Genomic DNA, 72,089 nt, shown 5'->3' on the forward strand with positions numbered 1-72,089 from the left:
CTGAAGTCTCAGCTTCCATTGCAGCACAAGCAGAAGCCACCCATATCTGAGTGCCCTTTGTTGTGCTGTTCCACACAGTGGTTCCAATATTCCTCTTCCACTTTGCAGAGGATCTAGTCACAGGCCACACACCTAAAGCGCTGAACTGACCAGAACCCACCTACATTTGTGGGTTCAAGTCATTGGCTAGGTCCTGATGTGTGCTAGAATAGTGGTTAGAAAGCCAGCCACTGTGGTAGGCTTGCAGCAGCGGTAATGACTCCCAGCTGTGGGGCCTTTAGGCTACTGTTCAAAAACCGTTGGCAGAATGCCTCTAGTTTTTTTTAATTAATTTATGGGATGTGGGCGTCACTGGCAAAGGCCAGCATTTATTGCCCATCCCTAATTGCCCTTGAGAAGTCCTGAGTATCTAATGTATCTCTGTGGGGAAAATGGTCCATTTACCTTTTTAAGCTTCCTTCACCTTGTTGCCTGCTCAATGTGAGGGAGGCCAGGCACAAAAGTTAGCTACAGAATTTTTGGGTGCCTTTACCAATGCTTGCCCAATTGGTAATCCCATAGGAAAATGAGACACGAGGCACCATTAGACCATTCTCACCGTATTTCTATGGCAATATAACGCTTGCATCTGTTGTAAATGTTCCATGCCCTCAGTAGAAGTCACAGGAATCCAACAGCAAGTTAAAATGGTGGAGACCTGTCATCATGCATTTACACCTTTTTTTCCCTCTCCATTGTGCTTGAGAATTGAGTGTTTCACAGATGCAAAGCAGAGGAATAAATTCTCTAAACAAAGTTGAAATACAATACAACTAATTTATTCCCAATAAATCAGAAAGGAAGTAATGAAGACCTACCTACCTACATCCCAAAGTGCTTTACAGTCAATTAAGTACTTTTGAAATATGGTCACAGTTGTAATATTGTAATGTTGGGAAACACGGCAGCGAATTGGCACACAACAAAGTCCCACAAACAGCAATATGATAATGACCAGATCATCTGTTTTATTGATGTTGATTGAGGGATAAATATTGGCCAGGACACCGGGAAGAACTCCCCTGCTCTTCTTCGAAAGAGTGCCACGGGATCTTTTACGTCAACCTTGGTTTAACGCCTCATCCGAAAGACAATCTCAGTACTGCACTGAAGTGTCAGCCTAGATTATGTGTTCAAGTCTTTGGAGTGGGACTTAAACCCACAATCTTCTGACTCTGAGGCAAGAGTGCTACCCACTGAGCCACGGCCGACACATTATGAAGATTAATGGACGGAATATTTTGTGGACTGCAAATTGGCCACAATGGAGTTGAGGGCTAAATTTTTGCTAGGTATCCCCATTGTGTGAAGCTCTACACTGAAAGCAATCAGTTGTAAAATCTATCCCATAGTGTCACAGTGAAATAAAAATTGGAGGATGTCACCTCCTGGGCTTGATAAATTATCTATATGGAACACAGTGACTGGGATATTTCACCTCAGCGCTCGCCAGCTGTGATTTTGGATGAAAACTTGCAGGCTAGTGAGAACAGAAGCAGAAAATCCCAGCCAGTCTGTTCTCACTCTCAATTCGCTTCATCACAATCACCTGATAAACCAAAGTAAAGAAACAATTAAAATTGGACAGTTTTGATTTTTCATGCAGTAATGCAAGTGTATTTTGAAAACTTTAGCTAGATAAAGTAATAAGATCTAAAAGGTTTTAATAGCTGTGAAGTAGGAAGTCTTGATTGTGGCCTTTGCTGCTTCAGTGCAATGGCACTGTCTAGATTGCAATCTACAGTTTATTGTCAAGATAAAAAACATAGGCCTAGAAATTCAGGGCATGTGGGGCACTCCTGCTCCTACTGATCTCACAAAAATAATTTCAACACTTACCTTTTTGTAGGCCTCTTCTACATACGAACAATGACGGACAGGCAATGACCCTCTGGTCCATCTGGCCTGTCTCACACAATTGTGATACCTTGTGTATCACAATATATAGACTCTCTACCCCACCTGAAACCATGTGAGCTCCTGGGAGAAGCAAAATAAACAGATAAAAAACACAGGTCAATTTGGGGAGCAAAATCTCCAACCCGTCTAGGCAATCAAAACTAGTCGAGGAGACCACTCTGGCCCTGAATTTCCTGCAGTACCTACCTTCTGTAAGAGGTGATCTCCGGCCCAGCCAGAAACAGGTCCAGCTCTCGCTTGAAGGAATTCATCGAATCAGCATCCACCGCACGAGACGACAGCCTGTTCCAGAGGTCCACTATTCTCTGGGAAAAGAACCACCTCCTGACATCTAACCTAGATATGGCCTTATACAACTTAAATTTGTGACCCCTGGGTCCCTAACCTATTTAATTGGAACAAACTATCAACTGGAACACAATCTATTCCCTTCATCATCTTATAAACCTCAATCAGATCCCCCCTAAGTCTACGTTTGTCTAAGGTGTACAGTCCCAACTCTTTTAGCCTATCTTGATAACTATGATGCTTTATACTGGGAATTAGTCTAGTGGCCCTCCTCTGCACCCTCTCTAAAGCCTCCATATCACCCACCATGTGAGGAGACCAAAACTGGACACAGTATTCCAAGTGAGGCCTGACTAAGGTCTTGTACAAGGACAAAATAGTATGCCTCATCTTGTACTCCATTGTCCTATGGATACACCACAACACCCTATTTGTTCTAGCTATCGCTTCACGGCATTGCTCATGTACCTTTAGAGATGTATGCACTAGAATGCCCAAATCTCTTTCTATCTCCACCTCCTTTAATTCTTTTCTGCAGTACCGCCAGATTTTACTGATCAAAGTTACCACAGCAGATTCCAATGATCCCCAGTTTGCATAGGTTAATGAGGCTTCTAGCTGATTCAGACAGGTGTCTGGTCTGCCCAGCAGAAAGCCCTGGGAAAAATGACTGTAGAGTGGATATGGTGCAGTAAGCCTGCCATTTTTACTCCACTAGCCACCCCACCTCCGTTTCCAGCAGGTAGAGGGAATTAAAATCGGCCCCTTAGAGTAGAGACAGTTTTTTTTAATTTGTAACTAAAATAAGTTAAATATTATTTGCGCAGAATATTTGGTCCTGTTGTATTTCACCAATATTTTCATTATGCGTTGGAATTTTGTTTTAAATTTAAGATCATTCTCATTGAATTGCAAGATGTTATTTTTGCTTATAAAAGCTTATGAAAAATGTAGGGCATCTGAACCTTTGAAAACATGTTGCAGAGCTGACTTCTTGTAAGTAAATAAATCCAGTCATGGTCATATGCTTTATCAGTACAGATGGGAAAATTAGCCTCAAAGTCACACTTAGTCAAGCTGCTTAATTTAGGAGCGTCTAAATATACAAGTCACATTAGCAGGTATTTTTTTTAAATTGTTTTGATTGTAAATATCCACGATAAAAAGGATGTCATTGTGCGAGCATACAGATGAATGAAAGTAATGCTGAAGTTATATGTTAGCCTAAAGAGGCTTGCAGTGAAAAACAGGAATTATTTATCATGTCAGTTGCCCTTATATAAAGTATATAAATTGGGTACATCTGGAAAGAAAAGTAATTGTGATTTAAGATTATGTGAATAGTCGCTGCTAGCTTTTTATGGTAAGTCATTCAGTTACTTGGTACTTTGCAACTGTATTTTATCAACCACAATGACATTGACTAATTATTTAAGACAGAACTTTGACAGGATTTTGGTAAGACACCAAGGGGAAAGATTTCCTATGTCCAATGACATGATAAACTTGTTCTTTATAAATGGGTTCACAATTTTGCTACACCTATCACACGCAAGAGATCTTGTTCTCGCTGTCTTATTATAGTAGGAGTATAAAAAAATCATATATTGAAAACAAAAATCAGAAAGCCATCTTAGTCCCTGTTGTATATATTTGTTCCCAATTAATAATGACATATATTTTGCACAATTCAAAATGAAGTGCTGTTGGGTGAAGCCCATTCGCTATTTATTTTCCCTGTCTGCAAAACAGTCAAACAGGGAAGCAGCTGGAAGTGGGAATGATGCTCGTTTTATCAACTGTTTATTTCCATAATAATGGGAATCTTTGCCAAATTCACATTGCCCATGACATGGAGAGTGTTGAAATTCCTTTTAAATATTTTATACACAACAAAGCACAACACTAAAACAGTAACTGTATATTTACAGATTGTGTTACTAGAATCATAAGGGTCTAATTAATATCAATCATTTTAGTCTGTCTGCATCTATAGGTACATAGGAGCTCATATTGTACTGAGGCCAACCATTAGCTTATTAGCACAGCCTTCTGAGCAGGTTGCTTATGCTGGTGCTATTTCTCTATGCATGCTACCAATCTAGTAAGGCAAACATTTTTTCTCTTTTCCACTACAAGACTGTCAATGACAATTCTGGCATAATTTCCCACATTACAACAGTGACTACACTTCAAAAGTACTTCATTGGCCGGAAAGCGCTTTGAGATGTCTGGTGGTCGTGAAAGGCGCTATATAAATGCAAGTCTTTCTTTCTTTCTTCTAATAGCAGGTTACTTTGTTCAGGCTTAACTCCCAACCTTTTATTGGGTTCAAGAGGCAGTCGGCTATACTGGCCCATATTTTCCGATGCCTATGGGTGTGTACGCGCTGTGTACACACCTGTAGGGACATCAGAAATGCCGGTTTCAGGCATGCGAAACGCATGTGCTGAAAACCGGCATTTCCGATCTGTCAAGAATCCTCTTGACAGATCCTCTGCCTGCCCTGGAGAAGGGCCTCTGCGGGTGGAGAGTTCTGCTTTCTGCAGAACCTCCGCCCGCTGAAAACACTTAAAAATCTTACGCCTGGTAAAAGCAGGCGTAAGGCCCGCTTTTACCAACATAAGAGTATAAAAAAGTAAAACAATTATTTTTTTTTCACTCATTTATAATTTTAAAATACTTTTAAAAAAGGTAAGTTTATTTTTAGCCCCGTAAAAAACTTTTTTTTCAAAAAATTAAATTTTTGTTTAAAATATTTAATTTAATGTAACTCATTTTAAAAACATGATTGTTTTTTAAAATGTATTTAATGTTTTGATGTGTTTTTGGGGTGATCTCCATTCATACTTTTGACAGGTCTATCTTTCAAAAGTATGAAATGGGCTTCCCTTCTCCTATTGGCTCTCCTGGCCCATGTAATCCCAGGGACGCTTGCGAACTGCATGCGCCCCTGGAATACATGGGCCCTGCGCATTCCGACTGTGGAGAGGCGCACGATGGGAAGTGTCCGGACCTCGGGAACCCTCAGGTAAGAGCGTAGGTTTTTTTCCGATAGGAGGCATCTGCACGCAGGAAGCCTCCTATCGGAAATTACCTGCCAATGAGTTTGTCAGGTCCCAACTGCAGTGTGACGAAGTCCTGTTGTAAAATTGACAGCTGTATGTTTGGTAGCCTAAGGCTGATTTCCTGCCGATTCGCCCTTTGGCAGCTTTGCTTCGTTATTACAAGGTGGGGGTCTGACAGTATGTTGCTTACAGGAGTGCCTGGGTGACTAAACTGGACTCGTATTTTAATGTCCACAACAAGCCTGTCAAAACCACTCTCCAAAGATGTTATGTAACTTACAAATATTTGACATGACAAAGTGAAAGATCTGATGGAGTTGCTGTCAAGGATGTCTCGGTGCTGCACTGGGGACGATTATGCTGGTAATGTTGAAGTTATTCTCTCAGTCAGTAGATGAACACATTTTTTATGTCTCAGAGAGCAACCTAATTTCTCAATTGAGTAGTGCTTTTTATAACAAAAACCTTGAAATTGTGCAGTGTATAGCTTCTTAAAAAAAAACCCTTGCAGCTGCAGTATAAAGAATAATAAATTATCTGGCATCGTATTGTCTTCTAAACTGCTGTAGCTATTCAAGCAAAGCTGTTTCTGACCTTAGTTAGATTAAATGGCTTACGTAGGATAAAAAAATAGCAACACATTGTGGACATCTTCTTACAACCATATACTAGGGGGAAAAATTGGGTATCGCCCATTTTGGGGCGCTAATATCGGCCGGGCGCAAAGTTTAGCGCCCGGCGCTAATTATCGCCTTAGACAGAAAAATTTGCCTCTATCGCCCTGGGAGGTGATTTGAGCGCTAAGTCAGACGCTACATACCTCTCTTAAAGCGCAAACATCAGGGAGCGAGGCGCTACCTCAGAACACTACCGAAGCTCAGGCGATGTCAATTACCCTGGAACTCAGACAGACTGGTGCCTTCCAGTTCTTAAAGGGGAGGGGCCATCTTGCTGGCCAGCCACACCCTGCTCATTGCAGCCTTGAATCTCGGCCTGGAGAGACCTCTAAAGCAATTTGTTGGAAGCACTAATGAATAGGCCCAGGGAAAGAGTTTGGCGCTTAGGAACCTCAAAAGTGGTGCTGAGGGCCAAAACTCCTTAGGACAGCGTTAAATCTCTCCAAGACAGCTCTCTCTCTCTCTCAACCTGCGTGTACCAAAACTTTTGCCGACAGGAAAAGGCAGGAAGCACCCGCCCCTTCCCGACTTGAAAACGTTACCCTCTACCTGTCGTTCCTAGTGGCAGGCGCTAAGGCAGGGGGCGCGACTCAATATCCAGTCTGGGGCGCTACTGGGGCGTTGCAAGCTCGACTGACATCATGATTTGCGGGCACAGGAGATTGCGGTGGTCGTGTTTAGCGCCACCGCAAAATGACTGGTCAATTTCGCGAGCGGCGCTAAAATCGCCGCGCTCGGTTCCTAGCACCCCGTTAGCACCCCCTGGAGGTGCTAACCAAACAAATGTTTGCCCTAATAGCAGACACTGCATTAATGTTCAAATAATTTGTAGATTTGAGTATTAACACTGATGATTGGAATAAGGTTTCAGAATTGTGCTAAAAAAGTACAAGGTGAAAACAAAATTATTGAATTGCAAACAAGTGTTAAGCACTCACAATGCTAAATTAAATTGTATAATGCATTCAAATCATCATTCAAAAGGTTTTCCTCTTGCATGCAAATGCAACGTCTACAGTACACTTGCGTAAGTTTCCAGATGTGACTGATCAACATTTGAAAAGTCTCTAAATCAGTATTAAATCCACAGAACCCTCTCAGCCCCTAACATTGCTTGTTTCACCAATGAGTTAATAACTTTTAGGTAATTTTTTAAAGGCTCAGCAAGGTGAGGTATGTCAGTGGTAGCAAATGGCATCCTGTTTTGGACACCCATGGCAGGAACTTGCTTTGCAATCCTACCCAAATCATGTAGGATTGCAGCAGAAGAATTGGCATGGTCTAACCACCATATTCCCGCAACTGGGCCAAATTTCCCTCCTCCCCTGTTGGGACCAACACTAGCCACCTCCTCGCTGCCCACACATCTAAATGCTGGTTGGGGGGGGAAGGACAGCCTCCCACCCCATTTCCCTCCTGTCTGCCGCTCTTACTACTGCTCCCCGGGACCACCTGGTGAAAGGTCATGATAAGCCCAGGGTGGTGCGGCAATAATAGCTACAATGTGCTCAAATGTAGAAGAGAGTGCCTAGTAGAAACCTACTGGGCAGGATTTTCATTGGGCTGTGGAGTCGGAATTGGAGGCATGGTGGGGGGGGGGTTAAAATCCTGAAATCAGGGGTCCCGACCCCATCCCGCACTGGGACCCGCCTACCCGAGGCGGGAAGGGATTAGTGCCAATTAACTGCCTGTTAACAGGTAGTTAACAGGCAGTTTTTAGCCTAATCCCTATTTTTAAGGTTGAAGTGTGGGATTCCCGACGGCTCCAAACCATGCCAAGTTGGAGGAGGCGGGCCGTCGGGTTGAAGGACTTGGAGTGGTCAAGATTTTGGTGTTCAGGTGAGTGATGTGTGCATGAGTGCAAAGGTAAGTGTGTTTGGTGTGTCTAAAGTGATTAAATAAATTTTACATACCTTTTCTTATCTTTTCAGCCTTCCTTCCTTTAGGTCTCGGGAGTCCCTCATCTCACCGGCACAGAAAGCAGAATGGCTGCGAACTGTCAAAAGTGACAGCCTGCAGCTTTCTGTGTGGGAGAGATTTCTAACTGAGTCTGTGGAGAAGGACTTATGTTAGAAGTCAGACTGTCAGTGTTTGACAGCTTCAAACAGCTGTGAAACACTGATATTTCATCTGTCAAAACCTCTTGACAGATGAAATTTCAGTCTGTGACGTCACCTGTTGCCGGCTGGCCCTTAATTCGCCTGCTGAGCCCGCTGGGCGGGCTCAACAAGGTCAATCAAGTTAAAATCGCGTGGATTGGCCACATCTCGATGGAGGCGGGACTACAATCCCGAAAGTTGTAGTCGTGCCTCCCACCCGACTCCTGAATGAAAATCCTGCCCACTGTCTCTGCATTTTGGCCTAGGTGTCCACCAAGAACCAAAATAAAGTTTTCCCTTCTCCTCTTCAGGCTCTTCTGCCCCTTTAAATGTTCAGCTGCCTCTTCTGGTGCCTGGCCACTGCTGGAATTTTGTGGCACACTCCCTCTTGGTGACTCGAATCTTGCTGGAAGCCCACAATCAATAACAAATGACCCCTCCCCGACTCAAAAATAAATCAGGGTAGCAGTGGAATCGGAGGGGCAGGTAGAAGCCTTACCCTTACAAGGAAAATCAGCCCTCAATGTCGCTATCAAGTACTCCAGATCAGGTGTGGAACTGCCAGATGCAGAGCAAACCACCCTTTACTCTACTCAACCAATGTGCCTGCCATAACGTGGAAGAGAACACCTTACCCCAGCAGTTCAAATTTTTCCATATCCCACATTAGTCACGCTTACAGCTTCCCTCAGCAACAGTGCTGGATTAATGCCAATTTGTGCTGGCTTGTGGTCAGGTTTGGGCCTGGGCCCATACCGACTAGTAATTGGGATGAGACTGCCCACATCAATTTCATGCATAACCCTCAAACCCATTAGATGGAGTAATCTTCCATGCCATCAGTGTAGGCGGGGCTGAAATCTGTGTCCCAGAGGTGAATGGATTGTGCTAATAATCAATCCCCACTAATATGAATTTATAGCTTTGCAAAATAATATTTTGTTTTCAGTCAGTCAATGTCTGTCACACAGAGAAACATAGAAACATGGAAGATAGGAGCAGGAGTAGGCCATTCGGCCCTTCGAGCCTGCTCCGCCATTCAACGAGATCATGGCTGATCATCCATGATCATCAGTGATGAAACTCATCACTATGTTTAAAATCTCTAAACTAAGCTACCGAGAAGTGGAGTGTTTGCTTACCTGTGATGACATGTGTCCACAGAGGCAGACCCCACTTACCTAAGTACAGATTGGCAAGGTTTAGCAATGACCAAGTGTGCACTGCTAAAGTTTAACCAGCTAAAACCATGCCGCTTACCAATATATAGTATTGGGTGCAACTCCAACAACACTCAAGAAGCTCAACACCATCCAGGACAAAGCAGCCCAATTCGTTAGCTCCCCATCCACCACCTTAAGCATTCAGTCCTTCCACCACCGGCGCACCGTGGCTGTAGTGTGTACCATCTACAAGATGCACTGCAGCAACTCACCAAAGCTTCTTCAGCAGCACCTCCCAAACCCGCAACCTCCATCACCTAGAAGGAAAAGGGCAGCAGGTGCATGGGAACACCACCAGCTCCAAGTTCCCCTCCAAGTCACACAACAACCTGACTTGGACATGTATCGCCTGCAGTTCCTTCATGGTCACTGGGTCAAAATCCAGGAACTCCATCCCTAACAGCACTTTGGGACTACCTTCGCCACACAGACTGCAGCAGCTCAAGAAGAAGGCCCACCACCACCTACTCAAGGGCAACCGGGGTTGGTTAGCTTTGCCAGTGATGCCCACATCCCGAGAATGATTGTTTTTTTTTAAAAGGCCAACTGGAAACAGCCCCAGCCTTCAGTGGCAGGTTTATCCTTCAGGTTTCATTAGTGAACCAGACTGGCTGCTCATTCATTATTTGTGCCCTCGAGTACGGTGGATCTGTCTCTCTGAGGTAGTTGAGACCACGGTTGCCACAGAGGATTGATTTGGTTCTGCGCTTCCATTGCCACCTCAATCCAAAGAGAGCCTGCTTATCTTCATCCCAAGGAGGACAGTTACCAGCTGGTCAATGGAGAATTGACAAGTGGACATTTGAGGTTTTGCTAATGGACTGTAGGTCCATGGGAACATCATCAACTCCAAGTTCCCCTCCAAGTCACACACCATCCAGGCGCTCCTCACGAGCAGCACACCTCACCATCAAATGTGTGAGTGCATTCTTGGAATACTATGCTAACTTCATTATTAATATTTAAGGTCACAAATGATTTGAACATATATGCAACTGGGATCTACCAGGATCATTAGGTATCTCCAGGAATCCGCAATTAGAACAGATCTCCTTGTATCTTTCAATCAATACCTCCTGATCTGTGGAAACCCATAATATCACACTTGGGAGCACCCAAACCATAACCTACTGCTTAGCCCATTGTTCACTATGATGAGTATAGCACACTAGATCCACTGGTGAATCAGCCAACAACACAGTACCATCTATGAAAAAGAGTGTCATAATTATTTGAGACGCTTCTCAAATAAGATGCCATCCAACACAGCTGAAAACGAAATATTGCTGGTCAAGAACTGTTGAAGTCCGTCATCAGAGGCTTGGGCAGAATTGTATGGCAGAGGGAGTGATAATGAATGGGAAGAACTCTATCTATCACCACAGTTTTCATAGACCACCATAATTGTTAAATCATGAATGTTGGGCAGTGTAACAATTATACAAAAGATGACACTTGTGAAAACACAGATGTTTACCATCTGCATTATTCCTTTGGGATATGCGGTTACTCCAGCCATATAAGCTGTATAAGTCTATAAACTGCATGTAACAAAGACTTCTGCAGCTTACAGACCACAGAAGCAAGTTCATTATTGACATTTCTTCTGCCCTGTAGGACGATATTGCTCATTTGCAGAAGAGAATTCTACAGTCAGTTTATTACCAAAAGAGGATGCAGTAATTGCTAATGTGCATGAGATTCTAGTTTTAAATCAGTATAATTCATGTACTGGAGATATATGCAGTAGAGGAGTGTTTAAACTGTGCTTTGAACATTACCTGCAGTATACAGCTTGACGAGCCCAATGTGTCCCATATAGGTTCAACCTCATTTGCAGTAATTGATTAAAACAAAATTGGAAATGTTCATTTTTTGAAGAAAAATTGAAGACAGTCCCTGATTTTAAAAGGGGGCGGGGTGGCAGGGATGTTATGGTGAGACCCAAAGCAGGTGGTTCACCCAGAGAGTCCGGGGATGTGGAGGCACTGACATTCTTACTGGCAGGGCCTCATATAAATAGAAGTTCCTGGAGTCTCACCCGACACCTGGCCAGATCCATTACCTGGTTGGCGGGTGAGAGCAGGAATTTGATGGCAGGAGGCCGCAGCCGGGGACCCGTGAGAACGGTTCCTAGCAGTCAGCGGGAGCAGAGGCTAGAGGTGATCGGGGGGTTACAGGTTCCATCAGGGAACAGGGAGAAGCGGGGGTTGGGGGGGTCCACAATGATCGGAGGTGGGGGGGGGGAAGGAATCTGGGGCTGGGGAGGCCCAAGGACTCCTTGCGGAGCCTGGGGAGAGCACTCCTGCTCCTCCTGGATGACAAGGAGTTCCGACAAGTAGTCTTTTTTAAACTTACCTTGGCTTCTTCTGGCCAATCAGGTCATCCCGTCGTGGTTCTGCTGCCGTGCTCAAGACATTGTGGGACACCCCCCCTGATGGTTAGCTAAAATTACGTTACGCCGCTGATGACATCTACATTAGGCCCCTGCCTGCCTGTAGTGTGAGCCTCGACCGACTCGAAAGTCGGCGAAAATAAGATGGCGTGGGCGAAATCAGACCAACCTCAGGCTGGTAAGCCGACTTGGCCTAATTTGAACCCCTCCCATGCACCATTCTCGCTGGGTGAGGAGGGGTTTAAAATCCTGACCTGTGACCCTCAACCTGTGGCGCGCTCCCCACTGGTGGGGCACGAGGCCTTTCCAAATGAGGTGAGATTGTTCACATTTTTATTTTTGTTTGTCAGTCACATGTCAGTCTTCAACACATAAACTAAATCTAGAATCTCATATATGACAAAAACAGCTGCATTTTCATTTAATAGCCATCTGACTGTAAAAATTCATCTCTACATAATGAGCAGGGGATGATCCTACAGGGCAGGAGAAATGACATTAGCAATCCCGTTTCTATTGTCTGAAATCGGTGCTTAGTCTTTATTGACCTGAACAATTACATATCTAAGTGGACTGATACTGGTAAAAACATTCATCTAGTTACAAGAGTTGTACTTTAATGATTACACTGAACATCTTGCTGATTTAACTTTTATGACTCTATTCTCTAAAAGCTGGACATATTGTAATAGGTGGAGCAAATGTATTTACTGTAGTACAATCTTTGAACCATTAAAACATCGTTTGTCTTTCAAAAAAAAATAGTGTGAATTTAATTAATGGAGTGACTGCTGCCAATGACCGGACGCTGTGCAGAAACGTACTGCTCATTAATCTGGAACTGGAAGCATGATGTTTCTGTTTTTTTTCCCCCCAGAGCCCGCTCCCTCCCTGGCAGTTTTTCAAGCAGCCTGCTCCCTTCCCAGCACTTTCCCCCAGATCCCGCTCTCTCCCCGGCATTTAGACAAAAATTTTAATGAGCTCGCTCCCGTAACGAGCCAAAAGCGCGCATGCACAGAACGCTTCTACGCAGCTTCTGATTCATTGGCAGCAGTTGCATCCTTTAATTCATTTGATTGCAGAAGTCAGATTCTGTAAATTCCTGATATGCACACTCACAGAATCACAGAATCACAGAAACCCCACAGTGCAGATAGAGGCCATTTCGGCCCTATCGAGCCTGCACCGACACATATCCCACCCTATCCCCGTAACCCCACGTATTTAATCCCCCTAACACTAAGGGTCAATTTATCATAGCCAATCAACCTAACCCACACATCTTTGGACTGTGGGAGGAAACCGGAGCACCCGGAGGAAACCCACGCAAACACGGGGAGAATGTGCAAACTCCACACAGACAGTCACCCGAGGCCGGATTCGAACCCGGGTCCCTGGTGCTGTGAGGCCTGGTAGCTGAATCTTCATGCCAGGAGCATAAATCATATGTATTACGTAAGGTGCATATTCCGATTCCAATTAATGTGATTATTTTCTGATCTATCCAGAATTTTAAACACTTAGTCATCTCAATGTTTCTACAGTAATTCTTACCATGTGCAGGGCATTTTGACAAAATTAAGATTTTCTGCTATTTTCATTACACCTTTCTGCACAAATATTATACATGCCACAGCCGGATTACAGAACTATTCATGATTCATGCCAGCCAAGTAGCAATTTTAATTTCTTCAGAAGGGTTAGAAGAGCATATTGTGATTTGTTGATTTTCCTATTGTTCTCACTAATAAAATCTCATTTAATGAAATTATCCACAGCAAGATCTCTCTTGAGGGTCATTCAAATCTACAAAAATATAAAGATTTTATTTTTCCAAAGCAGAGGGAAATATGGCCCTTTGAGATCCATTCCACAACATTTTTATTCCTTGCCTTATGCAGCGAACATGCACAAATGAGAATCAACCCCACACAAGTTACAGTGCAATACGATAGAATAAAAATTCTAACTGGGCAACAACAACTGGCAGCTGATCAAGTAACTCTGATTGCACAACAAAATAATTCAAATGTAAATTAATATTATGTTAAATAGTGTGCTTTTGTAGTTAGTTGTAATTCCCTTCACTGTGGGTGTGTCAAATGTTCCTTCCATGCCTACAGCAACATTCAAATTATAATTTCTAGCATCGCACTAGTGAACCTCCTGTAGCTTTCACACAGGGAGTGGGTGGTCTTCAGGTGGAGCAAGATTGGAGCCCAGGTGTAATCCAACCAAGGCACGCAGATGTAATTCCAGTGCCCATTTTAAAGTCATGCATTTGCCCTTATTTTTATATAATATTTAAGATATTTATGTTATTATTCATAGTTGAATAATAAAGGTTATGACAATTTGGGAAGCAGAGAAGTAGGCTTTATTGGGGCAGGGGGTACAGGCTGAAGAGCTGCAAGATGTCAAACTGAGGTGCTATAACACCACCAGTAGTGGGGGGGTGTAACTACAGTGTGACAAGTTTACATCAGCAGTTTCCATTATAAATGTGGACATAAGAATTCATAACGGAAAAGGTTGACAAGAAGTTTGCGTGAACTTAAGATTTTTAATATATTATAGACTTAATGTGATCTGTTTATGCCAATTGCCATGATACAATAAAACAAATCGCATTATTACAAGTCAATCCATCACAGAATTGTCCTCAAATCACTCGTGTGTCATGTGATTTTAAAGAAAATGACATATTAATGTTGTATCTCCCAAGTGACCAAGACAGACAATGGTCTAGAAATTGGATAAGGCCCAAAAATGGACCCGGGGATCGCAATGCGTGATTAGTCCGCCCCCGTTGAGTCCGAGGCAGGCAGCACACAAACTTTGTGCTGCCTGCTAATTAAAGTGATTGCAGTGGTAAGGAAGCACTAAACATGCTGTTCAATGGCTTAGCACCTCAGCAGGGGGGCCCAAGTTCATGCGAGGCTAGCACCAATTAAACCAGCCACTTCTTAAAGGCAGCCTGCACCTTTTAAAGGGGAGGTGCATTCTGGCTGGAGCAGGTGGTGCCAGCAGCTGCGAAACAGACTGAGGAGCAAAAAAACTGAGCGGTGGCGCAATATGGCAGAAAAGAACTCCCACATTTTCAGATGCTGCACTGGAGGCCTTGGTGCAGGAGGTGGACAGGAAAAGCTATGTCCTCTATATGCAGGGGAGCAAGCAGACCCTGGAGACAAACTGTGAGAAAGTAATGTGACCAGATAGCCGCAGAGGTCAATGCCAGGAGTCAAGCCCCAGGACCTGGATGCCGTTCTGCAAGAGGTTTAATGACCTCACAGAAGTGGTCAATGTCAGTGAATGCATCTTCAAATGCCATATTTGACCAACTGCACCACTAGCCTCAGCCACTGCTTAATTCACCACAGTCCCATCACTCACCTACCAATGATCTCTATCAATCACGAATAATACCTCACATTCATAGCTTCACCTCACCCTCACACAGTTACCACCGCTGCAAGACTCACAGCTTGCACACACTGCCAGCTATTCAACCATGACAGCCACATCAGCCAAACACAGTCAACCACACTCACTGACACACTTTCCTCTCTCTTGCAAGACAAGGTGGTGCACAATCGTAGGCAGATAACTGTAGGGGGACAGGCACGCCTCCATAACCTGACCCCGCTCGAGGAGACGGTGCTCGCCATAATTGGAGTTGCTGTGACTGAGGTCGTGGCCAGCGGCAGCGCTGAAAGCATTGAAGATGACGATATGCTGATACCCAATCCTCCTGTGCACATCCCACTTCCCCCTCATCCCATTATTTCTTCTGACTTACAAGCTGCAGATGATGCACCTCTTACTTCACCCCCGTCCCCACCCACTCCACACCAGAATCCTACTCTTGTGCCTTTCTCCTTTCAGAGACCCAAGAAATCCAACCTGGCCAGCTAGTGCTGCAAAAGGAAGAGAGAGAGGAGAGTGATGATGAAGAAGAATCACCATCACTCAATCTGACACTCACAGTCACATCAGATACTGGCACTGTGCGTACTTTAGAGGGTAGCTTAGAGGCGGGACCTGCATGTGGTGAGTCACCGGGCATGAGTGGGTTGCAACCAGGGCAGGGGGAAAGGGTTCGCGCAGGTGCCAGCTCCCGGAGGGCGAGGTCGCACATGAGTTCTGCTGCACAGGACTCAGATGAGGACTTCGATGGGGCGGCCTACAGAAGAATGCTGATGAGCATGCCCAATGAAATGCTTGGGGCAGAGATTGCATCCTGTAGAAGGTAAATGTCCTGATAGATAACACTTGGTCCATGTGATCTCCTGGACAGATTTTGATCGCCTGAAGGGGTCGGAGAGGAATTTTCCAGTGCATTTTTTCCCTTATTATTTGGGTTTTTTGCCTCTCCCATGGGATTACATGGCTGTGAGGGGAGTGGGAGTAGGTCGAGGGAAGAAGCGTTTAGTCACGCTGCTTCAGCCATTGTGTGCAGGCTTGACCCGCTATTTTGTATGTTTGTATGAAATGTGATGCCCAGCTGCCAGTGGAGTTATGCAGCTAACTGTGGATTCCTTCAGCCCATATAAAGATTGGTCATTAAAGAACTGACTTCTGGAGATCTTGGATCCCTGTGCTGCCAAATTCCTAATGTTAGGAGAGTGTGGGTGGCAGCATCCATTCTCATGTAACATTAAAGATGGTTCAGTACAAATATTTAAAAGTTTCTTGTTGGTTCAATGGGCCATCTGTGCACTTTTAAAATGTGACTTTACACCAGGCTGGGGTAATACTCAAACCAATGTGAAAATGTTCCTTGGCTCCAATGCATTTTCAGGTTAGAATGTTGCAGATTATACATTGATGAGCATTCAACATTGGAGTGTAACAGTCGCCTTATATTATATATCACAGAAATCACAGAAACCCCACAGTGCAGATAGAGGCCATTTCGGCCCATCGAGCCTGCACCGACACATATCCCACCCGATCCCCGTAACCCCTACACCAACACATATCCCACCCTATCCCCGTAACCCCACGTATTTAATCCCCCTAACACTAAGGGTCAATTTATCATAGCCAATCAACCTAACCCGCACATCTTTGGACTGTGGGAGGAAACCGGAGCACCCGGAGGAAACCCACGCAAACACAGGGAGAATGTGCAAACTCCACACAGACAGTCACCCGAGGCCAGATTCGAACCCGGGTCCCTGACGCTGTGAGGCAACAGTGCTAACCACTATGCCACCGTGCTGCCCATATATACTCTATGTCACCATGAAGCCCAAAACAAAAAAGAGAAAGAAACAACTTTTTAAAATTAATTTTCAGGGTGGGTTTTGCTGGCAAGGCTGGCATTTATTGCCCATCTCTAGTTGTCCTGCGTAGGCTTTCTTGAACGGCTGCAGAGTGGCTTGTTTGGCCACCTCACGGGCAGTTAAACATCGACCACCTTGATGTGTGACTGGAGTCACAGTTAGGCCAGACCAGCTAAGGACAGCAGGTTTCCTTTCCCTAAAGGACATTAGTGAACTTTTTTTTAATGGTAAAACAATTCACTTTGTTGCCACTTTAACTGATACTAGTTTTTTTTTAATTTCCAGAAATTTTAAACTGAATTCAAATTCCCAAACTGCAGTGGTGAGATTTGAACTCACATTCTCTGTGCCTACTAGTCCAGTAACAACAGCACAACACTACTGTACCCACTTCACTTGCACATATATAGGGCCTTTTACCTCATGATGTGCAAAGTACTTCACAGCTCATGAATTGCTTTTTGGAGGATAGTCGCTGTTGTTTTTGTAGGCAACACACTTTTTATGAGCACAAGCACGACACCATCCAGGACAAAGCAGCCCGCTTGATTGGCACCCCATCCACCACCTTAAACATTCACTCCCACCAACACCGGTGTACTGTGACTACAGTGTGTACCATCTACAAGATGCACTGCAGCAACTCGCCAAGGCTTCTTCGGCAGCAACTCCCAAACCCGCGACCTCTTCCACCTCGAAGGACAAGGGCAGCAGGCGCATGGGAACACCACCACCTCCAAGTTCCCCTCCAAGTCACACACCATCCTGACTTAGAAGTATATCGCCGATCCTTCATCATGGCTGGGTCAAAATCCTGGAACTCCCTCCCTAACAGCACTGTGGGAGTACCTTCGCCACACGGACTGCAGCGGTTCAAGAAGGCGGCTCACCGCCACCTTCTCGAGGGCAATTAGGGATGGGCAATAAATGCTGGTCTTGCCAGCGACTCCCACATCCCATAAACGAATTTTTTTAAAGTTGTGCAGCATAAACATCTTCTGCCCTAAACCTTGGAACAGAACAAGCATCAGAACGTGCGTGGCTATACTATCTATGTATGTGTGTCTATATAGCATCTTCTGGGATTTGACAAAGGTAAAACTTTAAAAAAAATAAACCTGCGAACTCAATGACATTGGAGCGGAATGTACAAAAGGAAACGCTTAATCGGGCGCGCTATTTTATTTACATCACCGTTCCCCGAAATCAGTACACCTGAAAGACAATCATTATTTGGAGCGACACCAAGTACAATTTAGAAGTTCGCCATTTGGCCACATGATGGCGCTAGTGTATGCTGCATGGCGGAGCTCGGAATCCAGGCAATTACAACCTTACAGATTTGAGTTTACTGTCCTCGAAACCCTTTGATGTTTCTAATGAAATGACCCCCTTTACTTGAAAATTCAGCCTTGTGATTACAAATGTCAGTAATTTACAACGCCACAAAAATCAGGCGTTGAATGCTTGCCTGCAATTAGAGAAAGAATTGGAACCATTACATTGCCTTTCGTTTTAATTCGTTTTGTGTGTGTATATATAAATAATGTCGTGCGTGGGTGCCTATACTATCTATGTATGTGTGTCTATATAGTGTTTGTATATAGATAAATATATAAATAAATACATGTGTGTGTTTTGTGTATCCATATTTTATATCTGTATGTCTATCTTATATATACATAATAATAATATGAGTATATACACACATATATACGCATATATATATAATCTGCTGGGGTCAGTTGAAAGAAGTGCGATTGCTTACAGGGCAGCTACAAGCCCCGCTGATTTAGGAAGGGCCATCGGAATTCTTGAATGATTATCTGGAAACCATACATTATAAGGTGCGAGTATGGCGCTATATCTGGGAGAGCTGGGGGGCAACACAAACCGACAATGAGCCCTGGAGCCGGGGGGAGACTGCCGTGTATTGTCCGCTTGCTGTGATTCGGTGCCTGGTACCTGAGCCCCGGTCAATCAGTGTGTGTATGTGTGTGTTTGAGAATGAGCTGCTGGCGGGGGGAGGGAAGAAGGCGACTGTTCGCTTCCTCTCTGCCAACAGATTCCCAGCTCATTACCCGAACACCACAGCTTGGAGAGAGGGATAGTGTGATCACACTGTCATGCCACCATGGATCTGCCAGGTAACACCATCTCCAGCGTGGGGCATCTCGCTGCAAACGTACTAATGTTAAAGCAGATCAAACTAGCATGCGGGCTTAGTGGAAGGGGACAGTGAGCTGGGAACAGCAGTAAATATTTTATCTAACTTGGAGATCTCTTCGCATTTAAAACGGTAAGAGCTGCTTTGGCCAAGGCTATTTTATAATGCCTCCAGCTTATTTTTTTGTTGACCGATGTTTTCTGGCGAGAGAGAGAGATAACAAATTATTGGCAACTTTCTATTTTTTTATTTAAAAAATGGGAGATTGCGGGCAGTGGGGCTCTGCATCTGACTTGTTCTGAGGGTGGAATAAAACTTCGGGAGACCGCGGGGGGAGAAGGAAAGTGAAGTCAAGTTCAATTGTACAATTCCTTCATCGGCGATGTGCCAGAGCGGGGGAGAGACTGGAACGAAACAGGGCGAAGAAGAGGGGAAATAAACCTGGAGAATGACAGACTAGCAATGGTATTCTGTTAGGATCTGAGCTGTCAGTAAGATGCATTCAATCTGCATTGGATTTTTTTTCTTTGCATTGATTTTTGTCTTGTTACAGGCGATGACATCCAGACAAACTGAAGAACATTATTCCATCCTCTAGGAGGCTGCATTGGAAGGGGTGGCCAGGGGAGAAAGAGAGGGTGGGGGTGGGAAACAATAAGAGCGGCACGGTTAGAGAGTGGAAGATCTGTATCGGATTACCGAGAGTCGGATGGATCCGCTACTGAGCCGCCCGGGCTCGGGGAGCAGCATGCTGGCGCTGAGCTTGCTGCTGGCTTGCACGGGGCTGGCGGTGCTGGGACAGAACGAAACGGAGCCCATCGTCCTGGAGGGGAAATGCCTGGTGGTGTGCGACTCCAACCCGTCGTCGGACGGGGCGGTCACCTCTTCCCTGGGGATCTCAGTGCGCTCGGGCAGTGCTAAGGTGGCCTTCTCGGCGGTGCGTAGCACCAACCACGAACCTTCCGAGATGAGCAACAGGACCATGACCATCTACTTCGACCATGTAAGTGGCACCACTCCCACCAGGGCTGCTCAACCGCGACCCTCCAGCAGCAGCGCCCAGGGACCTCCAGACATGCAACCCCCCCCCCCCCCCAACTTTTCATTCCTAGCTCTTGATCCATCCATCCATCTCTCTGTGGCTCCTTACCTCTGGCAATCTTTGCTCATCCATTCGCGCGTCCAACACCCAGTCTCTGCTGTATATTACTGAATATTAAGCAAACATTGACTGTGACTTCCAGCAAAGACCACTTTAGAAGCACAGTGATGCTTATTATCGTTTGAAGTTGCCCATCTAAGCTTGGCAGGTGATGCTAGCCTATTTAGACATTCCACAGATACGATAGCGACTCATGCAATCTGACCCAAGCCGTTAACTTTCGCCTCCTTGTGCGCGCGTATTGGCGGCATTTGCAGATTTACCCTGTCGCCTCTTTGTAAACTTTGCCCGTTATGGGTTTTTTTATGCAAACTTTTAACCGGGTTGTTCCCGGGTTTCAAGATAATGATCATATGTATCGGAGCCCTCTTTACTGGAGTTGTCTCTGGTTACAATACTGTGACTGCTGAGCTGTCCCCTCACCCCCTGCCTGTTATTATCTGCACCTTTAGACTGAACGGATCCGAGGGGTTTGCAGAACACACTCCGCAGTCGCTGATTATAACTCTTTGCAAATAGTAATTATTCCCCACCCAAGTTTTCGTGGTAACCCAATCTCAAACACGCTGAGCTGTGATCTCGGTGCTTTGTGCTTTCTTGCAGGTGTTAGTTAATATTGGGAACCATTTCGACATGGGATCCAGCACTTTCGCGGCGCCGAGAAAAGGGATTTACAGTTTCAGCTTTCACGTGGTCAAGGTGTACAATCGACAGACGATCCAGGTAGACAAGGGCTCTTGTGCACATTTCACAGCCACTGTCCGCCTCTCGCACTCACTTTACAATGGGGCAAATTGATGTAGTTGAATTGTAACTTTAAAAAAAAAAGAACGGGATTACGAGATAGACAATGCAAGGAAACCCATGGAGTGGATGGAATAGATAGGTAGGCACAAGAGAAAGGAAAGCTTGTCCAGGTACAGCTGCAGATAGTGCAATTATATTATGGAGATAAATTACCGGGGAGGTTGCTTTATAACAGAACACATTACAGCGGGCTAGGTAACAATAAATACCGAATAGGCAATAACTTGGCACCGTTGCAAGGTTGTAAGGCTGTTTGTGTTCCGGTTTCAGGTAAGCCTGATGCAGAATGGCTGGGCTGTGATTTCTGCTTTTGCCGGGGACCAGGATGTGACCCGGGAGGCTGCCAGCAATGGAGTGCTCTTGAACATGGAGAGAGAGGACAAGGTCTATTTAAAACTTGAAAGAGGCAACCTAATGGGAGGATGGAAATATTCGACGTTTTCTGGCTTTTTAGTCTTCCCTCTATAAAAGGATCAGCAAGGTTCGTCAAAACCCCCTTTTAAGAGGAGCAAGTCGCCGTGTACATTATTAATATCGCAACGGAACACCAAGATGACTAGACCAAAACCACCTAACTGCTGTGTAGGGGCAGACTGCTTACCTACCGATTAGAGTAATTTCCTTGAATACTGACAATCGCCTCGGCCGGCGTGGTTCTAAGTAGTTCTGATGAGAGTGCTCTTTAGGATATCAAATGAATTTTATTGACGAGGACAATTTCTGGCTAGAAAAATAGAAGCTGGATTTTCTTACGGGCGGATTATTGATGGAGCCTCCATGGACAAGACCGGACTCGCCAAACTGACGTCTCAAACAGCGTAATAATAAAATAAAGTCAGGTTTTGATTTAAATGTTCTAGCAATGCTTTCTTTCGTGTTCGTATATAGCCTTAAGTAAAGAACAAGTCCAAATTCGGTGGCGTGGTTTTTTTTTAATTTGGGGATATTCATGTATCGTTTCTGTAGGTGAGCTCGTTTTGAAGAAGTGCTTTAATCACAAAAAAAGGTTTCTTTGCACGAATTGGACGCGGCTCTTGTTCCTTCTTTGTGTTGTGGTTGGTGTTATTTGACCTTTGGGTGCAGACGGAGTAACCTATAGATTAATAACACGAGATGATTGTAATAAATGGACCCAATTATTTATTGATGTGCTTTCTTGATTTGTCAGTTGAACCTCTGGCGCGCACACCAGTACTTACAATTCTCTCTCCACTTCAAGAAACTGTTTAGCATTGTTTGCTCATCGAAGCAAATGTGGACTTCCCTTTAAATATGTCCTAATACTTCCTAGCTAAATGCCACGTATAAAATTAGCAATGTGACTGCAGAGTGGCTTAATTGCGAGCCGTTATCTTGGTTTAAATCTAAGTAGTATTGTGATGTTCAGGTTTACATAAGATAGACTATTGCAAAATTAAACTCAATTCTTCCTATATTTTCATCCAAATTTTAATAACAAAAAATAAAAGTAAATCTTTAACATTACCGAAATTATAAGAACTTTGCTGACTTGTTAATCCAATCACTACTGGCAGAGAGTTCAATTGGGCTACTGAGATAAAGCCTTTTCAGCCGCTTTCAGCAGGGACCAGGCTGCGTGCTAAAGGTACTTAAGCATCAACATATATAATATATATATATATATATATAATTACCTGTACAGGAGTTAACCTCTACACTAAAACATGTAATCAACAGAATCACGCCCCCCCCCCCCCCCATTAACCAGAATGATTCCTGGTATAGTAAACAGGCCCCCTATGTACCCGCTCTGGGAAGTATTTATATTAATTAAAGTAATGCCTGAATATGGTCCTCAAACCATTAACCCATTAAATATTCGTTTTTTAGGGAATGAAGGGTGAAAGCGACGCATATGAAAACCAGCTAAGCTGCACATGATCCCCGTCTGTGGTTTAAATTAATAATGATATAACACAGACCATTTCTATACTGAGATCCTCAATTCTGTTTCATGCTCTGAATCTGGACTGCTCCAGCTTGCAAAGTGCAGGACTATTAATTTCAACTCTACGGCCCCTGTAGAGGGGAATTCAATACATCTCCGGACATTAGAGAACTAAAGAAAATCATAAAACAATTTTTAATTCAATGCATTTTACAGACAGTACCGTCTCTTAGGCCGAAGATCTCTGTGCAGTCCTTAGAGAGTTGAATTGTTTTACAGATTATTAAAATAGCACAATAAGATGGATATTGCGCCATATAAATGTAGCATGGCGTGCAATTATGTACTATCAGCCTCTTACCCCCAAATACATGGAGCAGCTTAACTCATTATCTGGCCAAATTCGTTAAGGATTAATTTCTCCGTTCATTTTCGTTCAGAATCACATGGCCAATTACCTCTGGTGTCACGTGAGGTGAAAGGTAAGGAGTTACTAACCAATGTACTTACAAGAAGGCAAAAATACAGCATGTGGATTATGCTTGCACGGTATTATTTACTTATGCGTGGGGCTTTACATTCAGGTGGCCTTGTAAAAAAAAACAGACTTATTGTAGCATCCATTTAACGTGCAGTACATTAAACAGACAAACTCAATTGACACCGGTCTTTTGGCATTTGTTAGTTAATAGAGAACTGGTTAATTAATCATGAAACTAGTTACTAACATGACTGTGAAAACGGTCATGTTGCAATATAAAAAGAGGGAAAACGGTCATGTTGCAATTCCTCTGCTATTTGGCTACATTCAGAGCTTTGTGCCCATAATTGATATATTGTACAGAGATGGTATTTTTGGAGATGGCACATGGAAGGACAAGACTATCTCCAGAAATAGGACTTCTGAAAGTGATGGGAGTATAGAGTTAATCTTTGTTATTGATTTTGTTCAATTCTGATGTCTTATCTCTGGGACTCTCCTGTGCCCACAAATTATTTCACCGTTTTCTGCCTCTGTATCTTCATTTTTTTTACCTAGCATTTGGCCAGCTGATTTAGAGACAATAAAGGAAGAAATTTAAAATTTGGATTCTTGATTTAATACAAAACAGCTCTCTGGTTAAAGTATCAGCAAAGCCATCAATATAATCCAGCAGACTTAGATATGACATAAGGAGATGGGGGCTCCATGAGGAAATACCAAATCAGTAGGTTCCTCCAGCTGCCAGTAGAAATAAGAAAACAAACACAGTTTTAAAAATTGTATTTTGAGCTGTTTTCAAATAGTTATCAGTGACCATAACATCTCATAGAATCATAGAAATTTACAGGTCGAATGGCCTCCTTCTGTGCTGTAAATTTCTATGACAAGCTAAGGTCACTGATAACTATTTGAAAATAGCTCAAAATACAATTTTTAAAAATGTGTTTGTTTACTTAGTTCTACTGGCAGATTGAGGATACAGCATTTCCTCATAGAGTCCCCCTCTCCTGATTGAAGTGGTAATAGTGATTAGATGTGACGTCTGGTGGTATGTGAGGTGGGGCTATATGTGAATGTGTGCATGCTGAAACTATTAAGGCTCTCTTAATCGGAATGAGACTCACTCATTTTGCTTTAGAATGTAACCCAGTTTGATGTATTTCACTCTGAAAAAGAGACACAACCTTTAAATTGATTTGCAATGTATGACGTCCTATGATATAATCTAATGCATAATAATACCCTCCATACTGAAAGCTCTGGTGTGTGTGTGTGTATGTGAGTATGTATGTTGTCACATATGTAAGCAGGGTTTGTTAGGAATGAACTCACTCAATGTCAGACCGAACCCACAGATGAAATCATATTGACATTACCCTGATTTTTTTAATATTAATATTCTCTGAATAAGGGGTCTGCCATTTAGGACTGAGATGAGGAGAAATTTCTTCACTCAAAGGATTGTAAATCTTTGAAATTCAATACCCCAGAGAGCTATGGATGCTCAGTCATTCAGTATAATCAAGAAAGAGATCGATAGATTCTTGGATACTAAGAGAATCAAGGGATAAGGGATAGTGTGGGAAGGTGGAGTTGAGGTAGAAGATAGCCATGATCTTATTGAATGGCACAGCATGCCTGAAGGGCCGAATGGCCTACTCCTGCTCCTATTTGTTCTTATGTTCTTAATGCATTACATTGATGTAATGGACATAACATTTTGGTAGGACAAATGCATTCTTTGAACATGTTATACTTACTATCATCACAGAATTCACCTTTTAGTTACAGGTCTTGAAAAACTATTCTGTGAAAATAAAGGGTTGGTTTGGTACAAAAATCTTTACAGAACATAACTTTTCATTATTAAACACTGAAGAGTAATTTGACTCTGCCAAAAAAAGTAACATGATTACTTTTTACAATGTTACTATTAACTGTTCTGGGAGTTCAGTTGAGAGACTTCAGTCTTGTGGCCTCAGGATTAGTGCTCACCTCTCACTCCACACTGGTACAGCCAAGGCCTACATTTAAATGATGATGTCCAGAGAGCAATGCACTCAGTGGTACTTCACTCATACAGCCAAGGTCCTGACAGCTCTTACAGATTTCACATTGGTTGCAATTACTGTGGGCACGCTTTACAAGAAACGATTCAACAAATTGGCTACATTCCACAGGCACTTCAGTGGAGAGTGAAAATAAAGAATGCCCCTCAAAAGCTGGACAGCATTATAATAGCGAGATTACAAATATTAATACTGAAATCTGAAAGCAAAGTTTTACTTTAACTTACAGGTGTTATATTAGGATTTTGGTGATGTTTTTCTTTGTGAGTTTTTATGTCAAGGGTGTCAGTCCGGTGGAATGATAAATTCCTTATTTCAGGTACACACTAGGTACCAGCTAACATAGCCAGTTACAGAATAAAGCTCCTTTATGTTCTGCTCCAACAATTCAGAAGATCACCCCTTACTGCAAATGGGGCACTTTTGTACTCTGAGCCTGCCGACGAGAAACCAGGTTGGAACAACACAAGTTCATTTCACATAGGATCAGCGGAGACCTTCCGCCCATTATTGGAATCCAGTTCCTCGAGTTGAAAGGACAGTGTGTGAACCCACTGCACCAAACAATCCACCAGCTCTTTTTTCAAGCAAGTCTGCAGTTGTTTTAGCATCTGTTGCATGGTGCTTGCTCTGTATTACTCGCTGTGAGTAGAATTTTTTATCCAGAACTTTTCATGTTAATTTTATTCAAAATTTGAGATCATGTGCTCTGGTTCTACATTTCTAGTTTAATATAAATGAATCATCTAACACAATACTTATGGTGATAGATTTGATTAGGACAGTTAAAGAAAGTTATTTATCAGTGTAATAGTATCATATCCTGAACTCTATTAACACACACTTTTGTAAAAAAAAAATTCAGATGAGAGAAAAAATGGAACAGGCCTTTTTTTAGTCTGAACATACTTTTTTGAAAAAGTTCTTTCAGTGCTCTATATAGTTGCTTCTGCTGGAATACTTCCGTGTTTCACTTTCTCAGATATCACTCAGAAATCTGATTTCGTCCAGGGTTCTCCACTTTCTCCTGCTGATCCCCTCCAGATGTTATTGTTCTGGTGTGTTATCTTACCGCAGAATGACTGAATCCACTGTTACGGAATCTGGGGGGCAAAATTCAGTTGTTTGCGCCTCCTGTTAGCGCCTTAAGAGGACGCTAATGGGGCGCAAAGCAACTAGCGCCCGGGCGCAAAGCAACTAGCACCTGGGCGTGGCGATGTTTGCGCCGCTCATGAAATTAACTAGACATTTTGCGGTGGCACTAAACACTACCACCACGATCTCCTGCGCCGGCAGATTGTGACCTCAGTTGAGTGCGCAATGCCCCGTTAGCGCCCTGGACCGGATATTGAGTGGCACCCCCTGCCTTACCACCTGCCACTAGCAACAACAGGTTGAGGGGAGCGTTATGCTGTCAGAAAGGGATTAGGGGAGCACTATTTAAAGGCGACCGCATCCTGCCTTTTGTTGTCGGTGCCATTTTTGCACCACACGGCCCGAGAGAGAGAGAGAGAGACTTCTGGAGAGATTCAACGCTGTGTGAAGGAGTTTTGGGTATTGAGCAGCAGTTTGCAGGTTCATTTTGATTTGCCCTTCCTTGCTTCGCCAGCGCTCTGAGGTAATGCCTCGCTCCTCTGTCTTTGCGCCTTAAGACAGGTGTGAAGTGCCTGATTTAGTGCTGCAATCACCTCCAGGGGTGATAAAAGCCAATTTTGCTGTCGGAGGCGATAATTACGCCAGGCGCTAAAATTTGCACACGGCCGATAATGGCGCCCCAAACGGGGCGATACTGAATTTTTCCCCCTGGAGTATTGCACCTAATGCAGTCATGCCAAGCATACTGCACCTACGTCAACTATTTCTGGACAGTCAGCCCCTGCTCCTGATTGCCCCATGCCAAATTGCCTTTGTCTCTCACCGTTTGGCTTTCATATATGGAAAAATGGCCGCAATAATATCTGGAAAATAAGAAGGGAATCTGTATGTGGTTCATCCTGTGACTATCCATTATTTTGTATCACAGTATAATGATCTAATGTATACTGTGTGATGCAGTCGGGGGGAATTATTAATAGCTTTACTGGTAAAATGTAATTGTTCATTATGTTTATTAACATCATATTTTAGACAATTATATCCCATGCTTTGATAATCTAGGTAAACATGTAATGGCTTCTGGAGTATAGTTTTTTTATATGATACTTACATTTGGACCTGACAAAATACTGGATAAATGTTTATGCAATGCTATCTAAAATTTAGTGCAGCCAGCTCATAGGCAGAGTAGTAGCGCGAAGTGGTGGCACTTTTAAGGCTTTAAATCACTGTGGATGTTTTATTTTAATTCATTCTCGAGATGCTGGCAATGCCAGCATTTATTGCCCATCCCTAGCTGCCCTGAGAAGGTGATGGGCTTGCTTCTTGAAGCGCTGCAGTCCGTTGAGCGAAGGTGCTCCCACAATGCTGTTAGCGAGAGATGTTTTTATTCTTTGTAGCAGTTTGATACGACTGGGTGGGGCCTGCTAGGCCACTTCAGATGGCAATTAGGAGTCAACCACATTAGTGTGCGACTGGAGTCAATATAGACAAAACTGGATAAGGACGGCAGATTTTCTTCCCTAAAGGTCACTTTTACTGATACAAGCTTTTTATTTTATTTCTAAATTTTTTTTAATGCACTCTAGATTACCAGTCCAGTAACGTAACCACTACACTGCTGTACCTGGCAGTTACACAATTGATTCTATTATATTTAAGCCTTACAGTTTACATCAGCCCACTTTTCCTTTGCAGACATCCTGAATAGGACCCCCCAATGATACAATAAAAGATATTCCCCATTTTCTTCCCTCTAATATATTACTAAAGTGAGTGAGTGCGCAGATTAGGAAGAAGTTGATCAAGAATTGCTATAGTTGATTGACTGTCACTTCCATTTTCTTTTTCTATTTTATGATTTTATACTCTTTTTTTCAAAGTAGGATATAGGGTCAGTTTTGGTGTGGAGCACCAATTGGGCGAGGCGCCTGTTCTGCTCGCCTGATGATGACAGCGGAAGAGCCGTTTGAGTTTCTAGCTGAGCCTTATTTAAATAGAAGTGGTGAGCCACCAGTGCGAACCGCTTGGGAGGGCCGGAAATCCAATGTGACAGATGCTCATTATTAAGCCTTAAAAGGGGAGGGCTGGAAGTATCAAGGGTTAAATGGACCAGCAGATTTCTTCAACAGGGAAGTTTTATTAGCAGAGCACCAATGAGATGAACTAATGGAAACACTTAAAGGTGAAATCTTCCTAGAGACTGAAGAAAAAAAGTGTCAGCCCTGTTTCCAGCCTTCCCTGACCGCAGCTAAGGATCTCTTTAAATAATTCCCGTACATGTCCACTTCCCAACCTATTCCAACCATGGTTTGTGGGTGGGTTGAGGAAGTAGTGGTGGCAGCGTTGATTGACGCGCGAAAATAGCATTGGAGGGGGAGGGCCTGACATTAGCTGACACCACTTAAATATTTTAATTAGGCCCCATCTGTTTCTGGTGGGCGTGCTGGCACCTAAATCAAGGTTCACCTGAAAATCAGAATGAGAACCCTTGCAATAAGTCATCGATTCCCCCCCCCCCCCTCTAATTTTCAATCGGCTACCATTCCACTTATAGGCATAATAATCGGGGCAGTAAGAGAGACAAACATTACTCCCATAGTCTTTCAAAATAGTTGCGGTTCTCCTATTAACTTCAATATAAAAGACCACCTGCCCAATATCAGTTCAAACTTTCTCTGGAGCTTTTACAACAATTTTCTGGCACAGCTTGCCTTACCTCATGTTTAGGCAAATTAGAATCCATCCAATAATATAATCTGGATTGTCCATCTGGACAAAGAACTGCAGTGAAGCTATGGGTTCTACTTTTACCACTCCTTGTAGTTACTGTCTCAAGTATGAAAAATGTAGTTTAGAATCACTAATTGTTTTCCTTCCCTGATCCGATTTGGAACTTTACGTCAAATTCTATAAGCTGTTGCATTTTATAGGGATTTACAAATGCAAATATATATATTAGTTAAGCACTGGACTGAAATAGCATCTTTGATTGGCTGAAAAACCATCAGATGTGAGAAAATAGTTTTCATCATTACCCACTGATTCAAATATAAATGGCCAATGGTGTCCAGTGGTGTGGCGTGTCCGTAATTTACAAAATGACATCATAAATCACATACCGTATCCTAAGAAACACAAGTGAAAAGCGTCTCCTAATTGAAATCAACTTACTTATATCTAAGAGTACACAAAATAAACATAAACTGTTTTTAGCCTAAAAGGTTAATTAATGCCTTCAGCTGCAATTATTTGCATATTTATACCTTGATGTTGTGATAACTTAAAAACTTCTCAACTATGTTTGTACGACATTATGTACTTTTTCCAAACCACATTAGCTACTGTTGCTCATCTAATTTGGATAAATTACCCTAATTATAGAAGTAAGTAAGACATCTAGAAAGAAGAGGATTCCATGAGGCTTATCCAGCCTATGCTAACTATGAAACCATAATATGGACTCCTAATCTTGGCAGCAGCAGATCTAAGTCTATATCCTTCTTCTCCTTTCTGAAATAAGAACCAGCTCCCAAACGATTCAACAGATTCTTGATTCTTGGAGCTATGGTGCTTTTGGTTCAATTTGCAATTTCACTAGAAACAATACTTTCCGTCTGAGCCCTGTTGCGCTTTACATTATTTACAGGGTATTCTGTTCTCTTGCAACATGCAATAATTGAAACCTAACATTGCTGAAGTTTAATCACCCAGTATAATATACAGTCCCCACCGCTAACAGCAGGCGCGATGGTGTCAGCGATTTGTCCGCTATAAGTGTTGGATGGTAAAACCAAACTCCGATTCCTTATATAAAACCTGACCACTACTGCCTCATGGTTAAGACCAATAACAGAGCATGTATAGTTTAAACCAAGCAAAATTCAAACACTCGCATACTTTCATTCATCTTCATGCATCCCACTATGGTCAGATCAAATAAATTCAGGATATGCACCCCTGTCTACTCGTATGGTCCGCCTCTTGTAACGTGCAAGGTTCTGGTGATTCTTTTAGATACTTTAATCCCGATATCTTTGTTTCTGCGACCACACATTTCCAATTTAATTCGGAACAGTTTGTCTCAGAAATCCCCAGTGCATAAAAAAAAGGGGTGTCGTAAAGCGGTAAATACAGGGATTAACGAGGTGCGGAGAATTGATTGAACTCCCGACGGTTTAACCTTTGTAACTGACTCCTGTGGTACTGGCAAATGGTTTGCATTATTTTTCCTATACAGGTGGCTGCCCGTGATAAGCGTGGAAGGTGTAAATGGTGGGGACCGTAGTTCTGAAGCCTTGGTCTGAAATTTTATTTATCAGCAGCCCCAAGAAAGGCAGATGCCCATCTTCATACCTATTTTTGAGAAGCTTATATTTATGTTTTTATGATATTCATACAGCGAGGATACCTTTCAGGTAAAAATGATGACTTTATTAAGAATACCCTTGCTCAATACTCTGTACACCTTGCATGGTTGTCAACTGTGATTGTAATGGCATAATTAGCTTTAAGCAGAATTGAAAATGAAAAAATGAATAAAATATCAATAAAGGAAGCAACAAATGTGAAGCCGCATATTTATTTTTCGATAAACAATGCTTAAAATCCACTAACATTATTATAATATACTTTGAGGTGCTGTATTTAACATCAGCAGTAGCATCTTCAGTTGCTGGTTGCTGCAGGTTTGCAAATTACACAACTCAGTCCACTTCTTAAAAGTAAGGCAGGCACAGCAAGGCATCTCACACGTTCTTGCACATTTAAACAAAAGTAATTTCATGATAACCTCAGGTGCTGGTGCTCTATCCAGCTCGTCAATTGTAAGACTCTCTTCACCATTGATTGTTTCTCGACATCAACAGAACACGGGAGACCCACATTTACCATCGGCACCATTAGTAGACGAGTGTTCAATGCAGATTGAATAAGATTCCCTTTTCTGCTATTTGAGGGGAGCCATTAACCTATTGAAAACAAAAAATAGGTTAATATTACATTAAAGCAGCGGACAGAAGAATGAATGCGTTAAGTATTCGGCCACAAATATAAGGCAACAGCAAATTCTAGGTTGGGATGCCAAGAGAGTTCTCAATGAATTGTTTTAAGATTGCAACCTGACAGTTGGCATGGAGGCACTGCTTGTAACAACAGCCAGCACAAGCAACGAGTGGCCAGAATGAACATTACCCTTCCTAGAACAGAGGAGTTCGCACCTTAACTCATTGACACTACCCATACCAACTTTGGCGCTATATATAAGGCACATAAAAGCCTGGAGCTTCTCATACACCCAAGAAAGTAAATCTCACTGCCCTTTGAACTACTGGAATGTCTCTCGGCATGTCTTGTCAGAATCTTCGGTGGAGCAACCTTTCCACAACCTGTATCACAACCAGTGAATACAGTGCCAATTAGGTATGTGTAAATGTCTACCCCTCTCCAATGTCACTATACTTTATGCATATCTTTTCCCCACTTTTTGATACATTTGAGCGGGCATCTTATTTTGAAAACCAAGCATAGCAGGAAGACGTCTGTGCTTTCAGATGCAATTATTACTACGTCATAGTGAAACCGTGATACATATAATGAATAGAAAATAATTTCAATATTTGTTTCCTGCTGTGCTCATTTCAGCGTCTCCGCTTCCTCATTGGAGCTCTCAGACATCTTTTAACATATATCTGTTGAGGTTAGTGAAGGTTTTCAACATTTTTTATGTCATGGAAGTTGTTAAGTGGCGAATTGCTTTCACATTCATGTTCTCTGCAGGTCTAAGTTGCCTTCTCCTCAGAACGATTTCCATGCATAAGACCTGCAGCAACGATCAGGTGGTACAATTTTACTATTTGAGAGGTAGATAAGTTTTTATTGGTGGTAGGACAGGTTGATAAAGAATACTAGGTCCTTGGATTTATACGTAAAGGCATAGAGTGCAAAAGCAAGAAAGTTTGCTAAACCTTTATAAATCACTGGTTAAGCCTCAGCTGCAGTATTGTGTTCAATCCTGTGCACCACTCTTTTAGAAAGATGTCAAGGCCTTGGAGAGGGTGCAGAGGAAATTTACCAGAATTGAAACCAGGGATGAGGGACTTCAGTTACATGGAGAGACTGGAGAATTTTTCTTAGCACAGAGAAGATTAAGGGGAGATTTAATAGAGGTGTTCAAAATCATGAGGGGTTTTGATAGAGTAGATAGGGAGAAACTGTTTCCACTGGGAGGAGGGTTGGTAACCAGAGGACACCGATTTAAGATAATTGGAAAAAGAACCAGAGGGGGGATGAGGAGAAATGTTGTTACCCAGTGAGTTGGTATGATCTGGAATGCACTGCCTGAAAGGAGGAAGATTCAATAGTAACTTTCAAAAGGGAATTGGATACATACTTCAAAAAGGGAACGTTTGCAGGGCTATGGGGAAAGAGCAGGGGAGTGGGACTAATTGGATCGCTCTTTCATAGAGCTGGCACAGGCACGATGGGCCAAATGGCCTTCTTCTGTGCTGTAATATTCTATGATTATTACTTAATAGGTTAATTAAAGTGTTTTCCCACATTTTATTCCAGGGATTTGACATCAGTTTCACACTTGGAGATCCTTATTTTCTGAGCAGTTTTTCCTAATGTTAGATTGATTCAAGTGCAGATATTTAAAAACTTTTATAGAAAACCACTTCAGTATTCTGCTATAAGAAGGTTCTTGATGGCTGCTTCTGGTTTAAGGCTGAATCCTACTGAGCTACCTAAAGTCTGAGGCCTAGAAATTGAGCTGCCTAGCACCTGTTTATCAGGTGCCAAGCGGCCTACTAAATCCCCAGTATGGCAGGCAGGCATCGGTGTATACTTCCAGTCGGAAGTGGGCCACCCACTATATTGGTACAGGAGGTTGAAATTAATTTATGCAGATGAGGGTCATGCGCTTCATATGGGACCTGTTTTCCATTATGAACAGTCTCAGTGCCTCACTCGCCATGTACTGACCTCACTCAGTACAATGTGACACTAATCAGATTTCAGGCCCCCCCTCCTCGCCAGCGCTATGTAAAGGGATCATGCTGTATTTACAGGTTAGTTGCTGGTTTGGTATTTCTGGCTAGTATTTGGCTGTGAGGCATTTTTGCTGCATTCTATCACTCTTGAAAGTTCGCTTTTTATACAGAGAGAGATATTTTTCTTCTTTTGCACTGCTACTGCTTTTTGCCTTACAAATAGTCTGGCTCCAGACATGGGTGGTCTGCTTTGGGAAGTGAACCGGGGGAGCAGCAAGGAAGACACCACAGAGCAGGAGAAGCTGCCAGGAGATGGAGAAAGAGTAGGAGGGCACTGGATAGGAGTCCATATCCACAGAGTGTCTTCAGAGAGCATTTCTCCTACCTCAATGTAACTGAGGAACAACGTATGAGGCACCTTCACTTTACCAAAGGAGGCTGACACTGAGTTGTCACAACTCCAGCCTCAAATCCAGGCATCAATAGCACTGCCTGTGGCTGTCAAGGTCAACAGGCGACATTCGCAACATCTCGCAATTCGCAGTCCACCAATATACCCGGAAGGTCACTGAGACTCTCTATAGCAAGAGAAACACTTACATCTCCTTTTGCATTGAGAGAGCGAAGCAGGATGAGAGAGCGCTAGGTTATGCCCATATAGCAGGCTTCCCCATGGTGCAAAGTGTCATTGGCTGCACACTCATTGCCTTGAGTGCTCCTTATAACCAGCCTGGCATCTTTATCAATCAAAAGGGATTCCACTCCCTCAACATACAATTGGTTTGTGACCACAGACAGTGCATCATGCATATCTGTGCCTGCTATCCTGCCAGCAGTCATAATTCTTTCACCCTGCACCAATCCTCTATGCCACTTTTATTGCAACTAGGCCAATATATTTACAGGTTGGCTATTGGGCAACATGGGTTATCTTTTCATGACTCCAGTCAGGAATCCAAGCAGAACTGCATAGCAGGCACTACAAGAAGAGCCGTGCTGCCATATGGAACAATATCAACCAAACAGTGGCTGCCAAAGCCAAGATGACAGCCATCTGAGCTTCCATACCAGCAGTGTGAGCTGCTATACTAGCCGTCTGAGCTTTCATGGCAGCAGTTTGTGCTGCCATGGAAACTGTTGAGTTGTCATAACATACTCCACCATCGTGCTAATGGAGCAGACCCCTCAATCTATGTGAGACAGAATGGTCTCAATGCCCTGCAGATAGCCTTGCGACAAGGTGTAGCTGGACTCCTCCATGCTCCACGACATTGTGTGTAAGCTCCCTGGCAGGCTGCCCAGTGCACCAAGCATTTCTCGGTCTATGTTCATGAGCCATCTTCTGTAGCCTGAGCCATCATAGTCTGCATTTGTGTCTTCTACAGCAGGTCCAGTGAGCTACCTCACCCTCTTTCAAGCCTGCACCATTGGCATCCAAACCCCCTGCTCTTATGCACTTATGTCCGGTGAGTCACCATGTGCAGACACCTCCTCTAATCTAGCCTCTTAAGTCCGTGTGGTGCCAATATCTGAGTTGCTGCTTGTGAGAGTCAGATCAACTGATGGTGCATCATCCAGCAGTGCAGGCTTTTCTGCCTCCACTGACTGGGAGGCTTCCACATTCTCAGTACTGAAATGAAAGAAAGGGACAATGGTTAGCTTGTGGTGTGAGAGAGAGTGGAGAGAGCGAAAACTTAGTATTGGGAGCATCTGCATCTTTTCATGCAGAGTGTGTGTGATAAGATAGAAGTTATAAAGGAAAAAGAGGATTAGGTATAAAGAAACTCTGCATGGCGTCTCCTCCAGCATTACTGTTAATGCTCATGCAGAATCGTCTGTGGTTCGCCTTTGCATGTATATATATACAGCAACAGTGGCGTTGATTCTCCCAGGTACACAGGAGCCTGCTGAGTCATAAGAACATAAGAACATAAGAAATAGGCCACCCGGCCCCTCGAGCCTGCTCCACCGTTCAATAAGATCATGGCTAATCTTGGGCTCAAAGTCACTTCCCAGCCTTTTCCCCATAACCCTTCACTCCCTTATCTTGCAAAAATTTGTCTACCTCCACCTTAAATGTATTTAATGACCCAGCCTCCACAACTCTCTAGGGCAGAGAATTCCACATATTACGACCCGCTGAGAGAAGAAATTCCTCCTCATCTCAGCTCTAAAAGGGTGACCATTTATTCTAAAACTATGCCCCCGAGTTCTAGATTGCTCCACGAGGGGAAACATCCTCTCTGCATCTAACTTGTCGAGCCCCCTCAGTATCTTATATGTTTCAATAAGATCACCTCTCATTCTTCTAAATTCCAATGAGTATCGGCCTAACCTGCTCAACCTTTCCTCATAAGTCAACCCCCTCATCTCTGGAATTAACCTAGTGAATCATCTCTGAACTGCCTCCAATGCAATTATATCCTTCCTTAAATAAGGAGACCAAAACTGTACGCAGTACTCAAGGTGTGATCTCACCAATACCCTGTACAGTTGTAGCTGGACTTCCCTGCTTTTATACTCCAACCCCCTTGAAATAAAGGCCAACATTCAATTTGCCTTTTTGATTATTTGCTGTACCTTCATGCTAACTTTTTGTGTTTCATGCACAAGGACCCCCAGGTCCCTCTGAACTGTAGCATTTTGTAATCTCTCTCCATTTAAATAATAGTTTGCTTTTTTATTTTTTCTGCCAAAGTGGATAACCTCGCACTTTCCCCATTATACTCCAGCTGCCAAATGTTTGCCCACTCACTTAGCCTGCCTATATCCCTTTGCAGATTCTTTGAGCCCTCTGCTCCACTTGCTTTCCCATCCATCTTTGTATCATCCGCAAACTTGGCTATATTACACTCGGTCCCGTCATCCAATCATTAATGTAGATTGTAAATAGTTGAGGCCCCAGCACCAATCGCTGTGGCACCCCACTGGATACCGTTTGCCAACCGGAAAATGTCCCATTTATCCCGACTCTCTGTTTTCTGTTAGTTAGCTAATTCTCTATCCATGCTAATATATTACCCCCAATTCTGTGAGCTCTTATCTTATGCAGTAACCTTTTATGTGGCACCTTATTGAATGCCTTCTGGAAATCCAAATACACCACATCCACTGCCTCACCTTTGTCCACCCTGCTCGTTGCATCCTCAAAGAACTCCAGCAAATTTGTTAAATGTGATTTCCCTTTCATAAAACCAAGCTGACTCTGCTTGACTGCATTATGATTTTCCAAATGCCCTGCTACTGCTTCCTTAATGAAGGACTCCAGCATTTTCCCAACAACAGATGTTAGACTAACTGGTCTATAGTTTCCTGCTTCCTGTCTCCCTCCTTTCTTAAATAGGGGTGTTACATTTGTGGTTTTCCAATCTGCTGGGACCTAACCAGAGTCCAGGGAATTTTGGTATATTGTAATCAATGCATCCACTACCTCTGCAGCCACTTCTTTTAAAACCCTGGGTTGCAGGCCATCTGGTCCAGGGGATTTGTCCTCTTTTAGTCCCATTATTTTACCGAGTACTATTTCCTTAGTGATAGTGATTGTCTTTAGTTCCCCACTCCCTGTGACCCCTTGATTTTCCATTATTGGGATGTTGTTAGTGTCTTCTACCATGAAGACAGATACAAAATATTTGTTCAGAGTCTCTGCCATTTCCCTGTTTCCCATTATTAATTCCCCAGTCTCATCCTTTAAGGGACCAATGTTTACTTTAGCTACTCTCTTCCTTTTTATATACCTGTAGAAGCTCTTACTATCTGTTTTAATATTTCTTGCCAGTTTACTCTCATAATTCATCTTCTCTCTCTTTATTTTTTTTTAGTCATCCTTTGCTGGTTTTTAAAAATTTCCCAATCCTCTGGTCTCCCACCAACCTTGGCAACATTGTATGTCTTCGTTTTCAATTTGATACCACCCTTTACTTCCTTAGTTAGCCACAGATTGTGCTCCCTTCTCTTAAAATCTTTCCTTCTCACTGGAATATAGTTTTGTTGAGAGTTATGAAATTTCTCCTTAAATGTCTGCCACTGCATTTCAACTTTCTTACCCTTTAATTTATTTTTCCAGTCCACTTTAGCCAGTTCTGCCCTCATGCCATTGTAATTGCCTTTGTTTAAGATCAAGACACTGGTTTGAGATATAACTTTCTCACCCTCCAACTGAATTTGAAATTCCACCATGCTATGATCACTCTTTCCTAGAGGATCCTTTACTATGGGATAATTGATTAATTCTGTCTCATTACACAGCACCTGATCCAAGATAGCCTGCTCCCTGGTTGGTTGCATTACATACTATTCTAGGAAACCATCCCAGATGCACTCTATGAACTTCTCCTCAAGGCTACCATGGTCAATTTAATTTGTCCAATCAATATGGAGATTAAAATCACCCATGATTCTTCCCGTACTTTTATTACAGGCCTCCATTATTTGTTGATTTATACTCTGTCCAACTGCATTGCTACTGTTCGGGGGCCTGTAGACTACGCCCACCAGAGACTTTTTCCCCTTATTATTTTTTATCTCCACCCAAACCAATTCTACATCTTGGTCTTCTGAGCCACTATCACTTCTCACCACTGCACTGATCCCATCTTTTACCAACAAAGCCACCCCACCTCCCTTTCCTTTCTGTCTATCCTTGAAAATTGTCAAACACAGGAAACTCTCATTTTAACGGCGCCTAAATTCATACTCCAAGAGGCGTGAGCAGTGAGGCGAGGAGAAGCCCGGTATAAAAACCGGCACGAGTACCGAGGCCCGACCAGTTCCAGGGAGCAGTGAGGCGAGGAGGAGCCTGGTATAAAAACCGGCGTGAGTACCGAGGCCCGACCAGTTCCAGGGAGCAGCGAGGCGAGGAGGAGCCCGGTATAAAAACCGGCGCGAGTACCGAGGCCTGACCAGTTCCAGGGAGCAGCGAGGTGAGGAGGAGCCCAGTATAAAAACCAGCGCGAGTACCGAGGCCCGACCAGTTCCAGGGAGCAGTGAGGTGAGGAGGAGCCCGGTATAAAAACCAGCGCGAGTACCGAGGCCCGACCAGTTCCAGGGAGCAGTGAGGCGAGGAGGAGCCCCGTATAAAAACTGGCGTGAGTACCGAGGCCCGACCAGTTCCAGGGAGCAGTGAGGCGAGGAGGAGCCCAGTATAAAAACCGGCGCGAGTACCAAGGCCCGACCAGTTCCAGGGAGCAGTGAGGTGAGGAGGAGCCCGGTATAAAAACCGGCGTGAGTACCGAGGCCCGACCAGTTCCAGGGAGCAGTGAGGTGAGGAGGAGCCCGGTATAAAAACCGGCGCGAGTACCGAGGCCCGACCAGTTCCAGGGAGCAGTGAGGCGAGGAGGAGCCCGGTATAAAAACTGGCATGAGTACCGAGGCCCGACCAGTTCCAGGGAGCAGTGAGGCGAGGAGGAGCCCGGTATAAAAACCGGCGCGAGTACCGAGGCCCGACCAGTTCCAGGGAGCAGTGAGGCGAGGAGGAGCCCGGTATAAAAACCAGCGCGAGTACCGAGCCCCGACCAGTTCCAGGGAGCAGTGAGGCGAGGAGGAGCCCGGTATAAAAACCGGCGCGAGTACCGAGGCCCGACCAGTTCCAGGGAGCAGTGAGGCGAGGAGGAGCCTGGTATAAAAACCGGCGCGAGTACCGAGGCCCGACCAGTTCCAGGGAGCAGTGAGGCACACCAACTCAGCAGCGGGGAGAGAGGTAAAAAGTAATCAGAGTGTGACGTCACCAGGGAGCAGGTAAGTGATTGGTTGGTGTGTATTTCTCTTTTTTAAACTTTAACTCTGGTTTATAGTTGCTAAGGTCTTTTCTGGTGTAGCGGGGACTGTTGGTAAACCATACAAGCGCCTTAGAGTTTATCTTTAATTGGTGATAGTGAATTAATTTAAATTAATTGAAGGGTAAGTCATGCCAGGAGAGCCCTGCCCCGTGTTATGCTCCTCTTGCTCTATGTGGGAATTCAGGGACACTGCCGGTGTCCCTGATGACCACGTGTGCCAGAAATGCATCCAGCTGCGGCTACTAGCAGACCGCATTGCGGCACTGGAGCTGTGGATGGATGGGCTTTGGAGCATTCACGATGCTGACAGGGTCATGGATAACACGTTTGATGAGGTGGTCACACCGCAGGTAAGGGCTGCACAGGCAGAAGGGAAATGGGTGACCATCAGGCAGAGCAGTAGAGGCAGGCAGGCAGTGCAGGGGACCCCTGTGGCCATCCCCCTCTCAAACAGGTATACCGATTTGGATACTGTTGAGGGGGATGACTTACCAGAGGAAGGCAGCAGCAGCCAACTTCCCGGCACCAGGGGTGCTTCTGCTGCTCAGGAAGGGAGGAAAAAGAGTGGGAGAGCAATAGTGGTAGGGGATTCTATCGTAAGGGGAACAGATAGGCATTTCTGTGGCCATAGACGTGACTCCAGGATGGTTTGTTGCCTCCCTGGTGCCAGGGTCAAGGAGCTTACTCAACGGCTGCAGGGCATTCTGAAGGGGGAGGGTGAACAGTCAGAGGTCGTGGTTCACATTGGGACCAATGACATGGGTAGGAAGAGGGATGAGGTCCTGCAGCAAGAATTTAGGGAGCTAGGTAGCAGATTAAAGAGCAGGACCTCAAAGGTTGTAATCTCTGGATTACTCCCGGTGCCACGTGCTAGTGAGTATAGGAATAGGAGGATAGAGCAGATGAATGCGTGGCTAAAGAGTTGGTGCAGGAGGGAGGGCTTTAGTTTCCTGGATCACTGGGCCTGCTTCTGGGGAAGGTGGGACTTGTACAAGTCGGACAGGTTGCACCTGAACCAGAGCGGGACAAATATCCTTGCGGGGATGTTTGCTAGCACTGTTCGGGGGGGTTTAAACTAAAATGGCAGGGGGATGGGAACCTGAGCAGGGAGACAGAGGAAAGGGAAACAGGGATAAAAGCAAAAGATAGGAAGGAGAAAAACAAAAGTGGCAGTCAGAGAAATCAACGGTTTAAATCAAACGTGGCCACAGTAAATAATAATTCTAATAGGTCTAAGAGTGTTAAAAAAACAAGCCTGAAGGCTTTGTGTCTTAATGCGAGGAGCATTTGTAATAAGGTGGACGAATTAGCTGCGCAAATAGAGGTAAACAAATATGATTTGGTTGGGATTACGGAAACGTGGCTCAAGGATGGCCAAGATTGGGAACTCAACATCCAGGGGTATTCGATATTCAGGAAAGATAGGCAAAAAGGAAAGGGAGTTGAGGTAGCATTACTGGTTAAAGAAGGGATTAATACAATTGTAATGAAGGATATTAGCTCTGATGATGTGGAATCTGTTTGGGTAGAATTGAGAAATACTAAGGGGAAAAAAACATTAGTGGGAGTGGTATATAGACCTCCAAACAGTAAGGCAGAGGTTGGGGATTGCATGAAAAGGGAAATTGAAGAAGCGTGCAATAAGGGCACAGCAGTCCTCATGGGTGACTTTAATCTACATATAGATTGGGCCAACCAAATTAGTAATAATACTGTGGAGGAGGAATTCCTGGAGTGTTTACGGGATGGTTTCCTGGACCAATATGTCGAGGAACCAACCTGAGATCAGGCCATCTTAGACTGGGTATTATGTAACGAGAAAGGATTAATTAGCAATCTTGTTGTACAAGGCCCCTTGGGTCGGAGTGATCATAATATGATCAAATTCTTCATTAAGATGGAGAATGAAGTAGTTGACTCAGAGACTAGGGTCCTCAATTTAAATAAAGGAAACTACGATGGTCTGAGGAGCGAGTTGGGTAGGATTGATTGGGGAATGGCACTCAAAGGGTTGACGGTGGATAGGCAATGGCAAACATTCAAAGACCGAATGGATGAGCTACAGAATTTGTTCATCCCAGTTTGGCATAAAAATAAAACAAAAAAGATGACTCAACCGTGGCTAACAAGGGAAATTAGGATAGCATAAGATCCAAGGAGACGACATATACATTGGCCAGAAAAAGCAATAATCCTGAGGATTGGGAGCAGTTTAGGATTCAACAAAGGAGGACAAAGCGATTAATTAAGAAAGGGAAAATAGAATGTGAGAGTAAGCTTGCAGGGAACATAAAAACTGACTGTAAAAGCTTTTATAGATATGTGAAGAGAAAAGATTGGTGAAGTCAAGCGTAGGTCCCTTGCAGTCAGAATCAGGGGAATTTATAATGGGAAACAAAGAAATGGCAGACGAACTAAATTCATACTTTGGTTCTGTCTTCACAAAGGAGGACACAAATAACCTCCCAGAGATGCCGGGGAACATAGGGCCTGATGAAAGGGTGGAACTGAAAGAAATCAGTATTTGTAGGGAAATGGTGTTAGGAAAATTGATGGGACTGAAGGCCGATAAATCCCCAGGGCCTGATAATCTACATCCCAGGGTAATTAAGGAAGTGGCCCTAGAAATAGTAGATGCATTTCTGGTCATCTTCCAGAACTCGATAGACTCTGGAACAGTACCCATGGATTGGAGGGTAGCTAATGTTACCCCACTATTCAAAAAAGGTGGTAGAGAAAAAGCGGGGAATTACAGTGTAAGCCTGACATCGGTAGTGGGGAAAATGCTAGAATCTATTATAAAAGATGTAATAGCAGAGCACTTGGTAAGCAGTGACAGGATCGGAAAAAAGTCAACATGGATTTACAAAAGGTAAATCATGATTGACTAATCTACTGGAATTTTTTGAGGATGTAACTGGTAAAATAGATAAGGGAGAACCAGTGGATGTGGTGTATTTGGACTTTCAGAAGGCTTTCGATAAGGTCTCACATAAGAGATTAGCGTGCAAAATTAAGGCACATGGGATTGGGGGCAAGGCATTGACTTGGATAGAGAACTGGTTGGCGGACAGAAAGCAAAGAGTTGGAATAAACGGGTCGTTTTCCGAGTGGCAGGCAGTGACTAGTGGGGTACCACAAGGATCGGTCCTAGGACCCCAGCTGTTCACAATATATATTAATGATCTGGACGAGGGAATTGGATGTAATATCTCCAAATTTGCAGACGACACAAAGCTGGGTGGGAGGGTAAGCTGTGAGGAGGATGTCTTGAAACTCCAGTACGATTTGGACAGATTGGGTGATTGGGCAGAAACATGGCAAATGCACTATAATGTGGATAAATGTGAGGTTATCCACTTTGGTGGCAAAAACAGGAAGGCAGATTATTATTTGAATGGCAATAGATTGGGAGAAGGGGAAGTGCAAAGAGACCTGGGTGTTCTTGTGCACCAGTCGCTGAAGGTAAGCATGCAGGTGCAGCAGGCGGTTAAGAAGGCAAATGGTATGTTGGCCTTTGTAGCAAGAGGGTTCGAGTACAGGAACAAGGATGTCTTGCTACAGTTGTACAGGGCCTTGGTGAGACCGCACCTTGAGTATTGTGTGCAGTTTTGGTCGCCTTACCTGAGGAAGGACCTTCTTGCCATGGAAGGAGTGCAGCGAAGATTTACCAGGCTGATACCTGGGATGGCAGGAATGACGTATGAGGAGAGATTGTGTCGATTGGGCTTATACTCACTGGAGTTTAGAAGATTGAGAGGGGATCTCATCGAAACCTATAAAATTCTGTCAGGCCTGGACAGACTAGATGCAGGAAGGATGTTTATGATGGCCGGGGAGTCCAGAACCAGGGGTCATAGCCTAAGGATAAGGGGTAAGCCATTTAGGACTGAAATGAGGAGGAATTTCTTCACCCAGAGAGTGGTGAACCTGTGGAATTCTCTGCCACAGAGGGCGGTGGAGGCCAGTTCATTAAATATATTCAAAAAGAGTTGGATATATTTCTTAAGTCTAAAGGGATCAAGGGATATGGGGAGAAGGCAGGGACAGGGTACTGAATTTGGATGATCAGCCATGATCTCATTGAATGGCAGAGCAGGCTTGAAGGGCCGAATGGCCTACTCCTGCTCCTATCCTCTATGTTTCTATGAAAACAACACCTCAATAACCGGAAATGTTGCCGAGTCCGAGTCCGAGTCTCCCGCAGTGGCCGAGTTAGTCAGTGGGGGTAATTCTCCAAACTGCCAGTACTCGACTTCCTGGCGCTGTCGGAAGTCCGAACACCTCAATAACAGGAGTCTGACTCTCCTGCACTGCTGGTAGTCTCTTCTGATCCACCATTTTTCTGTGTGTCTCCCGTGCTGCCGGTAGTCTCTTCCGATCCGCAATTTTTCTGTGTGTCTCTCAATCTTTATCGTGAATTATCTCCCCCACCTTGCATTATGGAATTCCCAAAAGTTGGTCAAAGCAAAAGGACTTGGAATAAGTGTACAGTCAAGTACAGTGCTGTATACAGTCGTTTACTGTATACGTTTTGTTTTGCTGTTAAGTAATTAAAGAGTTATGATTTACCCTCAACTGGCAGTACTGTACTTAATCAAGCATCTTCCACCATCCATTTAACACAACATTCTGTAGGTGAATACCTAATTACTGTATACTGCACATTTCTTGACTTTTTTTATTTTTGTTTGTTAAAAATAGCCTCAGTAGATAACACTCTCCGTCTTCCGGAACTTTTAATCAACCGGCACCATCCCGGTCCCATCGGTGCCGGATACCAAATAGTTTTCTGTACCCTGGAATATTCAGTTCCCAGCCCTGGTCACCTTGCAACCATGTCTCTGTAATGGCCATCAGATCATACCCATTTGTATCTGTTTGTGCCGTCAACCCATTTATCTTGTTACGAATGCTGCGTGCATTCAAATATAGAGCTTTTAACTTTGTCTTTTTAACATTTCTCCTTGTTTTGGCCCCATTTTCTGTTGCACTCTTATTTTTAAACATTCTGTCCCTTCCTGTCACACTCTGGTTATTATTTCCCCCATCTCTATCCTGCTCTATTACTTTCTCATTTCTCACTGACTTCTTAAATTCCTGCTCAGCTGGATCCTCCCCCCCCCTCCACTATTTAGTTTAAAGCCCTCTCTACAGACCTAGTTATTCGATTTGCCAGGACTCTAGCCCCAGCATGGTTCAAGTGAAGCCCGTCCAAATGGAACAGCTCCCTCTTATCCCAGTACTGGTGCCAGTGCCCCAAAATTGAAACCCATTTCTCCCACAGCAGTCTTTGAGCCACTCGTTCATTTCTCTGATCTTATTTACCCTATGCAAATTCACTCGTGGCTCAGGTAGTAATCCAGAGATTATTACCTTTGTGGTTCTGCTTTTTAATTTAGCCCCTAGCTGCTCATACTCTCTCAGCAGAACCTCTTTCTTTGTTCTACCTATGTCATTGGTACCTATTTGGACCATGACAACTGTATCTCCAAGTTTCTCTCCAAGTTTCTCTCCAGCACAGAGGTGATTTCTTTTACCCTGGCACCAGGCAGGCAACACAGCCTTCAGGATGCACGCTCTCAGCTGCAGAGAACAGTATCTATCCCCCTAACTATTCTGTTCCCTATCACTACAACATTTCTTTTCACTCCTCCTACTTGAATGGCCCCCTGTACCATCCTCCCTGCAGTCCCTGCCCTCGTCCACACAGGGAGCAAGAATCTCGTACCTGTTGGAGAACGCCAAGGGCTGAGGCTCCTCCATCACTTGCCTCGCTTGTAGTCACATCATCCTGTCCCTGACCATGGGTCAAATTGGAAGTACTGTAATTACTCTAGTGGGTGTGACTGCCTCCTGGAACTTAGCATCCAGGTAATGCTCCCCCTCCCTAATGTGTCGCAGTGTCCGAAGCTCGGACTCCAACTCATCAACTCTAAGCCGAAGTTCCTTGAGCAGCCAACATTTGCTGCAGATGTGGCCGCCTTGGACCTCAATGGTGTCCACCAGCTCCCACATGCAAAAACAACAACACATTGCCTGGTCTCCCATCTCAATTAATTAATTTGTTTTAATATTTGGAACATGTATATCTTTTAATCTACATCAAGGCACTTAAAGTTAGATGCCCAAGTCACTGTTCAACGGGATGGGGACAATTATGGACACGACTGTGGGATTCATCGGAATCCTCAGCATGTTTGACCGAGCTCGCGAACCATTCAGTTCTTACATTGAGCAGATGGAGATGTTTTTTAAAGGCCAAAAACATTATTGAGACCTTGATGCAGATGAGAATGTTCAAGCACAAAATAAAACAATTTGTGAACGGAAGAAAGCAATTTTTCTAATGGAGATCGTGCCAGATGTCTATGGAACGTCAACAAAGCTACTCGCACCAGGGAAAGTGAAGGGTGTGTCATTTGAAGACATTGTCGAGAAACTCAAGGACCATTTTGACCCAAATAGCAGAGAGTTATAAGTTTGGTACCAGAAACCAAAAACAAAGTGAAACTATCAATGAGTACATTGTAGCTCTTAAGAACCTATCTTTGCATTGTAACTTTGACACATTTTTGGATCATGCGTTGCAAAATAAGTTTGTTTGGACGGGTGGATGAGTGCACACAGTCCAAGTTACTGAACACCCCGAACTAATGTTTGACATAGCATGCAAAATTGCCCTATCTATGGAGACGGCGTCAAAGAATGCTAGGTAGCTCCGTCCTACCCAAGTGACTAAAGCAGCTGAGGTCTACAGTCACAAAGCCCACCGCCGAACCTAAAGCTGTGAGACCGACTCAAAAGCATGTTGGTGAGAGCAGTTCAGAGAATTGTTATCGCTGCAATGGAAAGCACTCACCACAGCCCTGCCAATACAGAAATGCGAAGTGTTTTCCCTGCCACAAGCAAGGCCATATTTCAACAGCTTGCAGAGCTAGATCGAAAGCAGGAAGTAAGAACCATTCTAGCGGCAATGCAAAAGGGAGGAGTTCACAATATTGAAGTGAACACACCTGATGTCGAAGACTAGGCATCCACAGTATCTATGCCACTAGCGGCAATGCTAGCAATAATAGGCAGCTTTACTGATTGGCCATTGTGTTGAACTGTACAATTCATTTGTCCACATCCACATGTCTCTAGGATTTCTCTGGAGTAGGTTTTTAGCCCTATGGTACTCTTTGTAAATGGTATTTGATTAGACTTACTCTCATATGTGTCATTATTACTCACGATAGAGCAGTCCGCCGTTGTGTTGATACGCATATCAATATATTCTCGTTGATCAAAAGTTTTGTACAGAAGTATTTCTCATTACTGCTAGCATTGCCGCTAGTGGCATAGATACTGTGGATGCCTAGTCTTCAACATCAGGTGTGTTCACTTCAATATTGTGAACTCCTCCCTTTTGCATTGCCGCTAGAATGGTTCTTACTTCCTGCTTTCGATCTAGCTCTGTAAGCTGTTGAAATATGGCCTTGCTTGTGGCAGTGACAACACTTCGCATTTCTGTATTGGGCAAAGACTGGTTGAGAAAGTAAAAATTAGACTGGAAAAACATCATCAGTGTAGATGCTTCAAAGAAGCGACTCGACACAATGCTGAACAACTATAAAAGCATGTTCTTAGACAGTTAGGAGGTCATTACTGGGTATGACACGCATATCGGCAACAAGTCCAACATGAAGCCTGTCTATTGTAAGGCAAGGCTGGTCCCCTATGCATTGAGAAGTCAGGTGGAGGAAGAGCTAATGAAGCTAAGAGAGAATGGAGTGCTAGCAAAAACTGACAATTGTGGTAGTGCCCAAAGCAGACAAAACTGTACGGCTGTGCGGTGACTACAAAGTTACTATCAACCAAGCAGTTGATGATGAGCAGTACCTGTTGTATCCATGTGTTAATGGAGACACGGAAGGCAGGAGTTGGTTTCACAGGTGTTTACTGAACAAAGTCTGGAGGTGAACTAACAGATACAAGACAATATACAGGCTTATATAGCCTGAGTGGCCATTACCGGCATTACAGTACACAGGGGGCTCTGTAAAGGCACATACACCACAATTCCTCCCCTTTTAGACAACCAGTACATAATATTTTAAGTAATCATTAATGAACATGTTACAAGAACAATAATCTACACATTTGCTGCAGTTAATCAATTATAAGTCAGTCTCTCTGGAGGCTTCCTGACTCGGTCCGGATAACGCCTCGGTGGTGTAGTAGTTTCTGGTGGTGTAGTAGGTTCTTTTGGCAAGGCTGATTCGGCTTGAATGCCAGTGTCGGGTTCATCTGGTTCCAGTATCACTGGATTGGAGGTAACATAGAAACATAGAAGATAGGAGCAGGAGTAGGCCATTCGGCCCTTCGAGCCTGCTCCGCCATTCAACGAGATCATGGCTGATCATCCAAAACCTAGCACCCGGTCCCTACACCGACAGCCATCCCACCCAAACCCTATCCTCGTAACCCCACGTATTTAATCCCCCCTAACACTAAGGGCCAATTTTTATCATGGCCAATCAACCTAACCCGCACATCTTTGGACTGTGGGAGGAAACCGGAGCACCCGGAGGAAACCCACGCAAACACGGGGAGAATGTGCAAACTCCACACAGACAGTCACCCGAGGCCGGATTTGAACCCGGGTCCCTGGCGTTGTGAGGCAACAGTGCTAACCACTATGCCACCGTGCTATGGATATCTCTACTTCATCATTAGGCGTATAGAGTTGTGGTGTAGGTTGTTCCTTTTCGGATGACTCTATGATCTGGTCAGCATGGTGCCTTATTATGCTTTCTCCAATGTCCACAGTATACATCAGCGGTCCTAGTCGTGTGCAAATAGTTCCAGGCTGCCATTTCTCGGTACGGTAGTCCCGGGCCAAAACTTGTTGACCTATCTGGAAGGCTCTAGTTGGCCTTTCATTCATGCCTTGAAATTGCCGGTTCTCCACGTCCCTTCTGATGTTTGGCTTGATCAAATCCAGCCGGCATCTTAGGCTTCTATTGAAGAACATCATGGCGGGAGTTTGGTTTGTAACCACGTGTTGTATTCCTGTATGCAAACAAGAAGTTATCTACCTTATGCTGAAGGTTTATGTCTTCATTACCCATGGCCTTTATGGCCTTCTTGAAGGTCTGGACAAACCTTTCAGCCAATCCATTGGTGGCGGGATGGCATGGGGCGGACATGTAGTGCTGAACCCCATTGTTTTTTAAGAACTTCCTGAATTCTTCGGACACAAATTGCGGTCCATTATCAGAACAGATCTGTTCAGGCAGCCCATTCCTGGCAAATATGGTCCTTAATACTGTGATGGTTTTTTCCGTGGTGGTGGAGGACATCTTTATTACCTCCGGCCACTTGGAGTGTGCATCAACCGCGATTAAGAACATTGAGTCCATAAATGGACCAGCAAAGTCGATGTGTACCCTTTGCCATGGAGATGAGGGCCACTCCCATGGATGTAGAGGGGCTTGTGGTGGGGCGTTTTGGACCTTCTGGCATCCTAGGCAGCTCTTGGTCATTTCTTCGATGTCTCCATCGATACCTGGCCACCACACAAATGCTCTGGCTAGGTTCTTCATTTTCACTCCACCCAGATGCCCCTCGTGAAGCTCCTTTAGCACTTTATCCTGGAGTTTGGGTGGAATCACCACTCTGGATCCACACATCAAGGTTCCTCAGCACACTGACAGCTGTTCTCTTCTTTGCGAGAATGCTGGCAACAGTGGTTCGCCATGTGCTGGCCATCCCTTCACCGTTAAATCGTAGACTCGTGAGAGAGTCGGGTCATTTCTTGTTTCCTATTCAATGGCAGAATTTGTTACTGGTAGACATTCCACTATGGTTGAGTGGAACATCTCCACTGGGTCTACTGTAGGTGCCTCTTCTACCGTTGGCAATGGTAGGCGCAATAAACCGTCAGCATTCCCATGCTGTTTTGATCCTTTGTATTCTATGCCATATTGGTGTGCCACTAGGAAAAGGGACCACCTCTGTAGCCTTTGCGCTTTCATAATGGGAACACCCTTTTTAGGGTTGAATATGGAGACAAGGGGTTGATGGTCAGTCAACAAGGTAAATTTTTGTCCGTGTAGGTAATGGTTGAATTTCTTCACTCCCCATACCAGGCTGAGTGCTTCCCTGTCAATCTGGGCATAGTTACGCTCAGCTGAGTACAATGAGCGCGACGCAAAGGCTATCGGCCGCTCCGAGCCATCAGGGAATCTATGCGATAATACAGCTACTACGCCGTAAGGGGATGCATCGCACGCCAGTCTGATTGGCAGTGATGGGTTGTAATGAGCCAAAACTTCCTTGGACGTGATCAAGCCTTTGCATTTATGGAAGGCACGTTTACAGTCTTCGCTCCATTTCCAAATTACTCCCGTTTGTAGCAGTTTGTTAAGAGGGTGCAGAAGAGTTGACAAGTTCGGTAAAAATTAATGATAGTAATTTATCAATCCCAGGAACGACCTTAATTGTGAGACATTTTCAGGTGCTGGGGCTTTTATGACTGCTTCAATTTTTTCAGGTGACTTATGCAACCCTTCCTCGTTAATTATGTGGCCACAATATGATATTTGTTTCTGGAAAAAGTCACACTTGGGGCGATTTGCTCGTAGGCCCCGTTCTCTCAGCCTAGTGAGCACCTGCTCCAAATTGGCAAGGTGCTCATTGTCATTTTCTCCTGTTACAAGGATGTCGTCTAAGCAGCATTGAGTCCTGGGAATCCCTTGGAGGACTTGTGTAAGATTCGCAAAATTTTCATTAAATAATCACGCAGGAATTTAGGGTTGATAAAACAGCTTTATTGACCAAAAGAAGCTTGTACAGAGAAACCTTTGATAAAAGGGCACACAAAATGGCCGCCAGACCTCGTGACCAGCTTCTGGGACCATTTGAATTTCTGTTACTGCAAGCCAGACAGGCTTGTGGATTGAGGACATTAAAGCCCGTGGAAACCAGTTTCGGGAAGCCGAAACTCATGGAACTGAGTATACATATTGATTAGATTATAAGTACAGGACAGATTTGGGTAGCAGGATGAGACCCATCAAGAAATGGGCGGACAATTGAACGAACACTTTAACCCATTTACTGTACAAAGAAAAGCCGTTTAACAGCCATCAAGGGCAATCTCCAGACCGATCAATATACAAACCGAGTTACGGTGACAAAGCAAAGACATTATCGGCCCAGGAAGACCAGTTAAGCTATCACCAACTCCCGTTATGAAGACAAAACACCCCTGCAGAGAGTTCTGCCCGCCAAAATTATTACAAAGACAGGACTATGATTTGGCGGGAGATAAGAATGTTCCAAAAGGGTATAACTGTGGATTGAAAAAGTCCATCAGAACGCTTCGGAGTAGCTTTGGAACTCCTACGGTACTGCTTCTTAAACTCCTTCGGTGAGACGCTTCAAGACCATCAGAGACCTTCACACAGCACTTCGGTTCGGAACGTGTTCGGTGTTCGGGCAGGCAAGGCCCGGCCACGACGGGAAGACGACGAGGGTGGCCCGGGTACTTTTGTCGGGAGATCATCGACGACCCAGGCCGAAGAAGAAGACACCCTGTACTCCAGCTCTGCTCCAAATCAGAAGGATATTATGACTGTATAAAGAAAGCCATTTGGGACCAGCGTACCGCCCCGGGGAAGACCATCGGGAGATCGATGACCCAGGCCGGAGAAGAAAACACTCAGGGCCCAGCACTCCAGTGTCTCAACATCACATCGGCGAGCGCTCATCGCAGGAGAACCAAGAGGAAAACAAGCTGCGCCAGAACCTTTCAAACCCACGTGACGACGGAAAGCTGTGTCGAAAGGCTGCAAACCCCTTTTCGAAATTCTTAAAGTGGTGAGCATGATCCCGAGTTCCTCAAATCGAAACTTAGTTAGGTCTAGGGGAGGGGGTTAAGGGTAGTTGTAATGTGTTACCCCTTTTACGATGTGCCGTGTGTTCCCCATTTCTATAGAGTTAAGTTTATAGATGTGTGCATGCTTGTAGTTGCTTTAATCTGTGCATATGACATGTATTTTATCATGCTGCAAATTGTTTAATAAAGGCATCCATTTCATGCTATTCGACCTGGTCTATTGAGTCTTTCTGCACTACAGCTCCCTGCACCTAAGTCCAAGGTCGAGAACCGTAGGGGCGAGTGGGTCGAACCACTCATGGGTAATTATTGCAAGAAGCCTGGCAGGAGACCAGAGCAAGCAAGAGAAACCCCCTACAGAGATGGCGACCACGGCAGGACCTTAGCAGCAGGAATGTAGTGTTTTAGATCAAGGTCTGAATAAACGAAATGTGATGGATGAGAGAATAGCGGATTATGTTTTTGGGAAGGTAAACCTTACAAAACAGTGGATATCCGACCTATTAAGAGATAGGCGCCCGCTAGACGCAGCCATCAAGTGGACAGAAAGCAAAGAGCACAAAAGATCTGTAGAAAAAGTGGTCTGGCTGATGTGCTACAAGAAGCAAGTCCAGCTTTTGGACCAAGTCGTTGTAGCACAGACGGCCCAGATCAAAGGGTTACTAGCAGAAGTAGAGGAAAAGGTTGCAGGAGGAAAGAGACTGATTGCATCGCTCAACGCGCTGAATCAGGAACGCCAATTCCTAACCCATCGCCATGAGACCAAGATAGATTACTTGGAGTGTCAGGTCATTGAGGCCAAGGCCAGTGAAGGTAGAATAAGAGACAGGTGTTTCCGCCTAGCTCAGCAGGTAGAGGCACAGGAGGAAAGTATTCTGGGAGTGAGAGCAGCGTACAAGATGGCCATCGAGGATAGGTCTGAGAACGCTGACCATAGCGCTTGCCAAAGGGAGCTAGAGGACCTGAGAACGGCCCTAGCGAAGGCAAACGGCTTAGTGTGTCTCATAAACCCACCAGCGAGCCATCTACAGTTAGCCAGGGAATCCAAAAGACCGATTCCGCAAGAGGCAGTTGTGGTACCAACCACCGTGCCCTCGGCACCTCCCAGCTATAGTGAGTCTTGGGATGAGGGGAAGGAAACGGTGAAGTTAGACGAAGAGATTCCGGAGGTAGAGCAACCCCAGGTAGTAGGGTCGAAGCCGGCACCGATGTGTCCCGCTCAACACCGGAGGCTCGGTCCGGACAACGACGATGGCGAGGACGGACCCCTCGTGAATCAGATCATAATGCCCCACAGCGCACAACAGCTAATGGCAATGATAAGCCACATCCCAAAACTCTGAGTCAGGAGATCCCTTCGTCCATTTTAGGGGCGTGGAGCAGACCGTAGCAGTCAATGACTGCGACGGGAGAGAGCAGTCCAGAATGCTGCTGTTCTCCCTGGACAGCTCGATCCTCCAGTGTCTCTCTGACGAGAGCAAGAGAGGACACGGGGAGTATGAGGTTTTACGGGATGAGGTCCTGCAGGTTATGGGGGAAGATGATGGAAATCCGTTCCTACGATTGGGTAGGACGGTACAGCTAGAGGGAGAGCCCCCACGGGTTTTCGCCGGAAGGTTGTGGCCAGTGTATCGGCGCAGCTGCCCAGGCGGGCCGGCCCGGGACGGGCTGGACGCTGGTCAAAGGGCTCATTGGCTCCGGTGCCTGGTCACCAATTGCTTGCCACAGGTGAGGGAGCAGGCCAAAACATGGTTTGACCCCAATAACCCCCGCTCCACGGAGGAGTTAGTACTTGATCAGCTCACGATAGGTTACAGGAACAGCAGAAGTCAGGAAACACCTCCCCAGAAAGGAATGGTGCATGAGGCAAAACCCGCAGCTCCAAGCAAGGAGGGGTGGAGGCAGGAAGGGAATCACCCTGTCCAAGCCAAGCTCAATTGCTATGGGTGCGGGAAGGATGGACATTGGCGCAAGGACTGTAGAAATCCGTGGAAGGATAATAGAGGGAAATTTCCCGCAGTCCAAGCCCAAGCCCAGACCGCCGCCTCAGCACCAGCCCAAAACCAAACCGTAGCTCCTGCCCCAGCACAAGGAGCTGGTACAGTTGTGGATCCCGCTGCGATTGAATCGATTTTAGAGACAATGCGGTCTCTGATGATTTCGCAGGGGAAAATAGCTGTCACCACCGGCCTTGTCGTTCCCGTAACCCCGACAGTTGTGCCCAATTGACTAGAGCCAGCGCAGCCTGTCGACCTGTGTCCTCTAGAAAGACATGCACAGGAAGAGACCTCCTGTAAAATGGAGGAATACCTGCGGTGCCAGGTTGCGGAGGCTAAGTTAGTTGAGCAGGTTTTAAGGGAGGAGAACGCCAGGTTAACAGCGAGGGCTGGCAGTTTAGAGGGTCAGCTAAGGGTTTTTAAAATGGTTCATGACCAGTGTAAACTGTTTAAGCTGGGTGCACAAGGGCCAACAACAGGGGCCAGGTCTGAGGACAAAAATCCTCAGCCCGAGACAGGGTCACAGACCACACAGGCTGGAACTGTAGCCTGCGTGAGGGGAGGAGTCATCCCAATGGAGTGGGAGGTCTCCCCGTTAGTTTGGGATTCGGACGAGGAAGTGTAAGGATCGGAACTCGGTGGACCCAACTGCAGTAAGGCAAACTGAGGCAGAGGTAAGGTTGCAAAATAAAGGTAGACTTTACTTGACATAAACAAAATAACAACAGTACAGAATACAGGCAAGCAGACCAGCACAAGGTATCTCCAGGCAGTGCAACTCAAGACTGAGCAAAGAACATAAAGTGAACACCACTTAAATAGTAGGCATCTAACAATGCACAGGTGAATACAATAATGAGTAAAGAAGGACACAATTAAGAGAGTTCATGGAGCCCTCTGGTGGCGAGGCGAGGCAGAGTCTGGGTCATTCCTTACAGGACCCCCCCCCCAGGAACGGCCCCTGACGTTCCCCCAGAAGGTCCATGGTGACGATGAAAAAAATTCCGTACTAAATCGCGATCCAGGATGTCTCGGTCCGGGACCCAAGAGCGTTCCTCCGGACCATATCCCTCCCAGTCCACCAGGAACTGGAGGCCCCCGCGAACCCGGCGAGAGTCCATCAGGCGACGGACCGTGTAAGCAGGCTGGCCGTCGATGATGCGGGGAGCAGGAGGAGGCCTCGTGGCGGGCGCCAGGGAACTGCTGGCCACTGGCCGAAGCCGGGAGACATGGAAGGTAGGATGAATCCGCATGGAGCGAGGTAGCTGGAGACGATAGGACACCGGATTGACCTTTCTCAACACCATGAAGGGGCCGATGAAACGAGGCGCCAGCTTGCGGGACTCCACTCGCAGCGGGAGATCCTGCGTAGAAAGCCAGACCCTCTGACCAGGACGGAATGAAGGGGCCAGTCTGCGCCGCTTGTTGGCCTGGACCTGCCGTTGTCGAGAAGCTCGTTGCAAGGCCAGCCGCGCTCTCCTCCAGGTCCGCCGACAACGCTGGACAAACTTCTCCACGGACGGAACCCCCACCTCGAGCTCCTGCTCCTGGAACAGTGGAGGTTGAAAACCGAACTGGCACTCGAACGGCGACAGTCCTGTGGGGGAGCAGCGCAACGTGTTGTGCGCGTACTCAGCCCAGACGATGTGACGACTCCAGGTCGCAGGGTTAGCGGACACGAGACACCTCAGGGTCGTCTCCAGGTCTTGGTTGATCCGTTCTGTTTGACCGTTCGACTGAGGGTGGAAACCCGAGGAAAGACTGACAGTAGCTCCAATGAGCTTGTAGAAGGCTTTCCAAAACCGGGAGGCGAATTGTGGACCACGGTCAGAAACGATGTCAAGGGGCAAACCGAATAACCTGAAAACATGCTGGACCATGAGCTCGGCTGTCTCTTGGGCTGAGGGAAGCTTGGGCAAGGGCAGAAAACGACAGGCTTTGGAGAAGCGATCTACGATGACCAGAATGACCGTGTTGCCTTGAGATGGTGGAAGGCCTGTGATGAAATCCACCGAGAGGTGTGACCAGGGGTGAGTGGGAATGGGGAGAGGATGCAGCAAACACTGGGGGTGAGATCGAGGGTTCTTGTTTCGTGCACAAATGGCACAAGCTGCCACGAACGCCTTTACGTCCTTCTCCATGGTGGGCCACCAGAACCTTCTACGAAGAAACTCCAGCGTCCTGGATGCGCCTGGATGACCGGTGAGTCGCGACGAATGCCCCTACTGCAGGACTTGTGAGCGAGTCATGTTGGGGACAAAAAGGCGACCAGGTGGGCCGTTGCCAGGGTCTGCCTCCCTCTGTTGCGCCTTTCTGACCAGCGTCTCGATTCCCCAGTAAACCGGTGCTACAATTCGGGAAGTAGAAATAATAGGTTCTGGTTGTCTCTCCCGCTTGGGTGGATCAAACTGCCTGGAGAGAGCATCAGGCTTGAGATTCTTGGAACCTGGACGATATGATAGGACAAAGTCAAAACGATTAAAAAACAGTGCCCAGCGAGCTTGACGAGAGTTCAGTCATTTGGCCTCCTGGATATAGGCCAGATTCTTATGGTCAGTCCAGACAATGAATGGGTGTTTAGACCCCTCCAACCAATGTCTCCACTCCTCCAGTGCCAACTTAACTGCCAGTAATTCCCTGTTCCCAATATCGTAGTTTCGTTCAGCGGGAGTGAGTCGGCAAGAGAAAAAGGCGCAAGGGTGCAGTTTGTTGTCGTTAGACCGTTGGGATAAAACGGCGCCCACTCCTATATCCGAGGCATCCACCTCGACAATGAAGGGGAGTGAGGGATCCGGAATAACGAGGACAGGAGCAGACGTGAAGCGCCGCTTGAGATCCTCGAAAGCCTGCGCAGCCTCAGCGGACCAACTGAACCGGGTAGAGGCGATTCTGGTGAGGGCGTTAAGAGGGGCAGCAATGGTGCCGAAGTTTCTGATGAACCTCCGATAGAAGTTAGCAAATCCCAAGAAACGTTGCACCTGTTTGAGAGAGGTGGGTGGTGGCCAATCTCGGACAGCTTGGGTCTTGCCAGGGTCCATTTGGATGTTGCCGCTGGAGATGATGAAGCCCAGAAATGAAACTGTGGAAACGTGAAATTCACACTTCTCCGCCTTGACAAACAAGAGGTTGTTAAACAAAAGTTGCAGGACTTGTCTTACATGCTGGACATGATCGTGAAGAGTTTTGGAGAAAATGAGAATGTCATCCAGGTAGACAAAAACAAAGCGATTCAGCATGTCTCGGAGAACGTCGTTGATGAGTGCCTGGAACACAGCAGGGGCGTTGGTTAATCCAAAGGGCATAACCAGGTACTCATAGTGCCCAGTGGGTGTGTTGAATGCCGTCTTCCACTCGTCCCCTTCGCGGACGCGGATGAGGTTGTAGGCGTTGCGGAGGTCCAATTTAGTGAAGACCGTGGCTCCCTGAAGTAGCTCGAAGGCCGTCGACATGAGTGGAAGAGGATAACGGTTCTTAATAGTAATCCGGTTAAGGCCACGGTAGTCGATGCAGGGACGGAGACCTCCATCTTTCTTACTCACGAAGAAAAAACCGGCACCAGCAGGAGAAGTGGACGGACGGATGAAGCCAGCGGCGAGGGCGTCACGGATGTACTCCTCCATGGCGGCGGTCTCAGGGGCAGAAAGGGAAAAGATCCTACCCCTAGGTGGGCATGTCCCAGGCAGGAGGTCAACGGCACAGTCATATGGCCTATGAGGGGGAAGTGATGTGGCTCGAACCTTACTGAAGACCTCTTTTAGATCCTCATACTCGGGTGGCACTCGGGACAATTCAGAGCGTGATGGGAACTCCTGGGGCTGGGAAGGAGACTTGGCGCGAAGACAGGTAGTATGGCAGGCAGAGCCCCATTCCGTAAGCCGGCCGGTGGCCCAATCTAAGCGAGGATTATGGCAGGCCAACCAAGGGTAACCCAGAATTAATGGAAACTGGGAAGAGTGGATAAGGGAGAATTGGATGGTCTCAAAATGTTGTCCTTCCACGCCCAAACACAGAGGGGCAGTATGATGGTGAACGGTTCCAGAACCCAGGGGTCTCCCATCCAGGGCAACAACAGTGAGGGGGTGATCAGGATGGGTCAGGGGAATCTTGAGCTGTTTAGCTAACCCCAGATCTATGAAGTTACCATCAGACCCCGAATCCACCATGGCCTTAAGATCATATTGTTGATTGTCCCAGAAAAGGGAGGATGCCAGCAAAACCCTAGAAACAGTGGGGTCGGAAGGGATGGTTATGCTCATCTCAGGTCCCTCCATCCTGGATGAGCCCTGGCTTTTCCCACCAAATCTGGACAGGAAGAGTGGAAGTGGCCAGCTTTCCCACAACAGAGACAAGATCCCTCTCTCATTCGTCGATCATGTTCGGGCTGCGAGAGGCGGGTTACTCCCACCTGCATGGGCTCCTCTGGATCAGTCAAAGATGGACTCGGGATGGCTCGGAGGTTCTCAGATGGCTTCGAAGCAGGAAAAGCTCTGGTCTTTGGAAACGGAGTGAAAAAGGAGTGGCGTTCTCTTCGCCTCTCACGGAGCCGATTATCCACACGAACGGAGATATCAAAAAGAGACTCCAAATCACTCACCGGATCCCTGGAAGCCAGTTCATCCTTGATCTCATCCGTGAGACCGTGGCGAAAGGTGGCGATGAGCGCCTCCGAATTCCATTGGCTTTCAGCAGCGAGAGTGCGAAACTCAATAGCGTAGTCCGCAACACTACGAACCCCCTGGCGAAGCCGAAGTAGTCTGTTAGATGCTTCTCTCCCACTGACAGGGTGATCAAAAACCCTTCTCATTTCTTCCGAGAAAAGTTGGTAGTTTGCTGTTCCCAGACGGCTGTAGCCCAGGTAAGCGCCTTGCCGGTAAGTAGCGAAATGATGTAGGCCACTCGGGAACAGTCACTGGGAAATAATGAACCCTGCAGTTGGAAAACCAGGGAACACTGGATTAGGAAACCTCGACATCCTCCTGGGTTACCGTCGTAGCGCTTGGGTGCAGGTAATCGGGGTTCTCTCAGAGGAGAAGGCGAAACCGTAGGAGCGGGTAACGGTGCAGGAGCGGCTTGGATCACCTGACTCTGTTTGTGGCTCTGATGGAAAGTGATGACGAGGCCCTCCAGCAGATTCTGGTTTCGGAAGACTGCCGTGGCGAGACACTGCAGTTCGTTCAAAATAAGTTGTAGCTGTTCAGAAACTTGTCTTGGCCATTGATCCTTCTCTGCTGGGTCCATGTTTTGGCTCAGTCTTGCTGTAAGGACCGGAACTCGGTGGACCCAACTGCAGTAAGGCAAACTGAGGCAGAGGTAAGGTTGCAAAATAAAGGTAGACTTTAAATGACATAAACAAAATAACAACAGTACAGGATACAGGCAGGCAGACCAGCACACGGTATCTCCAGGCAGTGCAACTCAAGACTGAGCAAAGAACATAAAGTGAACACCACTTAAATAGTAGGCATCTAACAATGCACAGGTGAATACAATAATGAATAAAGAAGGACACAATTAAGAGAGTTCATGGAGCCCTCTGGTGGCGAGGCGAGGCAGAGTCTGGGTCATTCCTTACAGGAAGAGCCCGAACAGCTCGACCCCGCCCCTGACCCGATCACGGAGGAGGAGGAGTCGGAGGACGAAGGTCCCGACCCTGACTCGAGCATAGGGGAGGTAGGGATTGGGGGCGGAGACTCACCACCTGTGGGGAGAGGTGGGGTGGAGTCGGATGCCACGGATCCCAGCCCCAGGGGGGCGGAGCCTGAGGGAAGGGAGCCGGAGCCGGCAGCTGTGGTGGGACCACAGGCTGCGACGGTAAAGGTCCCGATCCCCGGTCCGTTAGCCCTGGGAGCCTCACCCAAGGTGCCCTCTCGTAGGTCGGCTCGGACGCCTCAGCCCAGAAAGTTTTGGTCAGATTCTCCTTACTTCCCCCAACATCGATCCAGGGTAGCCCAGGAAAGACACGATTCCCGTTCAGCAGCGACAGGCTGCGGGGGATCAAAGCCAAAGGTCAGTGCAGCCCCGCCACAGGGAGCGGCACGCTGCAGCCCTCACAGGGGTTAGGTAGGCCGCCCGAAGGAGGGCGGCACTGTACATAAGTTTAGGTAATGATAAGTTAAGTTAAGTAATTTTAATGTCAGTTTAAGGCATGTAAAGTTTAAGATGATGGGGATGTTTTAAAAGGTAGTTTTCGAAGTCTGCCCAGTATGTGTGTTTGTTTGGAAGCGAGGTCAGGGGACCCGAGCATCAGTTTAATTAGGCCAGCGCCTATTGGGAGCCTGGTTACATCATCTTATCGGTTACAGAAACCAGGAATACAATGGAGAGGATTCTCGTGGTGCTCGCGGCGATCGGGTGCGGGCTGGCCTACCGAGGCCGCACCAAGGACGTCGTCGTGTTCGGATGCTCCGGGGACACAGCCCCCATCGCGACGGATGGGACGGGGAAGCGAGAGGTTGAGGAAACCGCCACCTACTTCCACCAAGGGAGATGGCCAGGATGGCTGGGGTCGAATTCTACAGAATACTCCAGCAAACCCGGGTTTGCCTACCAAGAGACTTCGTTAGTGTGCCCTCGGGTGAGGATCATTGCACCTAGAGTCAGCGTTACCGTGGGAAAGAGGATCTGTTTGGTGTGTAATGGGAACGTACCGCTAAGTAGATGGTGGTGGCTTCGAAAGCTGGGAAAGAATATGAAGAACTCTACAATCGAGTGGGAGCGACTGGGTAACAATACCCATCGGACAATTACGGGGACTCACGGACAATTACGTGTGTGTTGGGACAAGTGGTGGGAACCAGATGAAGGGATATATGTCTGCATGTGGGGTTCGAAGTACGTTTGCCCCAAAGGCATATCCATCTTTTCCAGAGGCAGTGGCAGGATGAAGGGAAAGGGATGAGGTGGGACGTCAGCACCCGAGCGTGCGGAGTCCCATTCTCCCCGATTCCGGTAAACGCCACTGATCTCATCACCCGCCCACGCAAGCCCCTGCCCACGATTCCGTTAGCACTAGCCCAGAAGGAAGGGTGCCCCACCACCACAAAGGGACCCGGGAACGGTTTAGTATTGGTACTCACCGGTCAGATGCTGTACCAAGGGGTACACTATGCGGTGGCTTCAGTGATTTTAAACCTCACTGAGGTACGATTGCCGGAGTGGTGTCCCAAGGAAACGGAGCAATTGTACCAGGTCCTGTTAACCAGGATGTTCAGACAATTTTATGAATTTGACTTTGCCGACATCGACAAAGCCAAATTGTACACCACACCACAGGAAGTTTTGGATCGGGTAGGGAGGCAAAGAAGGGTTACTGTAAATGACATCGTCACTGCTTTTAGTACCGGGACGTCTGTTGTCAACGCTCTAGACACCATGGAGCTGCAGACACAGGTTAATGGTCTAAAGGCCCAGTTAAGTAACATACTGACAAACGAAAATAAGGTAGTGGGTTCTGAGCTACATGAGGACCAGGCCATGACACTACACTTAAAAGAAATAATCGCTGAGCTGGAGAAACACGCTAGAATGGTAAATGCACTCATTAGGGAGGATCGGAATGCGTCCGATCAGGCAGCACAGAACGAGGCTTGTGTGCTGTACGGGGCGTGGTTACTGGGCGAGGGCCGCAGTAATCTGGAGGATTTAAAACAAGGTTTGGTCCCGTCCTGGATCAGCAACAAGCACTTGCAAGCGCTCCACCCTTTTGAGAACGCATTAAGTCCGTGCCAGCTCAGACTAGCTGCAGAGGCGTACCCAGTCCCAGTGGACTGTGGATGCTCAAATCACACTATCATGGGAATAGTGGTGAGGATGCCGGTGTTGGGTCCCCCAGCAAAACCCGCACCGGTATACAGGGTGGAGAACATTGGAGTCATTCAGGGGGGTGCACACATTCGTTACGCAGTGGTCCCGCCTTATGTCATCAGATGGGAGTGTACGATGACAGGCACCGACCTCTTGGGGTGTCGAAGCCGGGGAGCACACATCATCCTGTGTCCCCAGCACTTGAATGCCTTTTTAAAACCACAGTGCGGGTTCAGAGCCGCTAGCGCGAAGCCAATAAATTGCACCATGGAGGCAATAGCAAAGGACCATGTGCCCCCGCAGGTGGCATATATCAGAGGTGGAACATACTGTGTTACCACTGCAGCGCCTCACTACCACCACGGACAGCACGGGTGGTGTTCGGTCAGTGACAGCAATTTCTGTTTCAAACCCAGGGCTGAAGTTCAAGTGGCACAACAGCGAATTGTCCCCATTCCTGTACCTTCCACCGTTCACCTCACTGTAAAAGAGAATTTCACGGATTTGGAGCGATTCATCGCGCATTTTGGTTATGTAATTCTCCCTCTCCCCGAACACCTCACCAAGATTTTAAAAGCCGTAATAGTCTCACAGAAGCATTTTTACACACTAGAGCAGAAGACATTGGAGATAGGGAAAGACATATTAGACATAGTCACCCCACCATGGTGGGACCTGTTCACTAATATAGAGATCCCGCCCTGGATTAGAATAGCATCCCACATCCTAGTAGTGTGTCAGGTTTTGATTGTAATATTTTTACTGTTCATGCATTGCAAGAGAGGCAAACGCCTCCAGAGGCACGAGAACACAGGAGAATGGAGAGAACGCTATGTACGAGTGGGTGAAGAGACCCCCGCTTAAGCTGCTAAGTATTAAAGGATAAAGCATCCCTCCACTCTTGGTTTTGGTTACTATATGATTTAAGTGTATGAATACTGTTGTGTTATAGCCGTTGATCAGGTTTTCTATTTTTGATTAATAAAATGTGTATACAGGTGGTGTAAGGGGTATCGGCCTCTTCACATCTGAACGATGAATGTATTATAGTTTGAGGTAGTACTGCCTATGATTGTCCAACTGTACACAATGTAATTTTCTGAAATGGGAACTGCATGTGTCGTGGGGGGTCATAGATAGTTAATTGCCAGGAATGTTTGGATTTGGGGAATCAGGGAAAATTTGCTCACCAAGGGTTATTGATACTTTAAGCAAGCTATCAGTATCACAGGAGGGACTGTAAGATTCACGAAATTTTCATTAAATAATCATGCAGAAATTTAGGGTTGATAAAACAGCTTTATTGACCAAAAGAAGCTTGTACAGAGAAACCTTTGATAAAAGGGCACACAAAATGGCCACCAGACCTCGTGACCAGCTTCTGGGACCATTTGAATTTCTGTTACTGCAAGCCAGACAGGCTTGTGGATTGAGGACATTAAAGCCCGTGGAAACCAGTTTTGGGAAGCCGAAACTCATGGAACTGATTATACATATTGATTAGATTATAAGTACAGGACAGATTTGGGTAGCAGGATGAGACACATCAAGAAATGGGCGGACAATTGAACGAACACTTTAACCCATTTACTGTACAAAGAAAAGCCGTTTAACAGTCATCAAGGGCAATCTCCAGACCGATCAATATACAAACTGAGTTATGGTGACAAAGCAAAGACATTATCGGCCCAGGAAGGCCAGTTAAGCTATCACCGACTCCCGTTATGAAGACAAAACACCCCTGCAGAGAGTTCTGCCCGCCAAAATTATTACAAAGACAGGACTATGATTTGGCGGGAGATAAGAATGTTCCAAAAGGGTATAACTCTGGATTGAAAAAGTCCATCAGAACGCTTCGGAGTAGCTTCGCAACTCCTACGGTACTGCTTCTTAAACTTCTTCGGTGAGACGCTTCAAGACCATCAGAGACCTTCACACAGCACTTCGGTTCGGAACGTGTTCAGTGTTCGGGCAGGCAAGGCCCGGCCACGACGGGAAGACGATGAGGGTGGCCCGGGTACTTTTGTCGGGAGATCATCGACGACCCAGGCTGAAGAAGAAGACACCCTGTACTCCAGCTCTGCTCCAAATCAGAAGGATATTATGACTGTATAAAGAAAGCCATTTGGGACCAGCGTACCGCCCCGGGGAAGACCATCGGGAGACCGACGACCCAGGCCGGAGAAGAAGACACTCAGGGCCCAGCACTCCAGTGTCTCAACATCACATCGGTGAGCGCTCATCGCAGGAGAACCAAGAGGAAAACAAGCTGCGCCAGAACCTTCCAAACCCACGTGACGATGGAAAGCTGAGTCGAAAGGCTACAAACCCCTTTTCGAAATTCTTAAAGTGGTGAGCATGATCCCGAGTTCCTCAAATCGAAACTTAGTTAGGTCTAGGGGAGGGGGTTAAGGGTAGTTGTAATGTGTTACCCCTTTTACGATGTGCCGTGTGTTCCCCATTTCTATAGAGTTAAGTTTATAGATGTGTGCATGCTTGTAGTTGCTTTAATCTGTGCATATGACATGTATTTTATAATGCTGCAAACTGTTTAATAAAGGCATCCATTTCGTGCTATTCGACCTGGTCTATTGAGTTTTTCTGCACTACAGCTCCCTGTACCTAAGTCCAAGGTCGAGAACCGTAGGGGCGAGTGGGTCGAATCACTCACGGGTAATTATTGCAAGAGGCCTGGCAGGAGACCAGAGCAAGCAAGAGAAACCCCCTATACTTGCTCCATAGCTCTTTGCCAGATAGCTGGAGCTGATGCTACTCCGAAAACCAGTCGATTGTACTGGTACAGGCCTTTGTGTGTATTTATCGTGAGATACTTTTTAGAGGCCTCTTCAACCTCCATCTGTAGACATGCCTGTGCCAAGTCAATTTTGGTGAAACGTTTCCCTCCGGATAGTGAAGCGAAAATATCTTCTATCCTCGGAAGAGGATACTGTACCATGTGAAGGACCAGGTTTACAGTCACCTTGAAGTCCCCACAGATGCGAATTTTTCTCTGTTCTTCAGATTTATCATTATTCAATGTTTTCTTCATGACCGGGATGATGGGTGTTGCCCACTCGCTCCAATCTACCTTGGATAATACGCCTGCCTTTTCCAAATTCTCCAGCTCTGCCTCGACTGCTGGACGAATTGCGTATGGCACCGGCCTTGCCTTAAAAAACTTGGGAATTGCCGCATCTTCCACTTTTATTGAGGCGGTGATGCCTTTCAAGGTTCCTAGTTTCTGTTGAAACACTTCCTTGGCGTTGGCCAAGATTTCTTTTAATCGTTCAGGTATGACGTCATCATAATTTTTTTTCTTACTGGTCACCATCAGTGCCTGAATGGAGTGCCAGTCTAAACATATCTTCCTGATCCATTCAAGTCCCAACAGCGGTGGACCACCATCTTGCAGAACGTATAAATACAACTTCTGTATTTCCTTGCCGTTGCATACAACAGGCACCCTTATTTTCCCTTTGGGGTATACTTTCTGCCCCGTATATGTTTTCAAGATAATGGATGTGTCTTTCAAAGGTATATGCGGAAATAGCCGCTCGTAATCCCGTCGACTTATGACGGTCAGAGCTGATCCTGTATCTAGCTCCATTTTAACTGGGGACCCCGCTATCGTGAGGGTAACCCAAATGGTCTGGAAATCTTCTTTGGCAATTACATTATGTAATTTGAGACAGCTTAGTCTCTTGTTTCCGGAGTCGCTATCGCTCTTCTGGTCTTCGGAGCTACTGTCCGTCATCGTTTGTACCTTTCTGTACTTTTCCTTATTGATTTTTTTCCTGTCCGTGGATTTTTTGTGTCCAGATCGGCATACACATGCAATGTGTCCAATCTTTCTGCATTGCCTGCATGCTTTGTCTTTGAACCAGCAGTCCCTCTGGTCATGGGTGGATCTGCCGCAGCGATAACATCTCTCGAAACCCTCTGTCATTTGCTGTATCTCTGCAGCTCCTCTTGCGGCTGCTTCGTATGATACAGCCATACTGAAAGCCTTGTCCAGTGTCAAATCTTTCTCAGAAAGTAGCCTTTTCTGTGTTCCTTCACTTAGGAGACCGCAGATGAATTTGTCTCGAAGAGAATCTGCCAGTCCTGCTCCGAATTGGCAGTGCTTTGATAGCTTCCTTAATTTGGTGAGGTAATCAGCGTTACTTTCATTCTTGTGCTGATTCCTCTTGAAGAATTTGAATCATTCCACTATCAGCAGCGGTGTTGGGTTTAAGTGCTCCTGTAGGGAATCAACAATCTCCTTAAAATTCTTGTCCTTTGGTTTGGCTGGAGTGATTAAGTTTCGTAACAGCCCGTATGTCCTTGCGCCCATTAGATTTAGAAGTTCTGATGCCTTTTTATCATTTTCTATTTCATTTGCTGTGCAATATACCTCCACTCTTTCCACATATGGGGTCCAATCCTCTATATCGTTATCGAAAGCATTAATATTGCCAGCCTTAGGCATCCTGAAAAAAAATGGCGCCTCCCGCACTTTCCTTTCTTCCCTGCAGAAAAAAATGGTGCTTCCCGCGCTTTCCCGCCGCTGCTGCTGACAACGCTGTTTTCCACGGTTTTTATTTACAGGTGGAGACTCGTTCCCGCCGGACTCTCTGGGACTTTTCCCTCCCTCTGCTTGATCCGAACGCCGACCTGCTTTGCAGCGCCGGCCGTCTCCCGAGTGCTCCCCCCCTCTGTCTCTGTTTGCCTCCGCCTTCGCTGCTCGGCCCCACTGCAGAGCCAGCCGATGGAGCCCCAGCCCGCCACCCAGGAAGGATTACTGCAGTACCTGCCACCAGCTCGGCTTTCTTGCTTTTCTTCCACTTTCGTCTGAGGAATCGATCTCCTTGAGGTGCTGCCGAATTGCAGGTAAGTCCGTTTCCAATTCGTCGCCACTGTTGTATCCGTGTGTTAATGGAGACATGGAAGGCAGGAGTTGGTTTCACAGGTGTTTACTGAACAAAGTCTGGAGGTGAACTAACAGATACAAGACAATATACAGACTTATATAGCCCGAGTGGCCATTACCGGCATTACAGTACACAGGCGGCTCTTAAAGGCACATACACCACAGTACCCGTTACCTACATCACAAGATTTGTATGCAGCACTCTCTGGGTCAAAGGTTTTCTCCAAGCTTGACCTGTCACACACTTACGCTCAGCTGAATGTAAACAAAGACAGTCAACAGTATCTCACCATCAACACACACAAGGAACTGTACTCATACACCAAGCTGTCATATGGTGTAAAGTCCTCCCCCAAAATCTTCCAGGCTATGATGGATAAGATTTTGCAAGGAGTTCGAAATCGCTTATGCAATCAAGATGATGTGCTGATCGCAACAACTAGTGAGGAAGAAAATCTAGAAGTGTTAGATATAGTGCTTCAAAGGTTGAATGCCCACAATGTAAAACTGAAAAGGAGCAAATATGCTTTTGTGCAGCCCAAGGTTGTGTACCTTGGTCTGAAAGTTGATGCAAATGGCTTGCAACCAGTGAAGAAAAAGGTTGATGCTGTCATCAATGCTCCAAAGCAACAGAACGTGTCTGAGTTAAGATCTTTCCTTGGAATGGTCCAGTACTACGCAGGTTTCTTACCTGAGTTAGCGAACACATTAGATCCATTGCACGAGCTCCTCAAGAAGGATGTCCAGTGGAAGTGGATGAAAGCGCAACAGGAAGCTTGCGATGCTTGTAAGAGAAGTCTGTCTAGCGATGATCTATTTGTGCACTATGACACAAAGCATGAGCTTAAGTTAGCGTGTGATGCTTCCAGCTATGGTGTGGGTGCTGTCATAAGCCACGTAATGGATGACGGCCAAGAGAAACCAATCGCGTTCGCATCGCGAACCCTCACAAAAAGCGAAAGAAACTACTCGCACATTAAAAAGGAAGCACTCGCAATAGAGTTTGGGATCAAGAAATTTCAACAGTGCCTGATTGGCAGAAAGTTTACATTGATAACTGATCACAAACCGCTCCTCGGAATATTGGGGCCGAAATCTGCCATCCCTGGAATGGCCGCATCAAGAATGCAATGTTGGGCAGTGTTGTTGTCACAATATGACTACACGATTGACTATCGCACTTCAAAGCAGAACGCAATCGCAGATGCCTTGTCCAGGTTGCCACATGAGGACTCATGTTGAGAGTGAAGTTACGATTTTCACGCTAGGTGCAGTTGACAAAGACTTTCCCGTGAATGCAACTGAGATTGCAGATGAGACTCAGTACTGAAAAGAGTATATGAAAACACCTTGAATGGATGGACTGATCAGTGTATGGACACAGAATTGAAACCATTCCATAACTGTTGTGCTGAATTGACTTGTGAGCAAGGTTGTATCAAGTGGGGAAACAGAGTGGTGGTATCTGCTCCTTTGAGTTTGGAACCAAAACAAAACAGCCCAAAAATTGGATCTGTAGTTCATTTAAAAGAAAAAAGCCAGGAGTATTTGTTGTGTGGTACATGTAATGCTGGGAAAGGTGGGACCATAGTTTTGTTCTATTTGAGAGGGGAATACATATATTTTTTTAAGGGAAAAGCAGTGCAATGTATTCTCACATGGTTTATCACATGGTTTGGTATGAGCATGCTCAGTTCACTCTGGCCTAGTAAACAAGCACATGGACTAGCAACTCATCGGGGGAGAAATTAAGTATAGCCCCGTTTGGGGCACCAGCCTTGCCAGGGCGCTAAAAGTAGCGCCCTGGAAACATTTGCGTCCCCGTGCCGGAAATTGAGTGGTTGCGTCCCAAGAGGGAAGCGGGGCGCTCCTGGAAGCACCCTGCATCCCTCTTGGGGCGCTGCGAGTCAATATTGCGCCATTATGTGCCGCAGCACCACACACTGCGGCATGTCATGCCGCGGTATTGCAGGCCTTCCTCCCCTTCTTAAAGGGGAGGGGCCTTGTGCAGCGCGATCTGGGGCCCAGCTGGGCCCCCGAGGATCGGGAGTGCGGGCAAAAGAGCCCGGCACCGAGGAGAAGTGCCGGGCTCTTGGAGCACAGCCGGCACTCCGCAGGGGGGGGTGGGGGTTTCAGGAGGCCGGGGACGGGAGCGCAGGCAGGTGCTGGCAGGCGGCCAACAACAAAAATGTCCGCCCCGCACCTCGCCTTTAATTTGCGCCTCCCCGGCCGCAGGTCCGCCACCCTGACCCTGTCGGACATAGCGTCCGGTGGTAGATCAGGGGTCGCTGCTGAATATCGCGGCTGGGTCGTCAGCGGGGCGCTGCGCACACCGATGACGTCATTGGCAGCGGCGCAGCGCTAACGATTAGCGCCACCACTAACGTCCCGCGGAATTTAGCAGGAGGCATGGGCAGTGCCGTGCCCGGGTGCGAGTTGGCTTGCGACCCACTTAGCACCCTCTTAAGGCACTAACGGGTGGCGCAGCCAACTGAATTTCTCCCCCATCGTGTCTCTGTCCTTCATTCGCTCTACCCACATATATTACCCTTGTCTTCAGGTTCAATAGCTTCTCTTGTATCTTCTGATTTTCTTTGGCAACAACAACAACTTGTATTTATAAAGCACCTTTAACATAGTAAAATGTCCCAAGGCGCAGCACAGGAGTATTTTAAGACAAAAAAATTGACGCCGTGCCACATAAGGAGAAATTAGGGCATGTGACCAAAAGCTTGGTCAAAGAGGTAGGTTTTAAGGAACGTCTTAAAGGAGGAAAGAGGGGTAGCAAGGCGGAGGGGTTTAGGCAGGGAATTTGAAAGCTTAGAGCCCAGGCATCAGAAGTCACGACCACCAAAGTTTGAGCGATTATAATCAGGGATGCTCAAGAGGCCTGATTTAGACGAGCACAGATATCTCGGGCGGCGGGGGGGTGGGGGTGGCGGTGGGGCGGGGTGTTGTGGGGCTGAAGGAAATTACAGAGATAAGGAGGGATGAGGCCATGGAGAGATTTGAAAACTAGGAGGAGAATTTTAAAATCGAGGCGCTGCTTAATTGAGGCAAAGCCATAAAATGGCAATTTATCAGGGAAGAGAAGGACCTACCTTTTATAATTAAGAAATGTGTACGGTAGATCTGTCTCCAGTTCCCTGTGAATATGTTTCTTTGATGAATCTTTGGTTTTGTTAACGCCAGATGATTTCATCAAAGCCGCTGCTCTGCGTGTCAGCTCATTTAACCTTATGACTCGAGGGTGTACAAAAATCCCAGCTCTCATAAAACTAAACAACATTTCACAGTAATCTTTCTCTCCTGCCTGCAGTAATGTCTTTCAGGGTATTCTTCATACAAGTCACAGGTATTGTTATTTGAAGGACTGACTTTTCTTTTGCTTGTACAATCGCAATTATTATTAGTTCGTATGGCTGATGTAGAGCAACAACTATAATTTTACATTTAATGGGGAAAAACCAGACAATTGCGTCAGGAGAAGTGGAGTGTATTGTTGCGATGCCTCCTTTGTATTTGTGAATTGGGCATTGGTCTGTTCTGGGTAACCACAGCCACACACTGGAGAGATTTTAGTTTTCCATTTGTGTGTCAAGTATCCGCATCTGCCATGGCTTGTGCGGATGCAGTTTAGGGTTGCCTGTAGGCTTCATGGAAGATCAAAGCTAGGGATCTTCTGCGTCGGGTCTTTCACGAAGTGTTTGTTTGTGACTTCTTGTGAACACCATTTGGCTTTCCAAGCATCACCATGGTTGAAGTCTCATGATCAAAGGTCCAAAAGAGCTTGCGGGACTTCAAGTGGTGGGGAGGGACCTTGTTGAGATCGTGGTGGATGGAGAGACATTTGTTTCCCATGATTCACTGGACTCCCCAGAGGGTTGTGGCGTCGCGGCGAATGGATGGGGAAGCGATATGCGACAGCACGGGCAGCCAGGGTGTTGGGGTCAATTTGGGGGTTCCAGTCATGCATCGCATTGCAGTGTTCAGTTGGACATCAACAAATCGAGTATGACTACTTCTGGTCCATACTCGTGCACAATACTCAGCTACGGAATATGCAAAGAATATGTTGGCAGCACTGATGCTGACGCTCCCCCGCTTGTGCTTGCCAGTCTCTGGACCAGGTTGATACTTGTCTTTGTGTTGGTGGCTACCTTCTTCAGGTGGTCATGGAAGGTTAGTGTGCGGTCCAGCTTCACTCCGAGATAGGTCAGAGTGGGGTCATGACGCACACTGTTGCCGCAGAAGGTCACTTTCAGGGTGCACTTAGCTTTCCTGTTATCAAGATGGAATGCAGTAACTTTTGTTCTGTGCGGGTTTGGCATGAACTTCTGTTTCCATAAATATTGGTCCATGGTGTTTAGGTCCCCATTCAAGATGGACTGGATGTCATTGGAGGTGGCTGCTTGCGTTGCCAGGGCAAGGTCATCCGCATTTGCGCGATTTCATTGGCGACATGTCACTCGTGTAGACATTGATGAGCATCGGTGCAAGTACTGAGCCTTGTGGCCGTCTGTTGTTGGAGAACTGAAGCGAGCTGACTGTCACCCAAATGGACACGTAGCCACGTATTGCTCAGCATCTTCCATAGCAGGAGTATTGTTTTGAGGTAGGGCATTACTCTTGCGAGCTTCAGGATCAGGCCTTTAATCCAGACCATGTAATAGGCCGATGACAGGTCTACAAAGTCTTGGATTTCTTCTGGAATCTGGCCTCAATGTGCATTGCAAGGGCCAAATCTTGGTCGCAGCAGCTGTGTTTAGATGGGAATCCTGCTTGTTCTTCGGGGATCACTGACTCCGTGAGAGGGCTGGTTCTGCAGAGGATGATACATTCCAGGAGTTTGTAAGTCGTGCACTGGAGTGATAGCGGCCTATAGCTTCCCGGGCCGTCGGTTGGTTTGTCCAGTTTGAGTATGGCAATGACTATCGCCTCCCGCAATTCTTTTGGGACGCTTGCAGATTCCATTGTTTGCGTATCCAGTTTCACCAGCCATTGAATTCCCCCCGGGGCTTATTTAATGAAGAAATTCCGGGGTGATTCCATCTCCGCTGGCCATCTTCTCATTCTTCATTGCAGCTAAACCCTCCTTCACTTCATCTGTGCTGATGGTGGTGGGGTCTTGTGGAGGGATTGAGGTCATTGTCCGGTGTAGTTGGCGATGAATCTCTTGCTTGGTGTTTTTTTGAGCAGTCCATTTGTGCTCTCCAACTGTTTGGAGGCTATAGAGTTGGGCCGGCCTTTTAAGGTCCAATATTCAGATTAGTGGCTCCGAGAAGTTGTTGTAGGGCCCAGGCATGGCGACTAATGTGTGTGAATTCCAGACCTTCAACACACTTAATCCACCGCTGGCGTCTGGCTGAGTCTAAAGACGCGAGCAGGGCCATGGAAGCCTGTGGGCTGCCCAACTGGTTGTACTGCCGGAGCAGGTCCTGGGTCTCTTATGTCCAGCAGGGATTGTATTCCTTGGGGGATTCTCTTCTTGGCGGCAGTGGTAAGGAGGCTAATGAACCGGGGATAACATTCCGGTGTCGCGAGGATTCGGATCATCACTTTTTCGACGGCTTCCCTATAGCAGTCCCATCCGGCTTTGGCCAAGTTCCGCCGTGGGATATGCTTAAACAGAATCACGTGGGCTTTGATGCCAATGTGGGTGATGATGGGCCTGTGTTGGCTATTGGGGGAAGTTGGGGAGAATTTTGTGAGATGCGTGAAGCGTGCTTCCGCTTTAATCTTTGGAAACAATGGTAAGGTCCAGATTGTAGTCGCGTTGCCAGTGAGCGAAGTGGAAAGTTGCTCACTGTTTGGGAGTAAAGACCAGTTGCACATCTTCTGCGGACATCCAGTCCGTGAGGTCTTCGCTATCAGCTTAATTTGCTCCCTAGCCCCACATAGTGTGGTGGCTGTTAATTTCACCAACATACAGGGCTGGGATTGGTGCACTTGGGAGCACTGGCTTCGGCCATTTAGAATGAGGGGTTTTGTACACGTTGGTAATGTGCAGCTCCCCTATCTTGATGTTACGGGT

At 45.9% G+C, this 72,089-nt stretch overlaps 1 protein-coding gene across 2 annotated transcripts; it reads left to right on the plus strand.

Annotated features, from left to right (window-relative positions):
- Positions 1–19,004: 19,004 nt before the first annotated feature.
- Positions 19,005–22,274, plus strand: cbln2b (cerebellin 2b precursor). 2 transcript variants are annotated; one of them, XM_085992131.1, is made up of 4 exons: positions 19,005–19,296; positions 19,718–20,167; positions 20,930–21,049; positions 21,404–22,274. In XM_085992131.1, exons 2-4 carry the CDS (start codon positions 19,874–19,876, stop codon positions 21,599–21,601), a joined length of 612 nt encoding a protein of 203 aa, XP_085848257.1. In that variant the 5' UTR covers positions 19,005–19,296; positions 19,718–19,873; the 3' UTR covers positions 21,602–22,274. The 2 variants fall into 2 exon arrangements, with proteins under 2 accessions (XP_085848257.1, XP_085848258.1); XM_085992132.1 differs by having other exon boundaries at positions 19,005–19,144.
- Positions 22,275–72,089: the final 49,815 nt, after the last annotated feature.

The sequence above is a fragment of the Somniosus microcephalus genome, chromosome 7, assembly GCF_052327205.1.
Source record: "Somniosus microcephalus isolate GS21.2 chromosome 7, FLI_Smic_1.0, whole genome shotgun sequence".
Classification (NCBI taxonomy): domain Eukaryota; kingdom Metazoa; phylum Chordata; class Chondrichthyes; order Squaliformes; family Somniosidae; genus Somniosus; species Somniosus microcephalus.

Coding starts and splice junctions, on each gene's coding strand:
- cbln2b (XM_085992131.1), top strand. CDS start 19,874: ATGGATCCGCTACTGAGCCGCCCGGGCTCGGGGAGCAGCATGCTGGCG. Junction 20,168..20,929: donor TGACCATCTACTTCGACCAT/GTAAGTGGCACC, acceptor GCTTTCTTGCAG/GTGTTAGTTAATATTGGGAA. Junction 21,050..21,403: donor ACAATCGACAGACGATCCAG/GTAGACAAGGGC, acceptor TTCCGGTTTCAG/GTAAGCCTGATGCAGAATGG.